This window comes from Nomascus leucogenys, chromosome 18 (assembly GCF_006542625.1).
Source record: "Nomascus leucogenys isolate Asia chromosome 18, Asia_NLE_v1, whole genome shotgun sequence".
Taxonomy (NCBI): domain Eukaryota; kingdom Metazoa; phylum Chordata; class Mammalia; order Primates; family Hylobatidae; genus Nomascus; species Nomascus leucogenys.
The window spans coordinates 66,588,756-66,660,844 of NC_044398.1; the positions used below are offsets into that span (position 1 = coordinate 66,588,756).

General features: G+C 43.3%; 1 long non-coding RNA gene across 2 annotated transcripts; it reads right to left on the reverse strand.

Annotated features, from left to right (window-relative positions):
- Positions 1 to 32,088: 32,088 nt before the first annotated feature.
- On the reverse strand, positions 32,089 to 49,662 carry LOC115831258. 2 transcript variants are annotated; one of them, XR_004026784.1, is made up of 3 exons: positions 49,570 to 49,662; positions 35,720 to 35,820; positions 32,089 to 32,177 (listed from the first exon to the last, which is right to left on the reverse strand). It is a non-coding gene; the product is annotated as an uncharacterized LOC115831258 (long non-coding RNA). The 2 variants fall into 2 exon arrangements; XR_004026783.1 differs by lacking the exon at positions 32,089 to 32,177 and adding an exon at positions 32,897 to 33,081.
- Between the last annotated feature and the right edge of the window lie 22,427 nt (positions 49,663 to 72,089).

Sequence of the window (72,089 nt, forward strand, 5' to 3'; positions counted from 1 at the left end):
TTGTTTATATCAATTAGCCTACAGTAAGACTGGTTTTGTTTTACATCATTTTGCTTAAAGTCAGTTTCCAAGAACATATCAATAATGTCAATGTTAAGTGAGGACTTACTGTTATCTCTATCTGAATAGTGAATTTTCCATCTTTGGCCAGTGAGGAATCTCTGACCTCTTTCATTCATTCGTTTTCTCCTTTAAGCATTTCTTGAGTTCCTACTATGTGCCAGGCAGCAAGATGAATATGGAAGGCACAGTGGTGAGCCCCATAGACACAGTGTCCCCTCTTGAGCCACTTTTATTCCACTGGGGAAACCACCGAAAAAGTGTCCTAAGTGTTATAAATGGAATTCTTGGAATGTATATCAGGGAAACCCCAAGGAATGGGTGATGCACAGTTCTTCTTAAAGAAGCAAGAGGTGACATCATCAGGGGAAGATAGAAAGACACTGGATGAACAAAACAACACCATCCAGCAGCTGTAGTGAGTTGAGACCATAAATGTGGACAGAACTAGGTTAGAGCCTCCAGTGGAGGAGATGACCAATGAAATAACATTTGTGCTGAGGCAGGGCTTGGCTTGGCCACAGGCAAAAGAGGGAGAGGATGAGATGCTCATCTCAGCCTTGAGGGAAGGTTGAGATAGGAACAAGCACAGTAGAGTGAGGGATGAGCAAGAGGCAGCGCAAGAGAGGCCCAGAGCTAATGTTGGGCAGCAGTGGGAACTAACGTGGCATGGAAAAAAGTTTTTTGCTTGCAAAAAAATGTTTCTAATTCAATTATTCATAAGTTATGTGAGTCTCCCCTACTGGCAACTGGTCAGCTTACTTGTGAACCAAAATTTTAAGATTGTTAGGTTTGGGGCATTTTATTTAGATGACCGTCTAATAGCGTTTATCAGTGATTTCATTCACACATACCATTGTACCTCTTCACCAGGCCAATAGATCAATAACCTTAGGCTTTCTCTCTCTCCTCTGTGAGACAGCAGAGGGAGAGAGGGGTGGGGTATTGCAGAAGGAGTAAAGGACTGATCCCTCACCCTGTACAGGGAATTCTGCAGCCGTTCCTACCCAGCCTGGTCTCTGGCTGTAATTAGAGAAGTCCTATCTTTCATAGATCTGCCTTTTAAAGGGACATAAACAACACTGCCCAAGGCCATTAGTGCATTTTTAAAAAGCTAAAAATGCAGAAAATCCTCGAAGTATTTTATAAGTAAGTACTTAGAAAAGCTTGATGAGCACCAGAACTTTCAGCAAGAAACTCTGCTTCACCCCAATGCTAATATGCCTTGCTAAGCGTTCCCAGACTCCAGCCTCCCCAGTGGAAATGTTTGTGAAGTCTGTGCATTTTCCTGTAATACATTTAGAGGTCTACCCTATCTGTAAGTGAGCTAAAGCTAAAGCTTAAATGCCTTAATTATGCTTAGGGGGCACCAGGCAAGAAGAGGAAATGGCTCTTAAAAAAACCAATGCTGCCTCCCTACTCTCCAGCCACAAAAAGTATTTTGCAGTTAAACTGCATTACAGAGATGTAACTTTACCAACCAAGAATGCTGGGTTTTTGGGCGCTTGGTTTTCTTCCCGCCCAGGACTTTTTATGGCCTAGGGATTTTCTAGGTCTCTTGCTATGTGAGGTTTAAAGTCAATGGACCTTCTTAAATAGGTTGGAAGTGGCTTGGGAGGCAGAGATAGTAGCAGTAATAAAGGAACTGAGAGGGAAGATGGGAACTTGCCCTGTCCCTGAAAGACTTCTCCCAGACCCAGGACACTCTCCATCCCTACATTGGTGGTTAGGGAACGTGTATTAGTCTGTTCTCACACTGCTATAAAGAATACCTGAGACTGCGTAATTTATGAAGAAAAAAGGCTTCGTTGGCTCATACTTCCCCAGGCTGTACAGAAAGCATGATGCTGGCATTTACTTGGCCTCTGGGGAGGCCTCATGAAACTTTCAATCACGACAGAAAGTGAAGGGGGAGCAAAGCACTTCACATGGCTGGTGCAGAAAGAAGAGCAAGTGTGGGGAGATGCTACACATTTTTAAACCGCCAGATCTTGTGAAAACTCTATCTGAGAAGGCACTAGGGGCATGGTGCTAAACCATTAGAAACCACCCCCATGATCCAATCACCTCCCTCCAGGCCCCAACACCAGCACTGGGGATTATACTTCAACATGAGATTTAGGTGGGGACACAGATCCAAAGCCCATCAGAACCCAAGACAGTCACTGGGAGTCAAGACAACCAGTTCTGAAGCTTACTCTTCCAGTAACTAGTTTAGCAGCTTCAAGAAAGTCACTTCACTTCTCTGGGCCTTGTTTCCTCATTGGTAAAAGTCTGCTTTAGCCCAAGGGATGCCAAATTCCTTCCAGCTCTACAATGCTCTGATCTGTGGATGTGAGGCCAGTCCAAGCTATTGCTGAGAAGGGGTGGGTTCTAGCCACCATGAGTGTGTCCACAGGTCAGAACATGAGCATTTTAGATGAAGAGGCATTTTCTGGCAGCAGAAGCTGATAAGGCTATGGAGGATTTGTAAAGTATTGACAGTGAATACTGCAGAGGGTATGTTACTTCCCTTGCTTTAGAATGCCCATGAGATGCCCTTTGTGCACTAAGGCCACCTGTGCACGTCCAGTGGCCAAATCAGCCACCCCCCATGAAGCAGTCATCAGAGACACCTAATGAAGAACTACGGCTTCTTCAGTGTAATGAAAGTGTGTGGGTACCTCTGTTCCTATCAGCCCAATGAACTTGATTTGAAGAGTGCTTTATTATTTTTTTTTTTTTCCAAAAGCCTATGAACATCATTCTTTCTCTCCCCAGGCCTGACATTATTATAATGATAAGGTTTCCCTTTCATAATTATATCCCCTTGTTCTCTCTGAAAACCAGGAAAATACTTATAAATCACAGTCTGAAAGGGCAGCTGTCACCCTAAGACCTCATCCCTATTTAATTTAGATTAGAACAGGGCAGTCATTTTCATCAGTCATCAGGCTGAGTGAAAAAGGAGTCCACTCTCCCTGACTCCCCGGATTGCTAAAGAAGCATCGCAGACAGATGAATTAAATCATAAACCCTGAGCAAACTCTCCCGCCTCACTCATTATTTCCTTATTTAATCCTTTTAACTTTCCTATCGATCAAATAAGGCCTCAGGATCAGAACCACGGTGTTTGAGGGTAGATAAGGCAGTTGCCTTTCCCTGGAGCCATGTGTTTCCTGAGTTTGAAACCTGGAAAAGGACCTCCAGCTAGTCACATGGACACAAATATACCTGAATTCAAAGGTATACATGTGCACCCAGTTGACAGTGGTGGAAGAAGCTCTTTTCCTTTGGTAATTTCTTGTTATCACTAGCGCATGTTTTTATTTTCTCTATTCCTTGGCAAGAATGAGGTGACCTCCTATAAGCAGGATTTTTAAGAAGGAAAGGAAGAGAGCAAGGCGCCTCTGAGCCTCCCAGGGAAGAAGGAGGAGAGCACCTGGGAAGAATGTGGTATTGAGTGGGAAGGCTGAAGGTCGGACCACTGAAATGGTTCATACAACTTTATATGGAGATGTCTGATTATCACTAATTACTGTACCTCAGAAAGTAATGGCTTCCGCCTCTGTGCTTCATTAATAATTCACTATTAGATCTGTACTGCGCTTGTGAAAGCAAACAGGAACATAGCGGAGACATCACCCCTGACTGAGCTCTGAGGGTTGCAGAGAGGCTCACGCACAGAGTAGGGGCCAGAAAGCAGACCAAGAAGATAGAAGGCGCTCCCTGTTTCTCAAGGCTCCCAAGGAGGAGCACCACATGTGGCTCCATGGAAACTGATTTAGTGAGACAGACAAATACTTCAGGTACAGAGGCCAATAATCCATAACTCTATCACTGACTGTAAAAGTGGTCATGAATGATGAATGCACAACACAAGTCATGGGAACTTTCAGGTCAGCTTCACCCATTCAGAGAATGCTGCAAAGCCTCAGTCATTCGGACCTTACTATTTGAGAACTGGTAGGCACATAGGTTGGAATTAAATGTACTCAGAGACAAATGTGGTCAACATCCTATTTCATCTTTGGCCTGCCACAGGCACCTGAAGGAACCAAACATCCAGGCTTGCCCAAAACTCACTCAAGACATGAAGTAGACACAGTTCCAAATGTGAGGTAGAGGAATTTGACTTGACAGCTACAACTCTCTCTCTGTCTCACACACACCACACACACACACACACACACACACACACGCGCATGAAAGGTACATTGAATCCAGAAATGATTCAGGCAAATTGTTTAGGTTATCTGAACTCTGCCCTCCTACCCCGCCACATAAACACCAAGAACAAAGTAAATTACAACAAGCATTCTTTTAAAGGCATAGTGCTTTTAAAGCAAAGAGCTTACAAGAAAGAAAGGGAAACCCCTACGTTTCAGATATAGAAGGAAAACTGAAAACCAGGCCAGAGAGTGTGGGAGCTTTTGTGGTTCTTTGGCTATGGGAGAGACTGGTATGAAGGGGTTTGGTTAACAGTAATCTTGGGGCTTGAATGCTAATACCTATGTGGGAACAGCAGTTAAAGTACTTTGTTACGGCGAAGGAAAGTGAACCCGGGACCCCTCATAAGCTCGGCACTCCAAAGGGCTGCATCTCAGTGAAAGAATGAATGGGGAAAAATCTCCAACCCACCCACCAGCACAGGGATGCTGTCTCTTCCAGAGCTTTCTATAGAGACAAAAGTTTTTCTGAGAATTCATATTCACAAGCTTTGTCTTCATGAGTTTCCGGTTAACTATTTTTATATCTATATATTCTTAGAAACTTAGGTTGAAAAATTATATTAAAGATTGGTCTTGGCAATTCTCAAAATACGATATACAAATGGCCAACTAACATATGGAAAAATGCTCAACATCACTGATGATAAGGGGAATGCAGATCAAAACCACAATGCAATACCACCTTACTCCTTCAGGAATGGCCATAAGCAAAAAATAATAGATGTTCTTGTGGATGTGGTGAAAAGGGGACACTTTTACTCTGTTGTTGGGAATGTAAACTAGTACAACGATGGAAAACAGTGTGGGGATTCCTTAAAAGATTAAAAGTGGAACTACCATTTGATCCAGCTATCCCACTACTAGGTATGTACCCAGAGGAAAGGAAGTCATTACATGAAAAAGTTACTTGCACACCTATGTTTATAGCAGCACAATTCATAATTGCAAAAATATGGAGCCAGCCCAAATGTTCATCAATCAATGAGTGGACAAAAAATTGTGGTGTATATATACTGTAGAATACTACTTAGCTATAAAAAGGAATGGAAAATGGCATTTGCAGCAACCCAGATGGAATCGAAGACTTTATTCTAAGTGAAGTAACTCAGGAATGGAAAACCAAACATCATATGTTCTTGCTCGTAAGTGGGAGCTAAACTATGAGGATGCGAAGGCATAAGAATGATACAATGGACTTTGGGGACTTAGGGGAAAAGGTGGGGGGAATAAAATTCTACACATGGGATACAGTGTACACTGCTTGGGTGATGGATGCACCAAAATCTCAGACGTCACCACTAAGGAACTTAGTCATATAACCGAACATTACCTGTTCCCCAAAAACCTATTGAAAAAAAATTAGGCTTGGGTCTATGGTACACCAGGGATACCTGATAGAAATAAAAGGAAGATGTTTCCAGCCAATTCTACACAGACCCACAAATAAAGTCCTGCTAAAGCTGAACTAACGTCTAAAACCACAAGCAATCTTCCAAGAGACTAAAATTAAGCACAACACAAACAGCAGGATTGGAACCAAAGAACTTCAAATAACTTGACAATTTGATTATTAATTTGAGTATCATCAATAATTTGATGATTAAGGACATAAAAGAAAATCCAAACCACAAGGAATAGAAAAGACACTTAAAGAGTAAGCAGAATGTAAAATATAAAATTAGATCTCCACCTTAATCCTTCATGAAATAAACTCCAGATATATTAGTATCTAAATATGAAAAAGCAAACTTTAAAACTTTTAAAGAAAGCATAGAAGAAGATATGACATTGGATGGGGGAATTTTCTTATACAAGACACAAAATCTATAAACCATAGAGGAAAGGACTCATACATTTGAATTTTATTAAGATGAAAAAAATTTGAGAAAAAGAGGGCCCATAAACCAAGAGAGAAGAAAAAAAAAAAACAGTCTGGGGGAAGATACTTGCACCTTATATAAAAATAAATCCCATAAGTTAATAAGAAAAAGACAGTTAATCCAATTGAAAGGGGTATTTACGATTCACAGAAGAGGCAATATAAATGGTTAATAAACACATAAGAAGATGCTCCTGTTCACAAGTAATTAGGGATTGCAAATAACAACAAAAGTCTGCATGATGAAATACCTATGCATTGTGAGTGTGGGGCATGTGTTGGAACCACTCTTGTGAAGAGAAATTTAGCAACATCTAATAAAGCTGAAGTTGTGCCCACTGTCTCTTACCCATCCACAAGGAGACTGGTGCATGGATGTTTATTATTACAGCTCTGTCTGCGACAATCAAAACATGGGAGGATCCTAATGACCACCAGTGAGCAGTGCATACACACAAAACCCCCACATGGGTTGTTTATGGGCATAAGCACATGCTGAGAATGATACGCATTTACTTAAAGGTAGGGATTATCTTGGCAAAGAGAAGAGAGTGTGAATGGGGTTCTGGTGGCCTCTAAATACAGCCATACACCGCTTAACAGTGTGGACATTTTCTTTCTTTCATTTTTTTTTTTTGAGATGGAGTTTCGCTCTGTCGCCCAGGCTGGAGTGCAGTGGCGTGATCTCAGCTCACTGCAACCTCCGCCTCCCAGGTTTAAGCGATTCTCCTGCCTCAGCCTCCTGAGTAGCTGGGATTACAGGGACTTGCCACCATGCCCAGCTAATTTTTGTATTTTAATAGAGACATGGTTTCACCATGTTGGCAGGCTGGTCTTGAACTCCTGACCTCAGGTGATCTGCCCCCCTCGGCCTCCCAAAGTTCTGGGATTACAGGTGTGGGCCACTGCGTACGGCCACAATGGGGACACTTTCTGAGAAGTGCATCATTAGGTGATTTCGTTGTTGGGTGGCCATTGCAGAGTGTACTTCCACAAGCCTAGAAGTATAGCCTATGACACATCAAGGCTATAAGATATCGCCCATTTCTCTTAGGCTACAAACCTGTGCAGCATGATACTGTGCTGAACACTGGGCAATTGTAACAAAATGGTAAGAGTTTGTGTATCTAAACATATTTACCCATAGAAAAGATGCAGTAAAAATATGGTATTATAATCTTATGGGACCAAGGTGATATATGTGGTCTGTTGTTGACCAAAACATTATGTAGTGCATGACTGTAATTGTATTTCTTAAAAGACTATCTGAAACTAATTAGGCAGTATATTGAGGTAGCATTATGTAATCTTGCTGGTGAGTACATAGGTGTCGGTTAACTTATTGTCTGTATGTTTGAAATATTTTATAATTAAAAATAAAATTTAGAAAAAGGTGGCATTCAGGCAGTGATTGCTCTAAATGAAATGTAAAACGATCCACAGAGCTTTAAATGCTATTAGAGGAATAGGTTCATTGATTCAATAAACATTTATTGATTGCCTTCCCTATAGTAAGTGTTGTGCTGGGTGCACATGAAACGTTAATTGAACCTTGCCCTTGGATTCACCTGCAGGCCATATTACAGCTGGCAGTGATTAAGAAGGTCCTTGGAAGTCCAGGTTAGTGTTACTTTATGCTGAATTCTGCTCTATATTAGGCCATCTTGTAGGACCTTTTCAAGTATACTGTATCTTGATATAAGCCTGGAAAAGCACATTATAATAGCTAATAAGACCTAACATAACTTATAGAATTCTAGGCATAGCCCTAAGCCTTTGCATGCATTATGTCTTTTTACCCTCACCACAACCTTATGAGGTAGGTACTATCATTACCCTCATTTTATAGATAAAGAAACTGAGGCACAGGAGGTTAATTAATTTGAGTTACGTCACCTAGCTAACTAGTAGAGCCAAATGTTCACTTTCTCAACTTAACACCAACACACATCACTCTTAAGGTCTCTTTTGGTCTGTCTGTCCTTGTGTAGTTACAGTTGAACTTAAAGTTCTCTGGGCAATGCTTCAGGACACCTGTTTTATGTGTTACGGAAGAGCAGGATGCTGGGTCTGGAAAGGACCCTTAAAGTTCATCTGGTCCAGTGGAATGGTAAGGTGTGAGCTTCATGAGAGCAGGAGGTATCTTCATTCCGTCATTGATGAGTCCCCCTGCCAGTTACATAGTAGTAGCTCAGTAAGTATATATTGAAAAAATGAGCATTGAATAATTTTGTTTTTTAAAGCATTTATTCAAACCTCCAGTATTAAACAGATCATATCAGAGAGATGCTCTGGTTAAAGTTTTTAAGTGGAGGTGGGGCCCAGACTTCCACAATCTACAGCCTGCTGTAGAACTACCCACAGCTTGAAGACTACTTCTGTAATCCAGATCCCTGCAGTACAGATAAAGATGCCTGATGTCCAAGGAGGTTTAGTGTCCTATCAAAGACCACTCTGCTAAGGAGGAACAGAGCTGACTCTTCTGATGCTGAGTCCCAAAGTTCTTTCCCCCATCACAACATAAGGGGGTAGCCTAGCCCCCAGACTGCTTACAACTGAGAATATACTTATAGGAAAACGACAGCTGCTTGGCACATAGATGGTTATGTAATTCAAGTTACTCAAAGACAACCTTAATTTATGTGTGATGGCTAAACAGAGATTTTCTGTCTCATAAATTAAGAATTAGCAATTGCATTGTCTACTACCATATCCCATGAAATACTTCTAAACTCAGAGAACTCTTTTTTGGTTTTAAAAGATACCAAGATCCATTTTATCGCTTGTTTGAAGATTATTCATTTTATGGCTGGAGGGAGATTATGGCACTTTTGCCATCCTCCAGCCTTTCCCCCATCTTCCAAGAACCTTTTGCCCCACCTGCCTTGCCATGATGAAAATGTTACAGGACACACTCAGCAAGGGGTTGCTTGGGAGAAACCTGTGTGAGAATGTGTGCCTTCGTTTGGATATGAGAGGGTATCTACCAGCAGGGATGCCCATCCAATTATCTCTTCCGAAGGTGCACTCCCTATTCTTTTAGGAGCATATTAATCATTTTTACACTATCCTGACTCCTAATCAAAGGCGTTTCCAGTGTTGTCAAAACAGTGCCTGCCTGCATCTGTTTTCTTCAATTGGCCTGGGTTCCAGGGAGTGTTTGTGAGAGGGGAGAGAACAAGAGATTGACAGTCTTGTGTTGACATTTTGTGGCTGTTTGGAAACGAAAACAATCCAGGTCTGATGTTGTAATTCCTCCTTTTATGGGCAAAAAGCAATGTCTCAGCATGAATGAGCATAACCGAACACACTAGGACACACCCCAGACACACTGTGTACTCCCGGGACACTCTCCATGCTTTTAGTTACTGCTGTTGTAGAATGAAAGGCAGAAAAGATCTTTCATTGAGCCAAAGAATCAAGAAATCTTTTGGTTCTCCACATCTAAATCTCCTACTCCAGTGGAATGAATAAAATGTCAAAGAGAAAAAAGAATCCTGATTTTTATTTAATATATATATGTCTTTTTTTCTTCTTTTAAAACTATAAATTAATCACAACTCAATTTTTAGTTACCCAAGTAATAGATTTTCATTGATAAATATGAAAACAATATAGATAAACAAAACTTCTCTTTACCTATTCCCCTAATCTGACACTGTTCTTCATTGTATATCATTATTATCTCTCCACTGCACATACTTCCAGGCATTTTCTAAGCATTTACATTCATATATGTCTATTTGCATATAGGAACGCATATATTTATTTGGTTGGAATTTTTGTTTAATACATAAACTGTTCATATGGTACATATTCTACTATGACTAGCTTTTCTAACTTAAATATGTGTTGCATATATTCTTCATATCAGTATGTATTCATTGATCTTATTTGCTTTAAGAGAAGTATAATCTTTCACAGAATGGATACATGGAAATGTATTTAATTATTTCCCAAATGATGAAAATTTAGGTTATTTTCAATTTTTTTATGATTACAAGCAATACTGTGATGAAATTTGTTGTACTTATCTTTTTAATCACATGTGCTAATGTTTTCTATAGAATAGAACATGAAGAAATGAAATTTATGGGTTAAAGGGTAACACTTGCTTTTTAAAAGCAACAGTAAAAACTATCTATCTCACTGTCTTAGCTTGAGCTGCCATAACAAAGTATCATAGACCAGGTGGCTTAAACAACAGACATTCATTTCTCACAGTTTTGGAGACTGGTAAGTCCAAGATCAAGATGCCTGCAGATTTGGTTCCTGGTGAGGGCCTTCTTCCTTACTTGCAGATGGCCACCTTTTTGCTGTTTCCTCACATGGTGAAGAGAGAGAAGGCTCTGGCCTTATCTTCCTCTTCTTATAAGGACACTAATCTCATCACAGAGGGGGCCCAACTTCATTTAAACCAAATTACTTCCCAAAGACCCCACCTTCAAATACCATCATATTAGGGGTTTGGGTTTCACATAGGTATTTTGAGGGTACACAAACATTCAATCCATTATATATCTATTTATCTGAATTAATAGTAAATTCCTATAGAAAAAATTTCAAAGTCAGGATCAAGTGGAATCATAAATCTAAAAGCAGGCAGACAAAAATGGATTTTAATTTAACTACATTGATAATCACATTAACTCTAAATGTTCTAAACACTTTATTAGAAAACACAGATTGTCAGATAGGATCAAAAGAAAATAGCAAAACTCGACCCTATCCTACCTACAAGAAACCCACTTTATATCTAAAGACACAGATAGGTTAAAAGTAAAAGGAGAGAAACAAACAGTAGTCAAACACTAACAAAAAGAAAGTCAAAGTGCTTAATAACAAACTGGACTTAAGAACAAGAAATTATTACTAGGGATGAATGTGTATTAGATTATAATAAAGAGGTCAATTCATAAAGAAGACATAATAATCCTAAATGTGTACGCATCAAAGTAGCTTCAAAACACATGAAACAAAAATTGACAGAATTGAAAGAGTAAATAGACAAATCCAGTTATAGTTGAACTCTTTAGCACTTCTCTCTCAGTAATCAAATAGAAAAAATGGAGAGGAAATTACTAAGAATGTAGATAACCTAAACAACACTGTCAACCAACTTGACCGAATTGACATTTAGAGAGCGCTTTACTCAGCAACAGTGGTACCTCAAAAATATTAAAAGAATTTAAATCTTCCAAGGTATGCCCTCTGACCATTATAGGGTTAAAGAAGAAATCAATAACAGAAAAAGATTTTAAAAATCCCCTAATATTTGGATATTAAACAACATATTCTAAGGAACCCATGGGTCAAATAAGAATTCACAGGAGAAATTGGAAAACATCTTGAATTGGATAAAAATAAAGATTCAAAAGGTCAAAATTTGTAGTACAGCTAAAGCTGTACTTAGAAGAAAATATGTAGCATTAAATGCTTATGTCAGAAAGGTAATTGGAAAACTCACAAAACTGAAAAGAGCAATGGAGAAACAGAATCACAACAAGCAAGAACAAGGGATGAGGCAGTAGCTGGACACATAGCCACAATCATGCTTCCCAGCAGTTCTGCATCAGTTGCAGGCTACTGGCTGCCACAAGTTGCCTGGAAGCCTCTCTTGGCTCCAGAAATTGGCTCTTAACCACCCCAGCTGTTGCCACCCATAACAAGAATGGTTTCCTTCATTTCTTGACACCAGCTCTCTCTTCATAGTCCAGAGCTTGAGAGTCTGATTGGTTGAGCCCAGGCCATGTTCTTCTATCCTAGCTACAAAAGTTGATAGGAGAGTAAGTGGCTTAAGTGTTCAGTTTCTATGGTGGCAGGCTGTGTCTCCAGTAAAAACTCAGAAAGTGAGGATCTCTCCAAACAAAAGAAACAATTTCAGAAAAGTTATCACTATGCCATCCCACCATCTTTTCCCAGACTCCTGTTTTCCTCCCAACAGCCAATCATTCTCGTTAGTTTCTAGAGTAGCTCCAGAAAAGGATACATATGTGTAAATTTCTGTGTGTCCCTCTCCCTTCTTTATAAGTGAATAGAAATTTATAAGGTTATTGAGTGAGACTTTCCCTGATACTGTGTAGCTGGTTAGAAAGACCCAGACCTGTGATCGAAGGGTACCCTATAGTTTAGAGAGGATTTTAAGACATCTTTCTTGGGACTTTTGAAGAGGCTGAAGCACTGGATCTTTTACTCCATTCATCATCCTAGCTCCATTCTTCCTAGTCCAGAAAAAACAACTGAGGAGCAAAGAGCATGAAAGAAGTCAGAGTTATCAGGAATGCGGCATTCATGTTGGGAGGCTATTTCTGGACCCCACACAACAACTCCTCACCTAATTCAGGCAGGGCTTCCACCAGCCCTTCTCTCCAATTAACAAACGAGGTAGGTGGATGCTTAAGGAATCACTGGTAGCGTTTGGGAATATTGGCAGGAAAGGGAAACTAATGTCTCACTCCCTGACTTGCTGCCTGCCTCACATGGCTGGACAACTGGATATGAGATTTAAATAGGACATGAATGAAAAGTCTAAACTAAACTAGACTGAACATTGTTTAATTACGACAATGAGCCCTGCCCAAGATGTTGTTTGTTACATGATGGCAAAGGAGATTGACAGAGTGTGGTGAAAGTATTTATTCATATTGGTGACAGTACTTAGTTGCAGTCAATAGAATCCACTATAGCTAGCTTTAAAAGAGGAGTTTTATTTAGGGATATAGAAGGCTCATGGAACCACTGATAAGGTTAAAGAATCAGACTCCAGGCTGAACTCCATGGACCTGACCTCAAAAGCGTTTCTGTCTCTGCCACAAAATAAAACGAACAAATAAGTAAACAAACAAACAAATCAGGAAGCCACCACAACTTCTGGCTTCAAGACTCTTTTTGCTGAGAGAGGCCAAATGAATGCTCCATGTCCTACCTTCTTAAAATAAAGTTAGTTTTAAATCAAAGCTTTCTGTAGATATAGTTTATTTTTGCAACCTGAGTTATACGTCCCCATCATTGGGGCATGGGAAATGGCAACATTTGGTTGTTGTTTTTGATTCTACATTGGAAACATTGGATTTAAATTATGGGAAATATTAGAATGTGGAAAAGCATTTAATAGATTTGGGGCAACACAAATGACAGTATTGACTATAGCTATCCTTGGAAAAAATAAATCATTCTATGTTAATTCACACTGAACTGAGACTGTGCAAAAAACTGGTTGAAGAAATATATAGCTATGAACTACAAGTTATTTTTGTCATTTAAAATGTGTCTATATCTGGTCAGGCGCGGTGGCTCATGCCTGTAATCCCAGCACTTTGGGAGGCTGAGGTGGATGGATTGCTTGAGGTCAGGAGTTCAAGACCAACCTGGCCAACATGGTGAAACCTCATCTCTACTAAAAATACAAAAAATTAGCTGGGCGTGGTGGCATGCGCCTGTAATCCCAGCTACTCAGGAGGCTGAGGCAGGAGAATTGCTTGAACCCAGGAGGCAGAGGTAGCAGTGAACCAAGATTATGCCACTGCACTCCAGCCTGGGTGACACAGCAAGACTCTGTCTCAAAAATAAATAAATAAATACAAATTTAAAAATAAAAAATAAAATATATCTACATCAGTTACACATAGATTTGCTTCGGTTTGTTAGTGGCTGTATAATATTTCACTATGAGGATGAACTCTATCATATTAAGCCCTCTAATGATAGAAATTCAAGTTGCTTGCTATCTTTTACTATTTTTTTCAAGAGCAAAAGTTTTTTTTTTTTAAGCTGCAATGCAAATCCTGGCACACAAGTGCAAGCATAACAACATCTTCCATGATTATGTCCCTTCTAAATAACAGGCTAGAATCTCTTTGCTTTTTCCTCCTGAGTTAAATAAAAGGATCCTTTTGTTCCTCTCAAGAATGTACTACATAATTTTAAATCTATTCTTGAATAAAAGTAACAGCAATAGAAACAGACTCATGGCAGATGTAGCTCTCACATCAGCCACCAGCTACGCCTGACCTCAGGCAAGTCACAAATCCCTTTGGACTTCATTTCATTACCTCTAAAATGTAAGGGTTGGACAAGATGATCTCTGAGGCCCAGCTACTAAACTGTGGTCCTTAGTAGTGTCTTTAGGATACATAATATTGCCTGAACCTTTTATGGCATCAATAATTATGCCCTTTAGGTATAGTAACTTCCAGTTTCTTCTCGTGTCTCCATCCCTTCACTTTCCCAACAGCAAAAGCAGCATCTCAAACAGAGTAGATGGTTAGTAAACCAGTTATTGACCAATGGGACAAGCCTATTGATGAGAGACAAAATTTGAATTTATCCATTCATTCATCATCCAAAATAACCAACCCTGTGCTTTGCTTGTATTTCAGTTCTAGAATATTATTTCCTAAGAATTTCTATACTTCCCTATGGCTAATGAATAGAACCATCCCTTACCGATTCCATTCTTTTGCAATTGAATTATTTCGTATTGTAAAGTATGGTTATAAAGTAAATATTGTTTTCCCTTAAATTTATTCTATTAGTAATGTACTCTTTTAGTCCTTTGGAAAATTTGGAACTCTAAATAATCCAAATCCCTTCATGGAAATCAGGCAAAACCTGCTGGAAGAGTTTCTCTTTAATGTCTATGAAAGTATTTTGTAAATGCCCCACCTTAATGCAGCTCTGTGATTGTGGACAAAAAAGTAGAGCCCAGGGTCTTGAATGGACAATGGATTATAATGAGGTAGATAACCTTGGAGCATGGTGAGAACAGCATACACTTCATTGGGCAAATCATCTTTTGCCTCACTAGCTGTGTGGCCTTAGGGTAGTTACCTTACCTCTCTGGGCCTCAAGTTAATAATACTTTCTTGGCAGGGCTATTGTGAAATCTAAACAAGTATATGTAACATGTTGTCATATGTAACCCCCAATCATAGTAGTTGTTAATATGATTACCCATGCAGAGTGATGTTGATAAATACAGAAGGCATTCTAGAATAAATGGTGTTGAAATGGTAGGCTAAATGCAAAGCCACAGTGAAGAAGGCAGGACAGCCTGGACCAAGTGTAAGGAACTACCCTTTAGCTTCCACAAAGCCACCTGAATGGAATCTCCTGCTGTCAGCTCACCAGATGCAATCTCCACAGGTTTATGTAAAAGCTGGTTATGCTCTTAATTTGGTCCACTAAAAAATTGTCCATTGTCCCCTGGAGTGACCTTTATGCCGAAAACATCATCTAGCTATTCATGAAGAGGTGTATGCAGTGTGTCTTGGCTATCTTGGAATGCCTCTTCTATTACCACATTCAGAACATCACTTCCGCATTCCCTTCTCTCCAACCCAACTGCTGCCTTGTCTCAGGCTGTTATCCACCGTTCCCTGACTCTTGCACTAGTCTTGCCTGGAGCCTCACTCCTCTGTGAGCTGTCTTTAATCTGGCTGCCAGAGTTATTGCTCCACTGTCTCTCTGCTGTCTACAGGGGGAAATCATATTCTTCTGTAGCACTTACAAAAGCCTCCATCACCTCTCCTTCTGCCTCTTCAACCTAATCTCCACCATTTCCTGCCATTCTCTCCCCATCAACCCCCGCCCAATCAAACTCCACTCTCCCAGGAATACTGATCTATTTACATGTCCCAGAATGTTCTATGTTTTGTATTGCACATAGAGTTCCTCCTGTCTGGAATGCCCTCCACAAATGTGTTCATTTGAGACGCACCTACCAGCTTTTGTGATGCCTTCCCTGGCTCCTTTTCTCAGCTTAGCTGTGCTCCTCCCCTGCACCCACCCAATCTTCCAGACAAACCTCCCTAATGCAATTGCCTTGCTGCAGTGTAATGCTTTGTCTTTGGCCTCCCACAGTCATATCACAAGGCCCTTGAAAGGCTCTTTGATAATGAGAACTACATGTGTTTTCATCTTTATATCCCTGGGACTTAGAACAACACTTGGCACATAGCAGGTGCATGATAAATGATGGTACCTGCTCTCTGCATCAGTTGGGAATGAGTTTGGCTGCAAGTAACAGAATACCTGGCTAAGAGTATTTCCCACAGAAGTAACACAGGGAATTATTTCCTACAGATAACAAGGTTTCTGGAAGCAAGTAGTTGCTGGTGTTGGCTTAGATATTCACTGATGCCATCAGGGTCCCTGGTTCTATCTTTCCCCTTTCAGTCTATTCTCAACACAGCAGCCAGAGTGATCTTAAAATGTCAATCAAATCATGTCACCCTCTCCTCCAACCCTCCAGTGATTTGCTTAATGATTTGCTTGTTTTGCTCAGGGGAATAGCCACAGTCCTTATATTAACCTCTAATGCCCTGCCCAGGGTGAATACCTACTTTTCTTTTTTCCATAATACTTATCACCATGTGACATATTATAGCCTTTACTTCTCATATGTTATATATTGTCTTTCTCTCCTGTTACCACGAAAAATAAACTCCAAGGAGGCAGGGATTTTGTGTGCTTTTTTCACTGCTCTGTCTCTAGCAACTAGAACAGTGCCTGGCACATAACAGACACTCAATAAATACTAGTTGAATAAATACATGAATGGCTCTTTCTACTTTACCTCCCTTCCAGTCTAAGCTTTGTCTTCATCTTTGTTGCCTCATGGCTACATGATGGCTGCTGCTTTCCAGACATCATGTCCATGTCCAAGGCAAAAAGAATTTGGGGACGAGTAGTGCCAGACACATGGGTCCCTCTTTATCACATAAGCAAAACCTTCTCAGGAGTCCCAAGCTGACTTTAGTTTATATCTATTTGGCTTGGGTTATGGCACAAGCTACCAGCAGCAGTGAGAGAAGCTAGGAAAGCAAGTAGGTAACTGGGCACATTGCTGCCCTGAGCAAGATTGAAAAGAAGAGAAGGGCTGGACACGGTATCACTAACTGGGTCCGCTGTGAAACTGCTAAAGGAAGAACCCAGACTTTGGGAGCAAAATGGGAAATGCACCACCCTCTCCTAGAATCATCTCTGCCTCACATCCCTTCATTTCCCAGATGACCTGCCCTTGGCCAGTGGAGGAACATGAAAGGCACAGGCGGCCTGTGGCCTGAGGCTCAGAGAGTGCAACACAGACCTTAGTGTCTGCTCCCTTGAAGCTCACCGGAAGGCCAGCATATAATAGCGTTCAAATAATTGCATCTCTCAGGCTTGCAAGCACGCTCAGCATTGTTCAGGCAAACTGTGCCTTCCTGTGCCTCTGAACTTGGTCACCGCAGATCAGCCCTGCCCAGTCTTTGGGTGCTCCAGACTGCACACTGATGAAGAAACTTTGGCAACTGTTAAATTGCCTGCAGATGGGTCCAGTCACGCAGAAACATTCAGGCAGTGTCCTCCAGGCCCTTTGTGTGCTTCCCCGGATACAAGAGAGTGGGACCTGGACCCCCCCTCTGCCCAGCAGGCTTATGCTGCCCTACATCCTCTGGGGAAGTGACTGCAGCTCATTTGAACCTAGAAGCAACCATGTGATGCTGTCCCAAGCCGTGGTTCTCCTGACACATGTAGCAGAAGCCATTCCAGGAAGAAAAGGTGCCTGGACCCTGGATATTAGGGCCTGAAGCAAGGCATCACCAGGAAATTCTCTTTAGTTATTTTGGCTCTGACCTCGATTCCATCATGACGCTTGTCACCACGTTCTTCACTAGGTGAGGGGCACCATGAGGATAGTGACTGTGTCTTTCATCTGTTTGTACCTCTAGCACGTAGCACACTGCCTAGTACCATAGCAGGTGCCAAATAAATAGGCACTGAAAGAATGAATGAAAGATTCCCTGAAAATAGAATGTGACAGGCATATGGAAGTGAGAGGCAAGAGGGAGCCTGACGCACCCTGTGAGTGGTACAATACTTCTTCATAGCCTTTGCATTACAGTCTAAAGATTTTACCAACTTCAAATATTAAACACCTAGAGAGATTTTTTTCCCACTTTTGCTGTCTTAAGCTCATTAATTTTCTTCAAGGTTTTGCCTATTGTTGCCACTGGAAAGAAAGAGGGGAAAAAATGTTAGCACGTCCATGGAATTTGCAAAGTTACCAAATAGTTTAATATCCAGGTAAATCAGTGGCAGCTCAAAAATTCCATGATTGTGTAATCCTGCCTCAGCTTTTTAATATGAGAATACTTACCACTGAAGGAGTACCTTGATCCCCTCTGACCAGCTGTGAGCTTATTAGTCTAATTCCCAAGTAACTCTAATCAAACATGATCATTTAAAAAATCTTCAGTAGCTAATCTTCCTCTCATTCAATTAAAAATATCTGTCATCTTCTCGATGTGACATCCAAAGGCTGGGAGTCCCAAACCTTGCTAAAAGAGAAAAGACATTTTCCCTATATCATGTGCTGGGGTATTTCCAGGGCTTAAAATGGTGAGAAAGAAATTCTCTCCTGTGTCCTATGCCAGCCAGTAGCATTCTCTCCAAACTATTCCCACACACTCCCACCCAGATGAATTGTATTTAAAGAGAATAGATCCTTCACCTGAACACTCTATCTGATTTAGAATTCTGCTTTCTCCTGGCCCATGAATGCGGAGAGAAAGCTATAATTCTTTACAATCATGAGCATCTTTAGCCTTGGGAAGTGTGTCAATGTGCTGGAAGAAGGTAGTTGCTTCTCAAAGGCTGCCATGTTAGAAATCCATACGGCCAATGTTTCTGCCATTGTTCCTTTCCTGCTGTGAGGAAAAGTGCCTATGTGGTCTCTGGCTACACGTGATGGTCCTGTGTGATACGATGCCATGATCTGGCCGTCTCTTACAGTACAGCTTTTCATTCCGAGAGAGCCTGTCGTGCTGGCTGTTTTGGATGCAGCTTGGCATGAGCACAGAAAGTCCATACAGCCACCCACAACTTGATCTACTAGTTGTGAACGGAAACTTTTGAACACGTTCCACCAGCTGCACAATGGTACCATTTATTACTTTATTCTCAGGGGAAAACGTTTGCTGTGTGAATAATACCAGGGACTTATGTAAGCTTCTTCACTTTCAGGGAGCTTTATGGGTGTCAGCAAATTCACACAACACCCTGGTAAGGTAGCAAGTCATTGTTATGTCTTCTTTACAGGGAGAGAAACCAGATCACGGCATCGGATTTTCCCAAGGCCAAATGGACAATAAGTGGCATGGACTTATTTCCAGAGAGATCCATACTATTCTGCTGGAAAGCACAAAGAATTTCCCACTCACAGAAAGTCTCAGTGGGATTCAATCCTGGACTTAAAACTTGTGGATTAGTACCCTGACTTTTGATGTATCTCCTAAATGTTGCCTTACTTTGGGTTTTGTTCAGATGGGTAAAAAGAGCAAGATAAGGCAGAGGCACCCATCTAGGAGAGTGATGAAGATTTCAGTATCTCCCTTGCCACTGAGTAATTGTCCAATCTATAATCACAAGATCATGGGGGTTTGGGGCTGTGTGAGGGGATGTAAGTATCTATAAAGCCCCATGAGAAAAAAAAAAAAAAACTTGCCGTATAATATAGAACAGATTTGTTGATTTCAATTGCTGTTTCAGAGATTGAGAAAGTTTCCCCTGTCAGCTCCAGGAACATACTAAATGCCTGCTGTAGTGAACTGAATTGTGGCCTCCAAAAAGATATGTCCAAGCCGTCAACCCCAGTACCTCTGACTGTGACCTTATGTAGCAAATGGGTCGTTGCAGGTGTAATTAAGGAATGATCTTGGGATGAGATCATCTGGATTTAGGATAGGCTTAAGTCCAATGACAGCAGTCCTTAAAAGAGAATGGCAGTGGGAGATCTGAGACACAGACATACAGAGGGGAAGACCCGGTGAAGACACAGGCAGGGACTGGAGTGATTCAGCTGTAAGCCAACGAACGCCAAGGGTTGCCAGCAGCCACCTGAAGCCAGGAGAGCGTGGAATGGGTTCTCCCTCAGAGCCTCCAGAAGGAACTGACTCTGCCAGCACCTTGATTTCAGGCTTCTGGCCTCCAAAACTGTGAGAGAATTAATTTTCATTGTGTTTTAGGTCACCCAGTTTGTGGCTATTTGTTAGACCAGCCCCAATAAACCCTCTTCAGCTCCTTCTTCCAGTCTTTAGAGTCATATGGACTTTAACCAATTTAAAGCTGTATACACACCATGCCAAAGATTTCATTTTAATTGTTTTATTTTTGTAGAAATGGGGTCTTGCTCTGTTGTCCAGACTGGAGTGCAGTGATGTGATCGTAGCTCACTGCAGCCTTGAACTGCTGGTCCAAGTGATCCTCCTGCCTCAGCATCTCCAAATCTTTTAATTTGTGTGTGCGTGTGTGTGTGTGTGTGTGTGTGTGTATGACAGAGAGAGAAAGGGCATTCTAATTCCAAAGTGATTGAAAATTATTCTCCTAGATAACCACCATTAGTGAACGAAGAATTGGATTATCTTGACACATCTCACTGTGAAAGCAGAAGGGGCATCTGGAAGGCAGGAGAAGTCAAGAAGACAGTGGAATGAGTTCAAATTCTGATTGCAAAGCAACAGTTTTCTCACCTTCTCTTCTCTAGGCCACTGCACCAAGGAGCACACACGGAGCACAGAATAGCCTTTGAAAATCATAAGGTAATAATTACACAAATCCATGACACAAAATTCAACTATTATTGAAATTCATAATATAGAAAATGACAGCCTCTAACATACATATGGTACATATTCCTCTGATATTTTTTTCCCTGCTCAACAATATAAATACACACACACACACTCTTTCTCCCCCTAACATTTTAAAAATTGGAATGGAGAGTAGGTCTGCAGGCAGCCTGGTACCTACTAATTTTTTGGAGCTAATTCAGCTTGACAGAAGGAATGTTTGCTGAGTGTGCCTGGGTGTAAGTCCTGTTTCTTGCAAGCCTTGGGTAAGGCACAAAACCTTCACAAAATACATCTGATATGAAATTACTTCTATGGTTAGAGAACAAGTTTGGCAAACCTTTTCTGTCAAAGACTCGGTAGTAAATATTTTAGGCTCGTGGGCCATAAGGTCTCCACTGCAACGACCCAACTCTCTGGTGTAGCGGGAAAGCAGCCACAGATCATGTGCACACGCATGTGCATTTGTGCCGTATTGTCAGTACACTGCTGCAGAACAGATTACCCCACACTCAGTTAATTAAAATAACACCCACTTATTATTTCTAGTTCTGTAGGTCAGAAGTCTGGGTGGACTTAGCTGGGCTCTTCACTTAGGTTTCACCCTGCTGACATGAAAGTATTGGCTGGCTGGGCTCTTATCTGGGGACTTCCAAGCTCATTCAGGTTGTTGGAAGAATCCATCTCCTCGGGGGTGTAGGACTGAAGTCCTGGTTTCCCTGCTGCTTGTCATCAGGGCCACACTCAGGGCTCCTCTGGGCAGTTCATAGTACAGATGTTTGCTCTCTTCCTGGTCAGCTGTAGCATGTTTCTTTAACTTCTCTTCTGCTACCAGCAAGAGAGAACCCTGTTGTAAATGGCTCATATGATTAGATTAGGCATGCCTGGGTAATTTCCCGTTTGAAGAGCCCCAAATCAACTGATTAGTAATCTTAATGACGTCTGCAAGAATCCCCTTTGCAATAAAATGTAACATAAATCACAGGAGTGATACTTCAGTACATTCACAGGTTTCATTCACACTCAAAGGGAGGCGATTATACAAGGATGAGCATCCCTGGGGGACATTTTAGAATTCTGCCCACCACAGCTGGGTTCTAATATAGCTTTATTTATTGACACCGAAATTCAAATTGAATACAATGTTCTTGTGTAACAAAATAGCGTTCTTCTTTTGATTTCCTTCTTAATCATTTAAAAATGTAAAAATTCTTAACTACTGAGGCTGCACAGAAACAGGCAAAGGCCTGGATCTAGCCCATGACCTGTGGTTTCCTGACCCCTGGGCTAGAAGGTAAGTAAACAAGTCTTGAAAAAATACCAAAAGAGAAATTGTCATAGTGCCCCATCCAGTGCCTTGATCACAGTAGGTACTCAACGAACGAATGAACAGATACTGAGTTCCAGGAGAGACAGAAGATACATGCACGCCACATATCCTAGAGCTGTGTCCGCTGCTGTGGGTAAAATACAAACACTCCCGTCTCTCCTTTTGAATGTGAGGCCGGGCATAATCACAGGACATTCAGGTGACCCAGAGCTCAGACTCCAGTGCCTTCCACGTTTCCCTCAGGCTCCAAAGCAAAAGCACGGTATAATTACAAGCGCCATGTTGCAGTTTAGGTCAATCCAGCGCATGTTATCTGATAACTGAATTCCAAAGCCAAGCGAAACTCTCAGCAGTCTTTCCCCAAGATGCTGGGCTCAGCATCAGCGTTCAGTTCTCCTTAATTACAGGTTGGCTTGTTTTGTTGCGCAATAGTGCCCCAGCCCAGATGAATGTCATTTCCTTTCTTGGTAGGTGAAATGGATGAGGTGAGAAAGGCCCGGACCACGCCGAGAATCGAATGCATGGTAAACATAGGGCCATGGGGAAGTCTTAACACCGCTCGGCAAGATCTCTCACCGATGGATCCACCCTCTATGTTTTCTGATTGGAAACATTCCCTGAGATGGGAAGGATCATGCTGTTGGCTGAGCCTGCATCACAGGAGTATTATTTGCTCTGGAAAACCTGGGAGAGGGTGTCCCAGTCTGTGAACTACCCAGACCCCCAGCTTCACAGAATAGGAGGATGAGGAGGATCCCAAGGAACACCTGCATCAACTCTCACGTTCTACAAGGGAAGAAGCCAGCTGTCAGGGACATTAAATCACTTTCCCAAATGTACCAAGCTAGTTAGAGTGAAGAAAGTTCCTGTTTATCCCAATTCCCAGTGAAATGCCATTTCTGCGCCATATCTTCTCTTCTCCATGTGTCCTATGCTCTCGCACTTTTGTGCTGCTTAGCGTTTTGCCCACAAGTGTGCCAGAGATTCTTGCTCATTCTTTCTCCTCCCACGGTCACAACACCTCCCTGGGCTGTTGTCACCTCTTACTTTGCAATTCAAAATGTTGAAGGAGGTGCGACCCGTCTAGATTTTCGTGTAGCCTTCTCTCCTGATTGCTGTTTCAGATAACACATTCAGGGTGTTGGTAAATAGCTGTGAATCAGAGCCTTGGGGACAGCCTGGTTTGGTGTGTGGACAGTCTGGCTAACGTCATAGCAGTCCCTGCCTTAAATATCAATGTCCGAGGAAGGTGGGATGCTGTTTCCAAAAGACTGATTTGCACCTCTGCTAATATATGGCTGAGTGTTCTTTAAAATGGAGTATTCTGCTTGCCCTCTGCCACCTACACAACACCCTAAATCTTTGGAAGAACGTGCTTCTTGTTGGACCTACGAGTGGGGAGCCTCTTTCCTTGTCCAGCCTGTCCCAGTGTCTCAGGAACCCTTGAGGTTTCTGTCCCCGTTCCACATACTTAGCCCCATCTCCAGGCTTCCTGTCCATCAGCTTGAGAGCTCATACTCTAGGAGTCTTAAGTGCTGAGTTCCCTAGTGGGAACTCACTGGACTCAATGCCCCACGTCCCTCCTTCTCTCTCTCAGTGCTTTGGGATGGGCTTTGTGCCAGCTGTGCCCATCCTGCTGTTCTGCAGCTTGGTGCCCCAGTTTGGCTGGCAATTCCTTCCTTACGTGATGGGCACATTCTTTCACCAACCCAGGGTCCTTCCAGCTCCTCCACCAAAATAGTGCCCTGGTTGTCCTCACTTGTCCCATCTTCGGCACGGAGGCACTTGATTCTGTGGCATTTGGCACTGCTCACTGGGCCTTCTTTTCTTTTCACTGTAAGACTCATGCATTAGATCTGTCTTGCTATATTCCTAACAATGTCTCTGTGTCCCCACTCCCATTCAACTCTTGCCATTCTCCAGCCATTGCTCTTGAAGAATGTGGGACTAATACCCCTGGGTAGGGTCACAAGGCCCTGCAGAGGTGATGCCATGAAGTTGCCTACACAGAACTGCCTCCCTGCTAAGAGTTCCAGGATCAAATTCTTCTAGTCGCCTGCTTGGGTGGGTCCTCATCCCCACCCCTGCCCAGGGCACCATCTGTGGGAGATTAGGAAGTAACCACTGTCCACCCCTCAGACACCACGTGCTGCATGACTGTGTCCTGAGGCAGCCACATGGCTGCCAGCTCTGAAGGTCCTGAGATCCCCATTCTGAGGCCCTTCGCTGACTCACTGCCCTCATTCTTCTCTCTCTGTCCACAATCAGGGCAACGACATCCACACGATGAAGGCAGGCCCTGTGCAGTGGATGCCAGGCTGTCTTCACATGCATTTCTCTCTCTCTTAAGCATCCTGGACCATAAAGCCCTAGTGTGCTGCTCCTACCTTGCCAGGAGGACTACTGTCTCAGCTCCGTCTCCTGAAGACTGACCCTACAGGAGAGATACAAGCATCTCCTGTTACCTGTGCCCAGACAGTCCTTAAAAAATCATTTTCCTATTTGATAAACATAAAAATGTTATGTCTGACCAGCCAACAGGCTCTAGACCTGAGCTGTCTAGGAAGATGAGGCCCCACCCCTAACTGGTGCCCTCTTTGCAGATTCACTGATGCAGATTCTTGTCAGCAGAGATAACTTGTCAAATTTTACTTTCATCAAGAGAAATATAATTAGAGCGATATACTTTTGATTTCTAAATTATGAAATTCTATTATAATGTGAAATATGTATTTTCAAAGTATACATACATTTCCTTTTAGAAATGTTGATATACCTCCCTAGGAACTTTCCTTCCTTTTGTTAGAAAACCAATGCTGTAAAATGTTAGGGAACAAAAGAAAGGTATGGAGGAAGATCAACATTGTGGGACCCAGGAAGAAACAGGGAAGAAGAATCCCACTATGAAACTACCTTTCCAGGACAAATAATGTTCTCAGAAATGGGCATGTACTTTGTCTCCAGGCAGATAGCCTGCCCATTACATTTTTGTTTTGTTTTGTTTGAGACAGAGTCTCACTCTGTCACCTAGGCTGGAGTGCAGTGGCACGATGGCACGATCTTGGCTCACTGCAACCTCCACCTCCTGGGTTCAAGCGATTCTCCTGCCTCAACCTCCTGAGTAGCTGGGACTACAGGTGCCTGCCACCATGCCCAGCTAATTTTTGTATTTTTTTTAGTAGAGATGTGGTTTCACCATGTTGGCCAGGCTGGTCTCGAACTCTTGACTTCAAGTGATATGCCTTCCTCGACCTCCCATTACATTTTAAATAGCACAGCTCTCTGTTACTCTGTATATTTCCCAAATAAAAAGTTTTCAGCTCAACCTCTAGAAATGCTCTGCTATATCAACTTTCTGTTTCTAACGCCATGAGTTGACTACGACTCACGCACCAGCCAACCAGTTTTATCACTTGCCATTAGGAGGTCCTTGGGAAGCAATGGGAAAGCTCCCCAGTCCAGAGAAACCAACTGCAGGCGTGTGTCTGAACTCAGGGGCTCCAACCAAGAGCAGGCAAGGGCCTGCGGGAGGTGAGTGCATTTTGGATTTGGGGAGCAAGGCTGGTGGGATTCTGCTAACGAAACTGATCACAGGTGGCAGGGCTCTCCTTTGAACTTGATTATTTTTAAAGTTCACCTCTCCTGATCCATAACGAGGTCTGGTGAGACTTGTCATGGTCCCAGAATCATTTCGATCATTCCAGCTCAGCAGAAACAATGAGAGAACATCAATATGGCAACTCCACAGACGTCTGGGAACAGGGATCATCACCCAGGCCTGGGAGCTCTGCGCAGTTTTGTCTGCCTTTGCTCCACAGTGCTCTTTGCCCTTAACACTGCACCACTGTACAGATTCACACAGCTGGCACTAGCTCCACAGTGGCTAAGGTTGTGTTGCTTAGGACTGACCTGGAGGAGAGTGGAGGAAAAGATGGTATTAATGGCTTCCTTTCATGTCAACAGGTTCACTGAAAAAGGAGCAAAAGGCTTAGTCATGTTTTAATGCTCCCAAAGCTTACTACATATCCAGGATATTTTGGGTTATATTTAGTATTTGATTCACGTTTCAATTATTTTAGCAGTAGACAAAGCAAAAGCTGAGTGAGTCCCATGCAGTAAAATCCTGAAAGCTTTTCCCAACCTAAAGATAGCTAATAACTTTCAGCTTACATTTTACATGAGGAAAAACAAATGTTTCAGTGAAGCGTCCCAAATTCTTAGAAGAATCAGAGATAAGAAGCTCCCGCCAGCAACTTCAGTGTCCCTGGCCCAATTTAGTGGTTTGTGCCTTGGCAGAGCTCCCACTAACAGGACAGAGGACTCTTTGGGAAGACAGAGCCCATTTGAAAGGCGAGTGTTATTTATAAATTATCTCCAGATGGTCCAGTTCCTACAATTCCTACGTTGCTCAGACTCTCAGAGTGGAAATTTTAATCATAGACTGTTTGAGGTTGATTTGGTCTAAGCGAGGGACAATTTTGAGGATTCAAATGACAAAAAGAAGGCAGAAGAGTTATCTCTTCAGACTGCTCTCCGGAGACCTGCCCTTGCTTCTGGAGCCTTACTTAATCATCATTTGTTTTCTGCTTTGCAATTCACAAAGCCCTTTTCTCAGAGTTTCAGACAGGCCTCCTCCCTTTGCACCTGGGAGGAACTACTGAAAACATCCTCCAGGGTAGGAACCACACTGAATATTTAATTTACTTTTTAGAACATCTAATACATATTAGATGTATAGATATTATACAAAAGACACAGGTTAGGTATTAGAACTCCAATTCTACCTGTTTCTATTAAGCACGTCCCCACATCAGGAACTGTTGTCTGGTCTACAGCCTGCCCGCCTGCCCGCCTGCCTGCCTGCCTTCCTTTCCCTCCCTCCCACCTTTCTTCCGTCCCTCCTTCCTTCCTTGCTTCCTTCTTTCCCTCCCTCCCACCTACCTTCCTTCCTTCCTTCCTTCCCTCTTTCTGTACTTCAATCTTTCCACCAGTCAGTCCTTCCATTATTTCTTTCATTTATCCAGCAATTGTTTATGAAGAACTTACTATGTGCCAGGGATGGGGTTAGCTATGGCTCAGAGTTCAGAACACACTTCAGATCTCAGTGGAGAAAGAAGTAGCATGTGAGCCCTCCCCACCACAGACCTCTGCAGAACCTCATGAATTCTAGCCCATGACAGTCCACATATGCAAAGGAAAAAACCCTTGCCATGCTTACGTCTACCATGTTGAATGCCAGCAAGACTCTGGGGAAAGATTATCTGTCCAAGTTTATGAAATTAAATGTGCCCTTGGAGTGGGGGTGGGGGTTCTCTTGGGCCTGCAGACATCATTTAACTGCTTTAATAAACCTGTCCTGGAACTTCCCCATCATGGTACTTCTTCATATCTGAGATAACTTCAAATTTTAGGCTATCTTTTCCTTTACTTTCAGCTAAAAGCAACATACCAGGTGCATGCTTCAGATGGATTATACCATAATTCAGGAGTTGGCAAATTATAGGCCTATGAACAGCTGTCTGTTTCTGTAAGTAAAGTTTTATTGGAACACGACCTCATCCATTCTTTCAAGTACTGTCTTTGGCTGCTATTCCATTACAATAGCAACACTGAGTAGTTGTGATGGAGGCCAAATGGCCCTTAAGCCTAAAATTCCTCTATTTGGCCCTATAAGAAGAAGTTTGCAAACCTTTGCCATTGTTGAACATGATCATTCCTTTTGTTGTTGGATATTGTTTTTCTAAGCTTCTCCAAAAATTATCTTTTTAAGCAAGGTTTTAAACCTGTCACTTGGCCATATTCTTGCATATAAAACCAAATGTTACAAATTGGGAAAGAATCCAATTAGAAAATAAATAATGCAGGCATGGAAGTAATTTACAATCATCTTCTAGATCATCTGGGATCTTATTAGAGTCTGCCAAAGGTTGCGGTCAATGCACGAGATTACATTTTCCACGTATAAATAAGTACAGGTAATTATAATAACAAATTCAAAACTACGGCCTAATCCAGGAGAAGAACAAGAAAAAATGTGGGTTTTTTTTTTCCCCCTCATTTTAGGTTTAAATCAGCCAAACTAAACTTCCTCCTGGGCTGAAAGATGTTGGTGGAACTCACATCACAATGAATATTATTACAGCTGAGGGAGAAAGGGCCCTGAAATGAGTATCCAGGAGGCCCTCCTTAAGCACCCTTGCTTCAGAGTTCTGCAAACCAAGTGTTGGGGAGATAACGACTATTGGTTAAATAAGGCACAATCAAAGTCTGTCATGTAAATACAGCCAAATATATATTTGATATTTTGGCTTGTTGCCATATTCTCTCGCTCTCCTAAAGAAGAAAAAAACCATTCTTTTTAGAAAGTTCCCTGGGATGGCTGAAGTTGCCTTCCTTTAAACTATCCGGGTGGCAGGCAGTTCTGCAGTTAATTAAAATTGCGGCTGCACAGGTTGCAGGAAGGAGCAAATAACTTATTGAACTTTGTGGGAACTTCAAGATACAGCGGCCCCAGCCATACATTTTTCCTTGCTTCTTTAGAAGCTGCTTACAAACCTTCCCCTTGTTGCAGAAAGAACAAGATGTTCACGTCTCCTAAGTTTTTGGGGGGCTTCCAGATTGTCCCCAGGTCAAAACCTGCCAAACAAACTGGTGAGGTGCGTAATGATCTGAACAATCTTTGTGGATGAGCCGAGCCTGGTTCTTTTGTCATGGGGAGTCATCTAGGACGAGCTTGGCATCCTGGACAGAGTCCAGAGTACACAGCCCCTGAAGGCAACGCTCCATAAATGCCCAGGATCTGGCGATGCTCTACACACACACACACACACACACACACACACACACACACACACACACAATACCAAGTGCAGTGAAAACATCACCACTTAACTCTCGGGAAAGCAGCTAGACAACGACTGACTGCAACATATTAGACTCAGAGTATGGACAATTAGAGACAGAAAGTTTCAACTTTATGAATATTCAACAGGAACCAATAAAATTGTTTTTGGAAAGCTCCCATTTACAACTTCCAGCCCATTCCACAGTTATCTTCTTTCCAAAACATCTGATATGGGAGCCTTCCACTTCCTTTCCCAAAGAACGCTGGATGTGTGCTAAGTTTTCCATCTCAACCATGTAAATCAATAACTTTTGCACCCCGTTTCTTAACTGAGAGAGATATTAACATCTGTGACTAAGAAAGTACTCAGTTTATTGAAGGGTTTTAACTCTTATAATAATTAAAGTGATAGGAAAATTTATAAATAACTGAAGTAAGTAAATTTTTCAACTTAGGAAAGAACAGTTAAAAGTTGGGCACCTTTCCTTTTTTTAACTTGAAAGAGGTTTGATACATGTTATTCACTATCTCATTATAATTTTGACATACAGCCTTGTCAATGGGTAGAGAGAAGTACTATTTATTTGAAAGCATGTGAAGCTCAAAGTGATTAAATGATTTAGTAAGGTTGCAATGCCTTCTTGTTAGCCATGTTTATGGTTATTATTCTATGCTACTACATCTTTTCAAAAGACAAAAACTTACAAAAATTTAGAAAATCACTCATTGTTTCACAACTTAAAAAGAAAAACACTCAACCAAAATCACTCATTGTTTTATAACTTATAAAAGAAAAAGACTCAACCAAATAAAGATAAAGACATAATTTGGCTGGAAAGTGTGGGTTTAACTGTCAGAGCTATGTAACTAAAGGGATGCTTCAGGAAACTTACCTGGCCCTCTGAACCTCATTTTCTCATCCATAAAATTGGTATAATAATATCTACCAGGCAAAATTGTTGGGAATTGGGAATAAAATACACAATGTCCCTGGAATACGGTGGACCCACCACAAATGGTAGTTATTCACATTTTGGAGTGAATGGCATTAAGGCATCAGGTGTTTGGATTTTACATGTGATTAAAAATATTTATTATACATTATGTTCTATTATAAACATTTGTCTCTTTGTAGACTTATATTGCCCAATAAAAAGTGCATATACCATTTTCCATGTAAATAATTCATATTATCAGACATATAGGTAGTTTCCTATCTTTACTCTTGCAGATAACATTGTGATGAAAATCTTTATGCATGGTTGGGCGCGGTGGCTCACGCCTGTAATCCCAGCACTTTGGGAGGCTGAGGCAGGTGGATCACCTGAGGTCAGGAGTTCGAGACCATCCTGGACAACATGGTGAAACCCCGTCTCTACTAAAAATACAAAAATTAGTCAGGTGAGGTGGCGCACGCCTATAATCCCAGCTACTCAGGAGGCTGAGGCAGGAGAATCGCTTGAACCTGGGAGGCAGAGGTTGCGGTGAGCCGAGTTGGAGCCATTGTACTCCAGCCTGGGCAATAAGAGCGAAACTGTCTCAAAAAAGAAAAAAAAAGAAAATCTTTATACATAAAGCTTCATCCACATTGAATCCTCAGGATCAGTTTCCTGAAGTAAAATTTCTGGGTCGAAGGGAATGAAGAGTCTAAAGGCTCATGATTTTTGAGGCCAAACTGCTTTATAGAGAGATTCTGCCGGTTCTCGTGAGCATCAGCAGTCGGGGGAGGGTCTTCTCACCTCACTCTCACTAGTCTCTGTTTCTATCATTCCAGAAATCTGTGCAAACGTGATTGCAAAAAGAGCATCTCCTTTGTTCTGATTTACATTTCCTTGGTTGCTAGTGAAGATGACTCCAAATATTTAAGTTGAATTACAAATTAATTATTCTTTTTTCCCCCATTTTTGGGGTCTCGTTTTTTTTTTCTCCATAGATTTGTATGAGTTCATTATTTATATGAACAATGCTAACCTTGCTGAGGGACCCAGCCACCTAAATCAAATGGGCAGGATGGGCCGGGACAAATAAGGCAGAAATGACTGTAGAGGAACCAGTATAGGAGCCACTGGTGACATACTGGGCTCTCAGTAAAACTGAGCCCCATGATTTCCTCAAACTCTCTGAAGGTACAGAGCACTCAGAAAGTGAAAAAAGGGGAAGAGAGTCAAGTCACTAGTATTTGTTGAATATTAAATATGACTATTTAATCTGTTATGTGCCACATATGTATTGGGCAATGATTACCTGTGCCAGTCTTTGCTCTAAATGCTGGGGATACTACAATGAAGATATGGGACGGGGTCTCCACTTTCATGGAGCTTATTTATCAAATGTTTCTTGAATGTCAGGCATGTTTTTAGAGGCCTTCTAATCCACACCTCAAGAACTCTATGTGATATTGTTATTTCCTTTTTTCAGATAAGAAAACTGAGCCTCAGTTGGGGTGGTTTAGAGCAGAGATCAAGCAGTTTAGTACTGGAGTCAGGATCTGAACTCAGGCACTCAGGCTCCAGAGCCCACAGGTTTCACTATCCTAATAAATAAGATAAAAGCTCAAGTACAGACAGTCTTTGCTTTGCACCTTAGTGCAGGATTGTAAGAATGACCTTGCAGGCTGGGTATGATGGCTCACACCTGTAATCCCAGCATTTGGGGAGGCCCAGGAGGGCAACTCATCACTTGAGTCCAGGAGTTCGAGACCAGCCTGAGCAAGATGGTGAAAGCCCGTCTCTACAAAAAATACAAAAATTAATTGGGCATGGTGGCATTCACCTGTAGTCCGAGCTACTCAGGAGGCCGAGGTGGGAGGATTGCTTAAGCCCAACATGTCAAGGCTGCAGTGAGCTGTGATGGCACCACTGCACTCCAGCCTGAGCAACAGAGTGAGACCTTGTCCAAAAACAACAACAACAACAACAAAAAACACCAAAAGACCATGCAGAAACCTCACAAAGAAATAATCACAATGGTCCCATAACCTTTAGAAATATTTGTCAAAACATTAAAAACTCTCTCACTATGGTTATAAATGTATAAGGAAATGAAAAAAATGGTAAAACAAATATTTATTTAGCACACTGTAATTTTGTAGATTAGAAATGTTGAGAACTGTGTGATTTCTTTGTAAAAAACTTACCAAGAGTAGTTTGAGCAGTGCATTCTGTATTCTTTCCTGAAATGCTCAGTCAAGTGCAGCCACAAGAGGAGACAGAGGAGAAGCTCAGGAAAACAATACTCACAGGTCCTAGAGACAGGAGACAAAGCACACCAGGCAGGGCCACGTGGGGTAGCCTCAGGGTGGTCAGGAGGCAGAAAGCAGGGGTACAGGGAAAGCCAAGGCTACAGCCTTTATTGGGGTTTCCCGGCAGGGCAAGGGCACTTTAGGAGTGGCTAGTTCGAGTCATTTCAGCAGGCACTTAACTATAGGGGTGGTCTTTAGTTGCCCGGTTCCTGGCCTTTGGTTGACTAAGGCAGAGGAAGAATGTTGCCTCCTGAGGTGCCGGGGCCACACAGAGCAGAGATGGCTCTGGGTTGGGCAGTTTGCGTATCAAAGGCACACTCCCAGCCGAGCCCTTTGCTGTCTCTAAGGATTGGCCAGCTCTGGGAGGGGCAGTCAGACAGGTTTTTAAGATATTAAAACATCATAACATACAGAAAATAAAAAATATAAATAATACACAGTGTTATCTTTTTGTCATACAACTTACAGTACAGAAAAATATATTTTCTATGCCCTGGTAAACTGTTACTCCCCTTTCTAAATTTGAGTGAGCACCCAACATTTAATCTTTTTCACTTTTAATTCATGAAATAACTCTGAGAGTTCCTTTGATGTGATTTTTTAAATTTAATTTTTTTTTTTTTTGGCTGGCGTCACTTCCTCTGGGACATCTTGCTCCTTGTCCTCACTTTCCTCATTTATGTCAATAAGGTCACCTTCGCCAAGTTCCTCTGGCTGCCTCTGTAGAGTCTAGGATGCCTGAGTGTTGACATCCCAATTTCAGCTATATCTTCTCACCTCCATTTATGTTGGATTTGAATCTCACTCCCTGCGTTCTCATTTTTCATTTCTTTGCTTCACTTTCATTTTTGCTGGCCACTTCCCTCCATTGACTGTCCATTTGTGTAAGATGTCACATGGGTCATCACTGGAAGACAAGGAAGCACAGCAACATGCTTCGCTGTCTGTGTGTGCACCAATAACAGGGTGTGGTGACCATCACTGGCAGACTTTGAAAGAAGTGATGTGATTGGTCACTGACTGATCATAATGCTCATATTTACAAAAGTGATGTGTGTCGTGAAGAGCTAGCAGCGAAGTCTGTGCTTCATGCAGGTACTGACAGTTCATAGACCATGGTGAATGAAATCTGAACCTTGCCCTTGTGGGGACTGCATCTATTTAACTAAACTGACTAAAGGGTCATGATTGAAATTCAAACATATTGGAAGCCCAATATGTTTGCAATATGTTTTCCATGTTGGCAAAGGAAGAACTATCTGCTTCTTGGTACTGAAACTTGCATAGCTATAACAAGGAAATGATAGCACATTTTAAAGACAACAACATGGATTGTATTTTGTCAAGTTGTTTTTTTCCATTGTGTAAAATAGCGGGGTGTGGCCACAGCAAGCACTATTGTTTAATCATTCAGTTGAAAACTCAGCCCACACATCTCTCCTCACCCAGTGGACCTGCTCTTTCAGGATAATTCCATCTAGCTCACAAAGCCGTACTGAAGGTATTTCCTGTCTTCATGCAAAACACTTCCATCCTCTCCCTGCCCAGGGGAGGAAATGGAAAGAGAACGCTTATCCATCACAACAGGATATGGAGCTGTGGACTTGATTCTACCCCACGTCTCTGATTTAATGTGCAGTCCGAACCCAGGCACAAATCTAAGCAATACACCATATGTGCAGGCCCCAGGGGAAATCAGAACAAGCCCGAAGGAAGTTAGGCGAGAGAGCAAGCCCAGAGACAATGTATATTCTTTGCTACACATTCCATTTCCTTTGGGCCTGGATTCTATGGGTTTCTCCATATGTATCAGTGTGCGTGTATGCTTGGAAGATTGGTTATGAAGGGCACAGAAGTCTGCATCTGATTCATCCCGGTGCATATGTGATTGCAAAAGTGAGAAGAGGAATATCAGGAGGAGGAGGTGCATGAAAAGGGGAGAAAGAGGTTCTGGCAGGATCATTCAGAACGCACACTAAGGCCAATATGGTCGGAAAGGAGTGTGTAGTAAGGAGAAGAGTGTCTTTGTTTGGGTTTCCCAGAAGTTGGTCCTGAATACACGGAGTTAATTTGGGGAGTAATCCCAGTAAGGCCAGGAGAGTGCAGAAGTGAACCAAGGACGAAAGGGAAGCAAGACAGGATATGACAGGGGCAGGTTATGAATGCGGACACTTGGGGCTCAGTCACCCTGGAGACCTCTGTGTGGCGATTCGGAACGTGCTGACGAGTTGTCTCACCCAAGGGATGAGAAAGCCGAGGTATTTACACACCAAATCCCATCCTGGTTGAGGGCTGCTTGCTGTCTATTGCCTTTTCAGCCCTTACGGCCAGGCCTGCATGCAGAGCACACTCTCAGGAGGCCAGGGGGAGCCTAGAAACAGACTCACAAATTCTTACAGTACAAGGCCATCTGGAGTGCACAAAATGGGAAGTAGCCACAGGTACTGGTAGGGCACCAACAGGGCCTGCTATTAGGTTCTGAATGTGGTCCGGGCACTGCTGTAAGCACTTTGCATGTGTTAACGCGTGAGATGCTCACAACAAGCCTACAAGATAGGTCTTGTTATCACCATTTTACAGATGTGGCACAGAGAGGTTAAGTCACCTGCCCAGGCTCACAGGCTCTATGGAGCCTTAGCATATGTGTTACAGCACATTGGCAATGCCCTCTGCAACGCACGCTTTTATCTTCTCTCTTTCCTTTGTTTTCCCACAAACTCTCCTAGGTTTTTAAGGCTTATGGTAACTGAAGAGCATTTGTTGGTGCTAGGTACTTTACATGAGCAGGATCCCCAACAACATAGGGTACCAGCCACCCCTGGAGAGTACACCTGAGCTTACATAGAAGGAAGTACAGTTCTCTTATTTAAGTCACTGTGCTTGGGAATCTCGTCATCACCATGAACACACAGGGTAATGTTGGAGTTCTAAGTACGGCTCTGGGACACCAAACACAGAAGGAGGTATGTGGACCCAGCCCTGCTGCAGCAGAGACCTTATACAGGAGGGGCTGAGTCAGCGTCTGAGGACCCGCATCCCACCCCGTCCTGAGTGCTTCTTCTCTTGCTTTGATTAAAGGAGGACTCAGCCTCTTGTAGATTTCCGTTCCTTGTGCAGGGAGCTGATACAAGAGACAACATGATTGAGTCTTCTTTGGCTCCCCCACGAGTCACTGCTTGAGCCTGCCTCACCAAACCAGTCCTGAGGTCTCCGTGCACAGAGCTGTCAGCAAACCTCCCACTCCCTGTTTGTGTTGGCTTTTGTCACTGTGCCATGCTGGAGGTGTTGGCTAAAGCTGTTTACTGGCTTAATTTAAAAACACCTTGAGGTGTTCTTAAAATTCTGCTTTGAGCAGCAATATGGACAGAACGGCAATGAAGCCAGAAAGCAATGAAGATAAATAGAATATAACCAAACAAAATTATCATAAAATCACATGGAGTAGCTTAAGGGAACTTTTGAAAAAGTAGATTATTTAAATATAATATTACACACATATATCTACACATACATAGACACACATATATGTCTATGTATGCTCATACCTGTATAATTTCAGGAGATCTTATTGTCTTCAAGGAGCTCACTTATTCATACCATAGAGGTCAGGCCATGTTCCAGGCTAAGTGCAACTCTGAAGCACGTTCTTCCAGACCAAAAGAACAGAACAAAGCACAGAAGGCTTAAAATATTAGTTTTATATGCATGAAAAATAATGGCATCAAAAATCAGACTACTATGGCAAAAGCCACCAACATGAGCTTTCTTGATTATTTTTATGGGGCCAGGAACCATTTGATAGCGGGATGTGGGTAAAACCAGGCGATATGAAGTGAGGAGCTAAAAATTGGCTTACGTAGCATCGTCAATTGCCTAAATTGAATGTCAAGAGAAAAACCTTAGAAAACTGCTTGTCCAATCTCCAGGAAACAAAGGCTCAAAGAGGAGAAGCTCATGGAGCTATTTGGTGGCAAGGTTACGGCTAAAAGTCAGCTCTCCTGTCTTCAACTCTGCACAACACTTCACGGCTTCCCTCATTCAGTGTTCTTAATTTGTCACAGTGCACTGCAACACGACACTGAGGGGAAACTCCTAAGACTTACAATCCTTCCCTCCTCATCACCCTATTTCCTAGAGTCACGCCACACAGCCACTTTCCCTACCCAACCCTGGCCACAGGTCCTGGCCAGCTGTCTTGGCTCTAATGCAGGTAAGGGTTAGTCAGAAGGGAAAGTGAAGAGGGAAGTCAGGAGAGGAGTGGGGTGAGATTCTCTTTGCAAGCAGAGAGGCTCAATTAACAATGACAGAAGAAGAATTCCAGCACTGTCTCCCTTCCGCAGCCCAAGAATAACATCCAGGAGTCAACATCTCTGCCTCCCACATGCTGACACACAGTCTCTTTGTCTTGTGTTGAACCTTTAAGCACTCCAGAACCCAACTTCTATGTTTTCTCTCTCTCAAGGGTTGAATGGATTTAATATGCATTTCTAAAAGTCACCTGAGAGTAGGCTTGTGAACCAAGGCAGAGGTAAGCTCTCTGGGTTTTGCTCTTTCTTTGAGGTGACTCTATAGAAGAGAAACTCACTGGAACCAAGGTACTAACATTCTTCAGCCTCTAGGTAGGCACAAATTCTCTCATCAGAGGGACCTATAGAAAGTCAATATTGACGGGGCATGAGTTCCTTCTGTCTAGAAAATAGAGACCTTACTCCTGATTGAGTTGGTGGGGAGAGGGCAGGAGTGTACAAAGTCCGAGATACATTATGTTGGTAAAAGCACCCATTCCCAACTCTCACTCCAGCAGCATTACTTAATGTAATATTTGATCATTGCTTAAATTATTATTATAGCTTCAGAAAACACCACAAGTGTATGATCATGATTATTATCTGGTTGTGGTTCTAGCTTACAACTTAAAAAGTAATCACATGGAAGAAGATCCCTCAAAAGACAAGAAATGGAGGAAATGAACATGTTTCACATCAGCATTGGTCTTTGTCTGTTTTTTATTAAGTATGTTCCCAAAGCACTTCATAGGGGAAACCAAAGACACGTGGAATGTTTAAAGAGCATTGCACATCCAAATCATTTGATTCCCAGCTACAAGTCATTAGGCTGATATTACTGACCTCAAGCACACTTGGGAAATGTAGGTAAAGGACCGAGAAATTTGGAAGGTCTAAAGTGGAGATTACATTTGTGCAATTTCAAATTTTAGCTAAATGAGTATTTTAAAAGCAAAGTATATTAGGTGGTTTCTGTGTGCCAGATACTGTTCTGAATGCTTTCTATATATTTTATTTCAGTATCATAAAAATCCCATGGACTAGGTACTATTATGAATCCCACTTTACAGTTGGGGAAATTGGTGTTCAGCATGGTTGCTAACTGGCTCAAGGCTACTGAGCTACTTAGGTGGCAGAGTCAGGAATGTCTAACTCCAAAATGTAGGCTATTAACAAGTATGTTACATTGCCTCTCAAAACCTAGAATACAAGGGTAATTAAAAAAATAAGACACAAGAATTTTTGAGATTATTCGTTCGTTTTGTATATGTTTAGTGATGGTGTGCCTACGCCAGGAACTACACATGAGGAGCTGAAGATACAGTTGAAAACTGACTAGGTTCCTGCCCTCTGGCATTTACATTCTAATCTAGACAGAAAAAAATATATAACCATAGAAAAAAATAAAATTAATGTAAGCTGTAGTAAGTGCTATGAGAAAGACAAAGATTCTGATATATTAAATAAGGGAGGAGGACTCTCTTAGCATAAGTTCTCTGTGGAAAGCTTGGCAAAGAGTTGCATGTAGGTGGTTTCTTTCGGGAAGTGATCACAGGAAACAGAAGTGGGGACTGGGGAAAAAAAAAGAAAGAGGAAAAGCTGAAACTAGGGTGCATTCTCAAGTTGGTCACTGCTGTGGGCCATGGGAACAATTCTGCCGGGACACCAAAGAGTAGAGGAGAATGCACCTCAGAACTGTCCAACCCATAGAAGGAAGAGATAAAAACGGGTCCACCACCTCCCAGTGGTCATGGGTTGTTCATTTCCTCCCATTCCTAGGCTGTGCGTGCAAAGCTCCCACCGCAATACCAGAGAAATCCTGGGCCAGAAACTGAAAGAAGCCAGGTACAGCTGAGGCCAGGAGCTGCCAGGTGCTGTCACCCAGACAAAGTTTGGTGCTACGATGGCTGGCCAAGAGGTGGGCTGAGTGGGCGGTGAAGACGCACAAGGTGACCAATACAGAGACCTGTGTTAGAGGGCTGTGTCAGAGAAAGCTTCCCTGTGGAGATGGCTTTTGTGATGAGATTTCAGGAGGACAAAGAGCTAAGCATGGTGAGAGCTGAGAGAAGAGCATTTCCAAGAATAGGAACCAGCCATTGAAAGGCCCTCAGAAAGAGGCAGCATCTTTCAGAAACTGACACCCAGGGTAGCTGTGATAAGGAAAGGTGAGAAGCAGCCCAGGATGTCATAGAGGGGCAGTGCCAGGTCACACAGAGGCTTGGAGGGCATGATAAGGATTTCGTTTCTAGTGAATACAAACTCATTGAAGGGTCATAAAAATGCAGTCTATTAACCTCCAAACAAAGGATCACAAGAGTTTCAGAGCTGAAAAAGAACCATAGGTATGAAGCTGAGAGGTCATTCTATACAAGAAAGTACAAACTGGTTGATAGTTCCATTGGCCAAAGGTCCATATGGGGGCCAAGAGCAAGGGCTTCCCTCAAAGTCAACAGGGCCAAAAGTTTGTTGTGCACTGCTGAGTTCAGGGAGCCAGTCCGTAGCTCCAGTCTCTTACACAGAAATTGTTGGTAAGAACAACTGAGAACCAAGGCTGGGATGGGATGAGGGTCGGGACTTGATGGATAATATTAGGAGAACTTCTAAGAGTCAGGGTGTCTTACATTTTATTTTATTTTATTTTTGAGATGGAGTCCCCCTCTGTTGCTCAGGTTGGAGTGCAGTGGCATGATCTCAGCTCACTGCAACCTCCACCTCCCAGGTTCAAGCAATTCTTCTGCCTCAGCCTTCTGAGTAGCTGGGACTACAGGCACACACCACCACGCCTGGCTAATTTTTGTATTTTTAGTACAGCCGGGGTTTCACCATATTGGCCAGGCTGGTCTTGAACTCCTGACCTCGTGGTCCGCTCACCTCGGCCTCTCAAAGTGCTGGGATTATAGGCGTGAGCCACCTTACATTTTCTTTGGTGCCAGCATAGATCCTTGCTTTTAAAGAAAGGTCTCAAATCTCTTAAGACTTGGGGTATTAGAACTCTGAAAGTGACCCTTGTACTGGGAGCTCCTGAGTCTCCCCACTTGAGCTTCAGTTTTATCTTCCCCTGAGAAGTCTTTCACTTTGATTTCTCCTGTATCTGCTGTGCTGGGCCCAAAGGAGGCATTAACATTCCGGTCCAAGCCTCAACAAAACCCCTTACCCTTGAGATATTTGTTGAACAGGAATTGCCTGTCTATGTTTATTTAAACATATTTGCCACATGATTAATGAGCAACATAAAACGCTTACACCTGGGAATCATGAAACATGTAATTTCCATGCTCCTTGCCTATCTGACCTTTCCTTAGCTCACAGGTACATCAATACACCTCCTGTCTCTGTAATACCTTGGTGGTTGTGTTAGAGCAGGCTAACTGCTTAACAAGTCCCAAATTCCAGTGACTTAACACAGCAAAGTTTATTTTTCATTCTGGTCACATTCCCATACAGGGCTACTGCAAAGTTCTATTCCATGCAGTCATTTGGGAAGCCAGGCTCATTCCTTCTTGTGGCTCTATCCTCTTCTGAGTTTTTGAAATCTTCTCCATTTGGCCAGTGTAAGAGCAAACAGCACACGTGGAAAAGGCACCACTGCTCTCAGGTGAGGCACATCTACTCTGATGGAAACTAGTCTTACAGCCCACCCAGGTGCACAGGGATTGAGGTGTAATCTATTGGGATCCCAAGAATAGGGGACCTTGGGTGTTGTGAGCACCAGCAGCCCCTACCACAGTGGTGGAGGAAAACAAAGCACTATTAACCTTCCAAGAAAAATATGGAAGCTGCACATATGATTTATCATGTAATACAGGCCAGGGTCAGGGGAGTATGCTTGGCTTCCTAAATTGCATGTAGAAACAATGTAGATTACACGTTGCTATCTCCAGAGCTTAGAAGAAACTCAAAGAGGCTGGGCGCAGTGGCTCATGCCTGTAATCCCAGCACTTTGAGAGGCCGAGGGGGACGGATCATTTGAGGTCAGGAGTTCGAGACCAGCCTGGCCAACGTGGTGAAACCCCATCTCTACTAAAAATACAAAAATTAGGCCAGGTGTGGTGGCTCACATCTGTAATCCCAGCACTTTGGGAGGCCGGGGAGGGCGGATCACGAGGTCAGGAGATCAAGACCATCCTGGCTAACACGGTGAAACCCAGTCTCTACTAAAAATACAAAAACAAAATTAGCCGGGCGTGGTGGTGGGCACCTGTAGTCATAGCTACTAGGGAGGCTGAGGCGCGAGAATGGTGTGAACCTGGGAGGCAGAGCTTGCAGTGAGTCGAGATTGCGCCACTGCATTCCAACCTGGGCGACAGAGCGAGACTCTATCTCAAAAAAAAAAAAAAAAAAAAAAATTAGCTGGGCATTTTGGCGCATTCCTGTAATCCCAGCTACTTGGGAGGCTGAGGCAGGAGAATCGCTTGAACCCAGGAGGGGGAGGTTGCAGTGAGCTTAGATTGCACCATTGCACTCCAGCCTGGGCAACAGAGTGAGACTCTGTCTCAAAAAAAAAAAAAAAGAAAAGAAAAAGAAAAAGAAGAAACTCAAAGAATATGATACGTATTAGGACAGCAATTTTAAAAATATTACTACACTACTTATTCCAAATAATAAATATTGAAGAAATTTTAAGTGAAATATATTTAGGCATCTTTTTCTCTCTCTGACTCTTTAGAAATTGTAAAACTTCTGAGCCTGCAGGTCTTTTTTTTTTTCCTTTTAATTGTGGTAAAATACACATAAAATTTCCCATCTTCATCAGGTATAAGTGTGCAATTCGGTAGTATAGAGTACATGGCATGGTTGTGCAACCAATCTCCAGGACTCTTTCCGTAAACTCAGAATAATTAGTTAACAGTCAAGAACAGGAATAAAATCTAGATTTACACTTCCCACATAAAGATCATAAATATTTCTTTGGAGTGAAAATAATGTTATTTTGCCTTAAGCTTGATTTTCAGTACATTGGTCATTATCGAGCAATGTTATTTCTTATTTTGTTTTTTAATTGTGGTAAAACTTACATAATATAATTTGCCATCTTAACCATTTTTAAGTGTATAGTTCAGTAGTGTTATGTGTAGTCACATTTCTGAGCAACAATCTCTAAGACTTTTTCATCTAGAAAAACTGAAACTCTTTATCCATTAAACAATTCTTTCTTCCCCCAGCACCTGGAAACCACAATTCTACTTTCTGTCTCTAAGAATTTGACTACTCTAGGTACCTTGTGTAAGCAAGATTGTATGGTAGCTGTCTTTTTATAATTGGCTTATTACTTACCACAATGTCCTCGAGGTCCATCCATGCCGTACGATGTGTCAGAATTTCCTTCCTTTTTAAGGCTGAGTAATATTCTATCGTATGTATATACCACATTTTGTTTATTCATCTACCCAGTGATAGACACTTCGGTTGCTTCTACCTTTTGGCTATTATGAGTAATGCAAGGGCAGCCGTTATTAAGGTAAGTTTTGAAGACGGAGAATCACAATGAACAACACACTCACTGGTGTGTGTGTGCGTGTGCACGTGCGTGTTCATGCTCTTGTCACCTTCCTCCTACTCATAGACTCAGAGTGTGGTAGAAAACTAATAATTGAACCTAGGACACTTGATTGTACCATTTTCTTTACTCCCATAGGACAGGTTCTTATGTAATGAAAGTATCTCTTAAATTTCATCTACTAAAATGATAATTTTCTGAATGAATATAGGACATTGTCCAAGTAAAGGGGTTTTAAGTTGTACTAGTTAATTACTCTCAGAGTTTATCCCTCAATAAGTTACTTATAAGTACCTATTTTGTATTCTATTCAGCAGAGGTTCTGGTACATAAAAACAGTACACTCTCCTTTCCCTGGTCATAGTTTAGGTATAACGTAAAATACTAGGCTAACACTTTCAAATGGTGTCTACTGAACATCAGTGGTCAGTGTGATGTTAGTAGATGCTTCATAATAATAGCGTTCCATGGTCAAATATGCTTGACCATGGAACACTGTGATACAATTTTTAAATTTTTATACAAACACAACTTAATTGAGGCCTAAGCACAGGGGTCATGGGGTGGGAGGGGAGTATGTCTGTGTTGAGTTCAGTTAAGGGAGCGATTCAGCATCTAGTCAAGGCAGAGAAGTCAATCATTCAGCAATCACTGGTAAACAAAATGACAACTCATCTAGATATCACACATTATAATTTTCTCAAATTAGAATTTTTCTATTGGCAACTTTCAAGACTCTCGTACATCACTGGGCTCATTAGGTAAACTGTGTAATGTCCGGGTGTCTCATGGTGGTAGATTTCTAGCCCATAATGGTGCCAAAAGTTGCCCACCCATCAAACACACATCTTTCACCACTCTCAACTTCAAGCCCACGGAGTTGTAGATGTATCTCCCATGGGCTCACTCTTCTAGAAAAGGTGGGCTTTTCTGGACATAGTCCCCCAAACAATGCTGAGGCCCATGCCATGAGGGCCATCACCCAGGGGATAACAGCGAGGTGAGGGCCTTCCCAGGCTGTGACCCTAGTGATCCAGGGGCAGCTCTCTTGCAGCTCTCACTGAGTCAGTCTCCCATGACCTAAGCAGAAATGCAGAGGAATCCCATCCACACTCCTGGAAGCTGGAGAGCCCTCTCTCCATAGGATGCATCCCTAACCCTTGGGGAGAGCCTTGAGAACAGCCGCCATGGAGGTGAGGCAAAGCTTTACCTCCACCCACTTAGGGTCCAAGCTAGGCCTGTTAATTAAATTGACAGCAGACAGATGAACAGGACAAAAGCATGCAAATTTACCCTCAGTTTTGCATGATACAAGAGCCCTCATAAGAAAATAAAGACCCAGCTTCATCCATGTCCCTACAAAGGACATGAACTCATCATTTTTATGGCTGCATAGTATTCCATGGTGTGCATGTGCCACATTTTCTTAATCCAGTCTATCATTGTTGGACATTTGGGTTGGTTCCAAGTCTTTGAAGCTGGAAACCATCATTCTCAGCAAACTATCGCAAGGACAAAAAACCAAACACCGCATGTTCTCACTCATAGGTGGGAATTGAACAATGAGAACACATGGACACAGGAAGGGGAACATCGCACACGGGGGACTGTTGTGGGGTGGGGGAGCGGGGAGGGATAGCATTTGGAAATATACCTAATGCTAAATGACGAGTTACTGGGTGCAGCACACCAACATGGCACATGGATACATATGTAACAAACCTGCACATTGTGCACATGTACCCTAAAACTTCAAGTATAATAAAAAAAAAGAAAAAGAAAATAAAGACCCAAAGAAATAGCAAAACCTACATGTATTAGGTCAAACAAAGGGAGGCAATCATGGAAAAGTAACTTAATTATGTGTAGAAGCTAAAGGAAGATATGAATGATCTTAACAAGGTTTGTTTGTACAAAATTCTCTTGGCTATGACTCCCCATAAAAGAATGTTTCTTTTCTCCTGGCACAGGGAGGGAATCTTTTTCATGGGAGTTTTTATCTCCTGTTTTCAGGAAGAAAAGGGGAAGGTTAGAATGCTCATCTTGCCTCTGCTCTTTTGCAAGTGCCTTTCATTGGATGTAATCCCTATGGCAAAGTGGCATATTTTGGGGTGGCATATTCTGCCAGCCTGCACCAGTTTGACCTCTTTGTCCGTCCCTCACCCTGAGCTCCATCAGAGTGCTAAGCCCAAACCTCCCCTTCACTAGCTCTTTTCCCCCAAAGCAAAGCAACCCAGGCAGACAGCTGCCTATGGTCCCAGCCCGATCGGTCCCTCATACCGCCCCGCCATGTCTGAGTCTCAAGTTCATGTACTTTTTCCTTTTGATCTTCCTTCAATATCATAAGCTCCCCGAGGACAGATGAGCTTGTATCTTATTTGTCCGCAGCACAGAGTAAGTACCACAGTTTTTCACTGACTGACAATGAATGAATAAAGGAGCAAAGACATCCATCTAAACAGTTTCCTTGGTGACCCAGTGATTCCAGGCCAGATAGCAGAAAGCTGCCACATTGTTTCCAAAAAGTTATACAAGTAGAGGTTTTATTTACATGTTACCTTGTTTCTGAGCTCTCTAAATCTGTCATCTTTTATCTACAACTAGGGTTAATATTCACTAGCCATATAGTATGAAAACCCTTATCAGATTCCAGTGGTATGACTGTTTGTGTTTTCTACTCAAATAATAATAAGATGATTTTTTAGAGGGCCAGCTTAGGTCTCTCTTCCGTGTGCTAGAGCCCAAGCAGCAATAGAAAGCCTGGTAATCAGACACCTTTTGCCCCACAATGTCACCCTGAATGAGTCTTTTCTTTCTGTTCTCTCTTTGCTTGGTCTTTTCCAGACTAGCTTTCCATTTCACAGCTTTGCTAAATATTCAGGACAAGGTCAGAGCAAAGGGGCTATCTCAAGGTGAAAGGAACTGAATTTAGCCACATAGGGCCTCTCCCTAATGAAAGCATTTAGCACCCAGCCAAGGAATCTATCTGTCTTTAGATTCCAAAACAGAAAAAAAGGGAAAAAAAAATCTCCCTTAAGAAAAATGCCAGTTTTGCTTTGCTTCTGCTCTAAGCCAACCCTGTTTCAGGTTCCAGGGAGGTTGCTCCTTGCAGAAGGGAACGTGCTACAGAACACATGAGAAGACCTGAATTCTATTTCTGGCACTCACTCTGATATTCTGTGGCCTTATCCCCGGCTACTTGAAGAGCTTTGTTCTGCCCCCCTACCCGCCCTCTGCCATCCTCTTCTTATTGCAACTTTGTGTGTAAGTGTGTTAAGACTCAGGAAAATTCTCCAAAAGCTCAAACTCAAGTGATCTTTATTACCTGGGGCCACAAGTGCCAACCAGCCTAGAGCGGTTCCTTGGAATAGGCGGGTGGATCACGAGGTCAGGAGATAGAGACCATCCTGGCTAACATGGTGAAACCCCAGCTCTACTAAAAATACAAAAAAATTAGACAGGAGTGGTTGCACGTGCCTGTAGTCCCAGCTACTCGGGAGGCTGAGGCAGGAGAATCGTTTGAACCCAGGAGGCGGAGGTTGCAGTGAGCAGAGATTGTGCCACTGCACTCCAGCCTGGGCAACAGAGCAAGACTCCATCTCAAAAAAAAAAAAAATGCTGGCTTCCTGCCTTGTGATGTGGCAGGACTTAGTAGGCAGACTAAATCTGCCTACTAAGAAGTAGACATGTTGATACAGAATCTTCCACACAGAATAGAATTTACCAGTTACCTGGAAGCATTGGCATGCCCATAAAAATCTCCTCCTTTGAGAAGCCACGGAACACTGTTCTGCCATCTACCCCACATTCTAGAAATTTACTTGCATCCTCTGAGTACCATCTGTGGTACTGGTATCTGCAACCTGTTGATGCAAAAACATGAAGCTTCTAGTGAGGAGGGAACAAACCTCTCTCTTTTGGAGGTATCAGTCTTAGTGTACTTTGTGAAAAGGGAAATGATCATGTGAAATAGTAGATGGCATTTTTCTGATGCTTTGCACAAACCTTGATTTCACATGGTGCTGCAGCTGTGTTGCTGGAAACAGCATAGCATGGAGAGGGCAAACTTTGGAAGAGACCAGCTGGATAAAATCCTGACTCCACACTAGGTACTGTGTGGCCTTGAGCAATTTATTTAATGTCCCAGTTTCAGTTTCTTGTATACAATAGGGTTTCTAAGTGGACCTAATTATCATGAGTATAAACTGAGAAAATGCCTGTACACTGCTTAGCACAGTGTCGGAACATGTCAATTGCTGTATGAATGCTATCTATTAGCAATAATATATGCTATTAATAGATATGAATAAATAGCATTTTAGTTCATATTAAAATTAAATATTTTAATTAATAATTATTAAAATTAATGAATATTATTAATATTAATACTATATTATTATATTATCTGTTAAGTAATAGATAACATTATAAATGATATTAATAATAGTCCAGCCAGGCATAGTGGCTCATGCGTGTAATCCCAGCACTTTAGGAGGCCGAGGCGGGTAGATGACTTGAGGCTAGGAGTTTGAGACCAGCCTGGCCAACATGACAAAACCCCATCTTTACTAAAAATACACAAACTAGCTGGGCATGGTGGTGCACACCTGTAGTCCCGCCTACTTGAGAGGCTGAGCACGAGAATCGCTGGAACCTAGAAGGCGGAGGACACAGTGACCCGAGATCATACCACTGCATTCCAGCTCCACAGAGTGAAACTCTGTCTCAAAAAAACCTTAATAATAATAATAAGGCTCATAAAAAATAACCTAGGGAATTCATTAATGATGAGCAAATGGAAGTGATTCAAATAATCCTTTTGTGGCCCTAAAATATCCTGACAGGTATCTATTTTAGCACGTGTAACATTCCGTTGTATTCTTTATTTCTTTATATCTCCACTATTCCAAAGCCTCTCCAGGGCAGGGAATTCTCTCTTTTATTGTAATGTCACAAAGTCTCCTCTATTACCCGTCCTATATAAATGTTGTTGAATAAATGAAAAGTGAAGCCATAAATTAATGAGTGAACAAGTAAGCAAGTAAACAAATACTCATTTGAAGGGAATATTTTTTGCATTAAACCGAAACAATTGTATCTTATACAAACTATTTCTAAAAAGATAGCATTTTCCTTATTTAGTATGAACTATTGCCAACTTCCCTTCCCCTATCTCTGAGAAATGCAAAGTCCCTGATTTAGAGTAATTTCTCAAGGGTTGTTTAGGGGTTGTCTTAGTCAGCTCAGGCTGCTATAACAGATTATCGTAGCCTGGATGGCTTCAACAACAGACATTTATTTCTCACAGTTCTGCAGGCTGGGACGTCCAGGAGCAAGGTGCCAGCAGATTCCGTTCCTGATGAGGGCCTTCATCCTGGCTTGCAGATAGCTACCTTCTTGCTGGGTCCTCATACAGGTGAAGGGAGAAAAGGCTCTAGTTTCGCTTTGTCTTTTTATAGAGACTCATCCCATCACGGAGCCCCACTTTCATGCCATCATCTAAACCTAATTACTCCCCAAAGACCCCCCTCTAAATTCCATCACATTGAAGGTTAGATTTTCAATATCTGAATCTTGGGAGGACGCAAACATTCAGTCCCTGGCAGGTGCTGGAAGTATTAACACAGTGCCCAAAAACGGTAGAATATTTTTGGTAGGATGAATCCACTTTCAACCCTGGAAGCCAGGCATTTCAGAGTGGAAAAGAAAAGAGAAGCAACAACTGCACAAATAAGTATCTTATTAAGGAAATCACTAGGTCTTTGAGGGGTGCACATTCTATGCTTTCTAAAGGATGAAGTCTGAGCAGGCGGAACGAAGCTAATCTTGCCTGGCTGTGCACTCTTCTGTTCTGGCAGGGGGCTGGTGCCGCTCCCTGCAGATGCCCACGATGCCAAGCAGCCTGGTCTAGTTTGTGGAACGTGCTCTAATCCGTCAGCACAGCCACAGTAGATATTCTGAAAACTAAGAGAATCACCTTCAGCAGCTTATCAACTAACCACAGGCCCTTATCTCAAATGGGAACTTATTCAAACCGTTATTCAAGCTGATTCAAATGAATTTGAGGGCCTACTAACAGCCCTGGCTACATAATTTGCCGGGCGCAGTTCAAACTCAAAATGCAGAGTCCTTTTCAAAAATTATTAAGCATGTCAACATGGTGTCAGTAGAGCATCCAACTAAGCACACGTCGGCTTCTGAGCACAGGTCACAGGCCCATAAACCCAGCCATGCCAAGCAATGACTATCCAACAAGTCAAACACCAGGAAACCCCAACCCCTCCACAGCCCTGCGGCTGCTGCAGCAGAAAAACAAAAACAAAACAGACACTCAACACCATCAGCATCAGCTCTTCCCAAACCACCAGTCTTCCTCAGAACCTCCCTCGTTTGACCTGTTTTAACTCGTGTTCCCTCGACCTTCAAATTTTCAGTGTCCATAAAGCAGATCAAGGCTATCACAAAACAAAACAAACACCAAAAAGCTAAACCACTGGATCTAGAGACCTACGGACTTGCCCTCCTGATACTTGTAGCTGGTGTTTAAGGACGTGCCTGTCTTGGGCGATGGGCGGGTAGAAACCTCACACACCAAAGCCCACGGAGCTAAATTCAAGGTTGCGAACCCCAACCCCGGTGGGAATACGGTCTGCAAACACGCCCCCTTAAGTCCCTGTCGCACACAATAAATTGCTTTCTGAATATTCCCTTTACAACGGCAAAAAATAGAAATGGCTGTAACTGTGCAGAGAAAGAAAACAGAAGCTGGGATGAGCTCCATCAGGGGCCGAATCTGCTTCTCGCTGGTGGATACTGTGATAAGAAACCTGGATCTCAGCGGCCTCACAATGGCCTATTTATCCGGCTCTCACGCACTGCCGGCAGCCCCGGCTGGGAATCACGGGGGTGGCAGCCGTCCCCGGAAAACGGCGGCGCTCCGACACAGGAAAGCCCGCGGATCAACTGATCTGCAGACAACGCTTCTTCCTTCCTGGGAAGCGGCCACAAAGGCGGCCAGCTGACCCCGGCCCAGCGCGGCTGCCGGCCGAGGAGGACAGGGGCGGGGTGTGTGTAGGGGGGAATCGTCGCCCGCCCCGCCCCCACCCCCCAAGTTTCCCTTGGCAAAAGCATCCCAGGCGTGGTTCAGGCAGAGTCCACGCCAGCGAGGCTGGGGCCGAAACTCTCCACGCCAGGAAGGCGGGGTAGGCGGACCCGCCGCCCCCAGCCCCGCGCGCCCGCTGCGCCCCCCACGGCCCCCACCAGCGGTCCCTTCCGGCCGGGGCGGCCTTGGCCTGGGGCTGGAGTTGATTTTGGTCGGGGGACAGGAACCACTGGCACAGCGCCCCCGACTGTCCCCTGAGGAGGCCCCTCCCTACGACTTTTGGTCAAAAGCAAAAAGAAACACAGACACTGTGCGTCACCCCGGGAAGCGCGCGGGGGTTTCGCTCGCGTTTCAGGAGCCGACTCCGCATCCTCCCTCGGTAGGGGGGTCGGGGGTTCCTAAAATTTACCCCCCAGCTTCACTTCTCTGGCGACAGAGCACCTTAACAGTTCATGTCCCTCTCGCTCTCAAGTGAAAACATATCATTTTTGTGTTAAAATGTATAGACACCATGAGAATTGGCAGGAGGTCAAACCGTAGATTCTGAGATGCTCCGGTGGCTCCCCAGGAAGCGCTGTTTTCGGAAGTGTTGACCCAGCAGCTGGGCCCTGCTGCTCTAATGACACGATGTGTGTGCTTTCACTTTTTCACTCCCCAAACAACGTGGTTTGGAGTCTTGAGAGCCCTGGAAATCGCTGCCCGTGGAGGGAAAGGTCTGGAGAGGCCAGGCCAGGAGAGCAGACACGCTGCGAGAAGCGGAGGCAGCCCTGTGAACTCGCCCGGCTCCGCAGGGAGGGGCGAGGGGGTCCAGGTCGCAGGTGGAGCTGGCCAGCTGCGAGCCAGGATGTCCTTGCTCTTTCCAAATTATACAGTTCCCACAAGGAAAAAAGAGAGGGGTAGGGGGGTCCAGGCAGATCTTCAGCTGTTTGTATACTCTGCACCAGGAGGCGCTATCATCAGGCCGGACCCCTACTCCACAGGCCTGAGGAGACCACAATTCTTCCCTCCAGGCAGAGTCGTGGACCCAATTTTCCCATCTCCCCGACTTCTCTTAACTCAGTATACCGCCATTAACAGCACGGTCAGCCTTCTGGACTTGAACTCCAGAAGGAACTTTGTCTCATTTAGTGCCTGCAGGGGAGCAGGATGAGATAGTACCTCTTGTACCAGCACGAGGTCTCTGAGTTGACTCTTAAATAAACATTGCTCTGTTTCTAGGGACAGAATCATTTCTTGACCTAGAGAAACAAAGATATTGTGGGAAGGACCCCTGATGCTCAGTGGCGGTTTGGAGACCTGGCGTTAGCCTTACTCAGTAAGGCTTCCTGATCTACCAGGACTGATCCAGTCGGCTTTGATGATCCCCTAGCCTGGTCCTGGGATTCTTCCAAACACCCATGAGATCACCCACATCTCACAGGGGCTGGTAGTGTTCCCAGCAGAGAAAGGTGAGGGCAGCAAGCAGTAGTCACTTTGGGCCTGAAATGAACATCTTGGGGTTTTTATATCTACCCATCCACCATGGGACATTATTGTCCCTTCCTCTTTGCTACAGTGTTTCCAGAAAATGAGAGGTAACATCTTCTTAGAAATAGATTGGGTACCCTGTCTTAGACCCAGTTCCTTTTTTTTTTTTTTTTTTTTTTTTAGACGCTGTCTCACTCTGTCTCCCAGGCTGGAGTACAGTGGCGCGATCTGGGCTCACTGCAACCTCCGCCTTGGGGGTTCAAGTAATTCTCCTGCCTCAGCCTCCTGAGTAGCTGGGAATCCAGGTGTGTGCCACCACACTCAGCTAATTTTTGTATTTTTAATAGAGACAGGATTTCACCATATTGGCCAGGCTACCCTTGAACTCCTGACCTCAAGTGATTCACCTGCCTCAGCCTCCCAAAGTGCTGGGCAGTTACTTTTATTATAGTTCTAGATAATATAGAAAAGAACATGGAAAACAGCTATGCAAGCAAAACACAAACAGCCCTGTTAAAAAGTGGGCAAAAGACATGAACAGACACTTCTCAAAAGAAGACATGCAAGCAGCCAACAAATGTGAAAAGATGCTCAGCATTGCTAATTATCAGAGAAATGCAAATCAAAACCACGACGAGATCTCACACCACTCAGAATGACTATTATAAAAAAAGTCAAAAAAACAACAGATACTGGCAAGGCTGTGGAGGAAAGGGAACACATACACATTGTTGGCATTGCTGGTGGGAATGTAAATTAATTCAGCCACTGTGGAAAGTAGTTTGGAGATTTCTCAAATAAAACAAAACTACCATTCGACCCAGCAGCAATCCCATTACTGGTACATATCCAAATGAAAAGAAATCATTCTACCAAAAAGACACATTTTTATGTGCTTCACAGCATTATTCACAATAGCAAAGACATTGAATCAGCCTAGGTGTCCGTCAATGGAAGACTGGTACATATACGCCATGGAATACTATGCAGCAATAAAAAAGAAGGAAATCATGTCCTTTGCAGCAACATGGATGCAGCTGGAAGCCATTATTCTAAGCAAATTAATGCAGGAGCAGAAAACCAAATAGTGCATGTTCTCACTTATAAGCGGGAGCTACATATTAGGTACACATAGACATAAAGATGGCAACAATAGACACTGGGGGATACTAGAGGGAAGCAAGGGTTGAAAAATAACTATTGGCTGGGTAACAGGATCATTTTACCCCAGACCTCAGCATCACATGTATATCACACAATATACCCATGTAACAAATCTGCACATGTACCCCTGAATCTAAAATAAAAGTTGAAATTATATATTTAAAAAAAAAACAGGACAGAACATGAACTGTGGTGACTATTTCAAAGGAGGGAGACTTCGCATTTGCCAGGGTTCAGGTTTTATAATATATTCTTGATATCAATATATTTTAAAAGATATCTGGGTGAAGTTTAAAAATCTCCTGAACACACATTTAATAAGCTATCTCAGAAACCTATTGAGAAAGGCTGTTCTTTGCCTGCCCAGACTCTGCCTCTTCCACCCTGAGTGTCCTCACAGCCAATGGGACAACCCGTAAGAATAATGAGCTCTGGCCACCCAGCCCCATCCATGGTCAATGCCTCTTGGGGAACCCATTGTCTTTGCCTTATAGGATTGCAGACCTGGCCTCCGACTCCTAATGGCTTGCTCTATCTCCTGCTTGCACTCTGCATCTCCCCAGCTAATGGCAGAGCCTCCCTGGCTCCAACCCCCTGTGCTTTCCCTCAATGTCCTGCTCTTCCAGACACTCCAGTAACTTCCTTGCCCAACCTGTTGGCTTCTATGGCAAGTGCTCCTGGAAAACCTGATCAGCCCCTGCTCCTCTAAGGGGGTTCTGACACACGCTCCCCTTCAAGTTGCTATAGGACATCAGACACCAAGATTGTGGGCAACTACTACCATAAATAAGTGCACAAGAATACCACGGTTCTGTTTGAAGAAAGTGATTAGGATTCAAAACCGTCTACACATAACGGTCTATATAATGGCTTCTTGTTTAGACTTGGTCACGTTCAGAGTCTTCCGTCCACCTCTCTCCCATCCCCCTCCTGCTTCCCCACTAGTTTAGTAAAATGTGCTTTGCAAAGAGCCCAGTTAGTGCCTTTCTACAACTAAGGATTAATGAGGCCGCAGAGAGGTCCAGGCCCCCACTTATTGTCCCTCCCATCCACTAGGCAGTTCCTCCACTCCACTGAGTCAGGAAGGAGAAAATTCTAACCACCAGGAGTATTTTTTTTAACATCAAAGTCCTGCTGGATGTAAAATGGTCCCGTTACTATGGAAACCAGCTCGGTGGTTCCTCAAAATGCTGAACACTGAATTACCATATGACCCTGAAATTCCACTCCTAGATATATGCCCAAAAGAATTGAAAACATATTTAAACAAAAACCTGTACATCAATATTCATAACAGCACTGTTCACAGTAGCCAAAAAGTGGAAACCGCTCAATTGTCCATCAATGAGTGAATGGATTAATAAAATGTAGTATATACATGCAATGGAATAGCATTCAGCCATGAAGAGGAATGAAGTATTGATACAAACTATACTCCCACACGTATTATATATAAAATACAACATAAATGAACCTACAAAACATTAAGGTAAGTGAAAGAGCCTAACTAGTTGATCATAATAATGATGATGATAATGAGAATGACAACTTATGATGGTGAAGATGACTATGATGATGGAAGAAAGAGGCTTAAAGGGGGTCCCACAAGTCTAGACAATACAGCATCCCTAGATTCCCTGGAGCAGGACCATATTTCTGAGCAATCTTAAGTCTTGAGCCACTTTGACCCCACTGTTGATGCAGCCTTGTCCAGATCAGGGTTGGTAAGTAACAGAATCCAAGTTTGTCCAGTATCAGAGCCAACAATAATTCAACTGCACCTCAGTCTCCCTAAAATGGCAGTAAAGGTTTACAATTATAGCTCTGGGATCACAGAACTTCATATATATACATATATATATATATCCACATATATATATATAAAAAAAAAAAAAAAAAAAAAAAAAAAAAAAAAAAAAAAAAAAAAAAAAAAAAAAAAAAAAAAAAATATATATATATAGAGAGAGAGAGAGAGAACATTCACTAACAGTGAGTGCTTAGTATATACCTGGCACTGTTCTATGTGATTTATATATATTAAGTTGTTAATTCCCACTGAAGTCTTGGGAACAAGGCATTGTTATTAGCCTCATTTCATAGATGAAGAAACTGAGGAACAGAGAGATTACAGTCGTGTCCAAGATCTTATAGCTGTCAGGCAGCAGCGTCTGGATTGACACCCAGAGAGAAGGCTGCCACCAGACCTCTGCAAGAGCTTACTGGGCGGGCACCTGCGTGATTACTTCTGGCTCTTCTCCTCCCTTGTAGAATCCCAACATGCTTCTCTTTTGTTCTTTCAGGGAGACCATGGCCTCCAACATCTGGCCCGGCTGCCTTTGGCACCAAAACTCTATACACACCCTAGAGCAGAGACTTACTGAGTTTCCTTCACGGTATTTTCATGCTGTTTCCTACATCACGATATAAATACAACAAAACAATAGCTTGTCTTTTCATTTGCCTTTGCTATTGTTTGTGCGATGAGCTCTGGGTGAAAGGACACTGGGACAGTATACAAATAGCTTTGGTCTGAAGGTAAAGGCTTTTCTTTGCCACTGCAGGAAGTTCAAAAGAGATTTGCTCTTTTTTGGGGAAGTGGGTGAGACAGACTGGTTCATTATTTTATTTTATTAGCAAATTCACAGAGGCCTGGGATATTCATCTTGCAATGCTGTTTTGCGTTTCTCTTTCTCCTTCATTCTTCAGAAAACCCAGTAACACTAGGCTATAAAGCCACGAAGCTTCCCAGTCGGTGAATTCGGGGTGCTGGGGACCTAGATAGGGAAGAAGTTACTAGTCTGAAGAGGGCCTAGATGTGGCTTCAGTGATACCTACTGTAATACTTTCCCCTCCCCATTTTACAGATGAGGGAATTCAGTCTCAAATGGCAAAGAGATGGTTACCTTCCTAGGTCGGTAGTAGATGCAGAACTTAAGCCCTGGCCAGTCTCCTAGTTCTATATTCAAAGTTTTTCCCTGCCATGGAACCTTCCTCTCCACTGCCCCTGAAAGAAGTAGAGCACTGTTAGAAGAGTCAATGGATGCCAGGCCTGGCAGAGGTCAGGCTGACAGCAGGTGTCAGAAGTGGCAGAAGCCAGAATGGCCAGGGACAAAGTTTAAGGCTGTGGTCATAGAGCAGAATGTCTAGTCTCTGCACTGATGGGTCCCAATTTCAGAGACAGGTGGAGTGGTTCAAAAATCTCAATTGCTTCTTAAGAGAATAATTGCCCTGGAAGTCATCATGCAAGGTGGCTGAAATGGGGGAGTGTATTAATCCATTCTCACACTGCTAATAAAGACTTACCCAAGACTGGGTAATTTATAAATGAAAGAGATTTAATTGACTCACAGTTCAGCATGGTTGGGGAAGCCTAAGGAAACTTACAATCATGGCGGGAGGGGAAACAAACATGTTCTTCTTCACATGGTGGCAGCAAGGAGAAGAGCTGAGCACAAAGGGGGAAAGCTGCTTATAAAACCATCAGATCTCAAGAGACACTCATTCAGTATCACAAGAACAGCATGAGGGTAACCACCCCCATGATCCTACCATATCCCTCCCATGACACGTGGGTATTATGATTAAGGGAACTACAACTCAAGATGAGATTTGGGTGGGGACAAAGCCAAACTATATTAGAGAGTATGATGCTCCTTCACTGAGAACCAATGGTATTTCTGGTACTGTGCAGGGAATTTCACTGTATTATCTCATTTACTTCCCAGAACAACTCCATAATGTAAGTTTTATTAAACTCTTTTCACAGCTGAGGAGACTAAGGCTGAGAGAGGTCTCATGGCCAAAAAATATCAGGACGAACATATGATTATGAGTTCATTTGACTTTAAAGTTAGGAGGCTCTCCATTAAGCCACATGGCCCAAAATAAGACTGGGGTCTCTTATCTCAGAATTCTGGACTTCTGCCAGGGACTTTTCCTTCCAAAAGAAATTTTTAAACTGCTATTGATATATTATCCATTTTTCTTAGATTTAGTCCCAATACGACTCGTGGGAAGTTGGAAAATTCCTATGGAAGGGTGTGGCTCTTCCTCTGACCTTGCTTAAGACATGCTAGTGAGAGGTGACAATGTGCTAGCAGCCCTTGCTCGCTCTCAGCACCTCCTCGGCCTCGGCGTCCGCTCTGGCCACTCTTGAGGAGCCCTTCAGCCTGCTGCTACACTGTGGGAGCCCCTCTCTGGGCTGGCCGAGGCCAGAGCTGGCTCTCTCTGCTTGTGGGGAGGTGTGGAGGGAGAGACGCTGGTGGGAACCGGGGCTACGCGCCTCCAGGTGGGCGAGGGCTCAGCAGGCCCCACATTCAGAGCAGCCAGCCGGTGCCACTGGCTCGGGCAGTGAGGGGCTTAGCACCCGGGCCAGCAGCTGCGGAGGGGGTGTTGGGTCCCCTAGCACTGCTGGCCTGCCCGCACCATGCTCAAATTCTCGCCAGGCCTCAGCCGCCTCCCCAAGGGGCAGGGCTCAGGACCGGCAGCCTGCCATGCCCGAGCCCCGCCGCAGTGGGCTCCAGCTCGCCCTGAGCCTCCCCAATGGGCGCCACCCCTGCTCTGTGGTGCCTGGTCCCATCAACCGCCCTAGGGCTGAGGAGTACAGGCGAGCAGCGCGGGACTGGCGGGCAGCTCCACTTGGGCCCTGGTGCGGGATCCACTAGGCGAAGCCAGCTGGACTCCTGAGTCCGGTGGAGACTTGGAGAACTTTTATATCTAGTCGGAGGATTGTATATGCACCAATCAGCACTCTGTGTCTAGCTCAGGGTTCATGGATGCACAATCAGCACTCTGTATCTAGCTTATCTGGTGGGGACTTGGAGAAGTTTTATGTCTAGCTAAAGGATTGTAAATACACCAATCAGCACTCTGTATCTAGCTCAGGGATTGTAAACGCACCAGTCAGCACCCTGTCAAAACGGACTATTCAGCTCTCTGTAAAATGGACCAATCAGCTCTCTGTAAAATGGACCAATCAACTCTCTGTAAAATGGGCCAATCAGCAGAATGTGGGAGGGGTCAGATAAGGGAATAAAAGCAGGGTGCCTGAATCAGCAGTCGCAACCCACTGGGGTCCTCTTCTGCACTGTGGAAGTTTTGTTCTTTTGCTCTTTGCAATAAGTCCTGCTGCTGGTTGCTCTTTGGGGCCGCACTGCTTTAATGAGCTGTAACACTCATGGGGAAGGTCTGAGCTTCACTCCTGGGGCTGGTGAGACCACAAACCCACCGGGAAGAATGAACAACTCTGGACAGGAGGAATGAACAACTCCAGACATGCCACCGTAAGAGCCGTAACACTCACTGTGACGGTCTACAGCTTCACTCCTGAAGCCAGCAAGACCACGAACCCACCAGAAGGAATAAACTCCGAACACGTCTGAACATCAGAAGGAACAAACTCCGGACACACCATCTTTAAAAACGGTAACACTACGAGGGTCTGTGGCTTCATTCTTGTAGGCAGTGAGACCAAGAACCCACCAATTATGCGCACACGAGGGGAATGTCTCTGCCTCTAGGCCACTCAACAGATCACGGGGAGGGGAAGATGCAGGTTTGTCCTCTACCCTATCACTGTCTGGGTCACCGAAGAGAGGTAGCCTTGAGGAGTGGCCAAGAGCAGAAACTTTGGCCTGAGATGATCCCTGCTATTATTTACCAGTTTTGGGGCCTTGGATAAGGCACGTGGACTTTCTGTGCCTTATTTCCTTCATCTGTAAAATGGCGTAATAATATTATCTGCCTCATAGGATTGTTGAGGGAATTAAACCAGTTAATATATGTAAAGGGTGTAGAGGATTGCCCAGCTCACCATAAGTGGATTGAGCATCGTTATTAATATGCTTCCAGGAGCCATTTTCCCTAAGTCTTGGATTTAATAACAACCAGGGACTGAATAACCACCAGAATCCTGGAACCAGCTACCACTTTTATTGAGCACCTAATCTCTTTTACTAGGAATGCTTTATATGTACCATGTCTAACTCTTACGGATGTTAGATAAGCATTATCATCTCCATTCTACAAATAAGGAAATGGAGGCATCGAAAAGTCAAGTGACTTGCACCAGCTTACATGACCAGAAGGGGCCAAGCTGGTGTCTGAATCTACATCAGTCAGGCTACACAGTCTCTCCACTGGCTGAGCTAATTCACCAACGCTGGGTTGGTGGTTTCCAGCAAAAGCCATCTTTAAACATAATGTCTTTTATTATTTTTCATTGTATTTTTTTATTTTTTGGTAGAAATGGATGGGACTGGTAGTAAACAGTGAGACTGTAATCAGATGTTCTCTAATTTGCCCCTTTGAAAACAAAACTAAGGTGGAGGAGCATTGTCATTTAGTAGGAGCTGCTGAGGCCAGACAGTGTCCACTGTGGGCTGTGCATCCCCTTCCTGGGAATCTATCCTGGACTGACTTAACCTCAGCTCACATGTACAGTAACCAAGCAAATTGAGGTCGATGACCAGGTTAAATACATTTTCATGGATTCAGGACCCTTGCTTTCAGACAAGAGGTTTAAAATGATCTTGATCCAAACCTCTTTGTTGTACAATGTTCTGATACAGGAAACTGGTGATGATGATAGCGATGGCAATAATAAAAATGACAGATGGCTCTCTTATAAGAGCTTATGGAGGGCCAGGCACTGTGCTGCATGCTTTACACATATCCCATTTAATCCTCACAACTGTCTTTTAGAGCCCCCTTTTATGGATGATGAAATTAAGACTTAGAGAAGGACAGTCCCTCATTCAGGTCACATAGTGACATGTGGAGTCAGGATTCACATTCCTGCTGAACTCCTAAACTCCTAAGGTTACATGGCCTCTGCACTCTTTGAAAAGGGTCTTTCTTGACCTGAGTCAAAAAGAAACACGCAAACTCTAGTTGTCCCAAAAAGATATGGAGTCATCTATTCCCTCAACTCCAAAAGTCACTTGAATTCTGCCTTGAATTCTTGAACTTTGGGAGAGATGGCAGGTTCTACCTGAATCTCCTAAACACTTTTAAAAGTGGAAGAATTACAGCAAAACCTCAATTATTGACAAATGTTCTAATTCTCCTTGAATGCTCGTCAATCAACAAAGTCCCACTTAAATAGGTTCTCTCCTTCCTAATAGATCCTGGGGTAAGAGTTAAGCATTCTAATTTGCTCTTTTGTTCTGAGTTAGCTGGAAGTTTTGCCACCAGCATTAAAACAAGAAGAATAAATTTATATGTGGAAACACTTTTACTTCCCAATACTCTAAAGTACTGTTACAATGAGACAGCAAAGTTATCCATTTATTCATCTGATCATTTAATTAACATTTATGGAGTGCCTAGTATTTTCTCAATACTGCGCTAGAGGTGCTGGGAAGAGAGAGATAAAAATAAATGATACTCTTTTGTTCTCAAGTTGCTTGCAAATTTGCATGCATTGGTCCTAGTTTGGATTTTGCCAAATCCAAGGGAAAGGATCTTCAGCTGGTCCCCTCAAAGCAAGCTCCAGAGAAACTCAACAGCAGAGTTCCATTACTTGTATAGCTTTCTGGGTATGAAAAACAGGAAGAGGAACCATCACAACTCTAGGGTTTTTTAAGGCATGAATCATAAACCAGATCAACAGGTATGGTGACGGGCTTGCCAGTTTAGCGAACTGTCTCTATAAAAGGAGAGAACTACTTGATCAGAAGGAAATGCCCATGCTCCCCCCGCCACCCCACAGCCCTCCCACGTGAAGCTCAGCCTCTCAGAGTGTTGTTGAGACGCTGTCTGTTTTGTTTTGATTCCAGCTCCCTCTCTACCCAGCTGAGCCACATAGAGAGAATGAAGCCTGCCATTTTGCACACAGTTTTGCCTTTTCGGCTGTTTATTTTGCTAAGACTCTTAAACCTGTCAGCGAAGCGGTTTCCAGCCCAGTCTCTGTGGTAATAATCTCCCTTTCTAAGAGATAAGCACGCCGAGTGAGATAGATTGGAAGACAAACTAACAGCAAAGTTGCTGAGTACACACGACTCTTTAAAGATGGTCTCATTCACTACTCAGGCCTTATTAACTTCGAAAAAGAAAAAGAACAACAACAAAAAAGTCCAGCTTGGAGGTTTCAGAAACTCACTAAGAAGTTACTAGAAGCTCCTCAGTGGAAAATGCCAATGCATGCACACGTGTCTGACCCAGACCCACATTTCTCGCAGCGCAAGGGGGCTGATGGAGAAACATGAGCAGGGCAGGCCTGTTGGGGAGCTGGAGGGACAGGACCTCTTGATAAGCCTAGAGTTTACTCAGACGTCCCAAGTTCTGAGATATAAACGAAATTTTATCCCCGGAAAACCAAACCAAACAAAATACTCAGATGAAAAATGCCACTTCTCAATTTTCTAAAATCAAATCAAATCTTAACTTTGCATCCCCTTTTCTCCAGGGCAGGAAATTTATTCTTGGTCATCAGGAAGGAACTCCTTACCAAAGATAATGCTACATCCTTTTGGCAGGGTTCTTGTCCATCTTCCATGGCCTGTTTAGAAGTCATTGAACTTTTCTGTTTTGCTGTTCAAATCTTGATTTTACTCAACTGTGGGACAGCGACATACTCAGGGAAGGTGGAACCGTCCCCAGGCTCAGGCAAATGGAACGTGGTTAGTTTAAGCTGAAACTGTGCAGCAAACCTACCCTTCCTTCCACCTGTAGTGTGGGATGGGCATGTGACTGTGGATTTCTGGGATCTTCCATAGGGTGGGAGTGACGCAGGACAAGTGAGCCCCCAAGTGGAGCTTAGCCTATGAGAGTTTTTGGCTTTGCCCAGGAAATAATTCAAGGGTGAGCCGGTGGTAGGGTAGAAGAAAACAGCTTTGTTGAAGCGGCAGTGTCACAGCTCTGTGACTGCTCCTGCAGAGCAGCGTTATCCTATAGGCAGTGTGTCCACAGTAGCAGCTCAGTGCAGTCTTGCAGTCATATTTATACCTGCTTTTAATTACATGTAGACTAAGGGGTGGTTTATGCAGAAATTTCCAGGGAAGGGGTGCTAACTTTTGGACCATCAGGCCATTGGCATGGAAAGAGGTGGTAATTCCCTGTTGTTGCCATGGCGATGGTAAACGTACATGGTATGCTGGTGGGCTATCTCATGGAAAGCTGCTTCTGCCTTGTCCCTGTTTTAGCTAGTCCTCAATTTGGTCCAGTGTCCAAGCCCCACGTCCTACCTCAGGAGGCGAGTTGGAGAGGGGCATTTCCTATTTAATTAAAACAAAGGCATGTGAGGCAAAACTCCATTCTTTCCTGCCTTTTGAGCACATCCATGTGAGGCACGATGCTTGGACCTGCAGCAGCAGCCATCTTGTTGTTATGAGGGGAAAAGAGAGCATCACCAAGAAGCCGCAGCCTCCTGACAGTGTTATGTTGCTGAGGTTACCTCTCTGGAACCTCTTGATGTGTACCATGAAGAACCCTTGATGTTCAGGGCTGTTCTAATTGGGTATTCTATTACTCACTAACTAAAAGCAGCTTCCATTATACAATCTTTGAAGTCCTGAACACTGAGGACAGTGTGGTCTTCCTGTGGTCCACCCTGTGGTCTTCCATCCATGCTGGTCACCACTGATAGTGGCTGAGCCCTCATCGTCCCCTGTGCAAACGTGCTTCACTGTTTTTGTGCCAAAAGTGAAAAGGTGGGGGACCTCCGCTGACGATTGCCCCCCCAAAGCCTAGTGTTCAGTGTCCCTGGGGCACCACACAGCCACTGCTCAGTCACCATCCTGGGCTGCATTCAGGAGCCCACAGGAAAGCTTCTGCGCGGCAGTAATGCTGCGGTGACCTTGCCTCCAAGATCAGCTTGGGTGAAGAGGTTTTGATGCTCTCAGGCCTTCCTAAGGCTTTTGGTAATAGGCAGTTGTCACTCGTAACAGATTCTCTGTCCTCAATTCATTCACTCAAAGCTAAGAAACTGGGTCCTGAGGCAACAGTCCGACCAGGCTTTAAAATGACGTCTGGAAATTTGAAGTAATGGTTTGGTTGAATAACTGCCTAGAAAAACACTGGGTTCTCTCCCTCCACTTATCCCACCCACCCTACTCCATTCAGGATCTGCACAGCCACAAATCTGTTATGCGGATGCATTTTCAGTGCTCCCCTCCCTCTTTCACAAGATATCTGCCCTTCAAGGACTCTCCTAGTGGCCAAGGACTTAAAAGCAAAAACAAACTGAGTAAAGTTTCCATTTATCTGGAAAAACTAGCCATCGAGTGGATTAAAGGGAGATCGAAAGACCTAGAAAGGCAAATCAAAGGTGAAGGATTCTTTTCTCTCCACACTGGAACTTTTTCATGTTATAGTTGATGGTCCATGGCTCAATAAGCTATGAGCCACTTCTGGTTCATCAGAACGGTGCTTTTAGAAGCAGAGTTGTTACATGTCAATAAGCATAACATTCACCCGAAGAGCTTTTTTGGTTTAAAAGCATGTTTCTGGAGCCTAACTTCTTGCGATTTGAATTCCTCAGGTCTGGGTTGGGGCCTGGAGAACTTGTTTTATGTTCAGCCAGCCCGGGCCATACTGGCTGAGTAGTTCCCGAGTCCCCTGTGAGATACGCTGTCCTGCCCTTGGAGCCAGGCATTTCATTTGGTCAAAGGCAGCCTCCACCTTCTTCTCATTATAAGTAGCCACTTAAGAAAAGAAAAGAAAAAAAAAAACACAAAAACAGCGTTAAAATAGTTCAGCCTGAGGTTTTGCCAAAGCACTCAGCAAAAATGTTTGTTGATTCCAGAATCTAAAAGGCTAAATGAGGGTCAAAAATGAACCTCAAATTACATTTGAGAGGAGACTTCCTACAGTTACTCCATCTTTCGTAGGAACTAATCGGAGCTGGTGTTCTCTAGCACGCCCTTTTTGGCAGCTTCATAAACTGTGTTTGAGGTTTCCCTAATTCTCCTGGCCTCCCAAAGAATGGCCTAAGGAGCCCTTCCATGCAAATAAAGAGTTTGCTTTATCTGGTCCTCAGAAGTTCCCCTTTCTGATGAAAACCACTCTGAAACTGGTTACAGAGCAGGGGCTGGATGAGAGGTCCCAGCCAGCCAGCCAGCACCTCTAAATAAACAGGGGTCACATGATTTATTGGGTGATGAGTGTTTGCTGGAAAGCATGTGGCGTGGGGTGACTATCCAGTCGGAGGGAGTGGGGGAAAAAAGGCACAAACATGCAGCAGAAAACTCCTACTTGCTTTTGTTTCGAAGGGAAACTCCCCTCCTGGGAGGACAGTCCCCAGGAGGCCCTTTCTGAACCAGGCAGGAGGAACACTGTGATTTTATGTGGGGGGCTGAGCTGGATGGGACAGCCTGGGAAGACGCCAGTGATCTGGGAGCAGGCAAGTGTCTCCTAGAAGAGTCTCTTTTCCAAATATTTCCCCAGCGTCTTCTCAGATACTCCTGTTTAATGGGGTCTTTCCTTTGATCTGGTCGGGTTTTCTATTGGCAACCTGAAAAATATTTGCTTGATACTTGAACAATCACTCACTTGACAGAACCACCTACTTACCCAAGGCTTTTGGGGTGGGAGGTGACAGAGGGAAGGGCTAGGGATGGAGGTGGAGAGGGTCAAGCTTGCAGGTTAAAAGAGAGAGTGGCAATGGCTACATAGGCTCTGGCCAACTGCAAGGCAAGACTATCCGGGCTGATTATAGCGATCGTTGAGCTGCTTTACCCAGTACTGACTAAAATTCCAAATGCTTAATATCCATTCTCAGGGGTCAACCACGGTGGATAAATTTCAGCATAATGCTCATATCTTTCCTGCTGAGGACTGAAATGACCTTATCTCTAAAATAACCTCTACAAATTAAGGAGAAAAATCAAAGAATGCCCAAGAGATAGGAACATACAATTCGTAGAAAAGAAAATATAAACGGCTGTTAAAAACAAGAAAAGATGTTTGACTTCTGTGAAATCAATTTACAATTATTTCAAAATAGATGATTTTTAAAAGGTGGTAACTTTCACTCATAATGAGAGAAAAGCAAAAACTACATGAACTGGAAAGAAGTATAAAAGGGAGGTTACTGGGCGCTCAGTCCTGTCCTGTTTCTTGACCTGGGTGCTGATCACATTGTGTGTTTAATTTGTGAAGACACTGAGCTACACACTTAGGATCAATATATCTTTATAAGTACATTTCAATTGAAAAAGTACATTGGAATTCCATTTTTTTACCTGAGTGTCAAAGATAAACATGATAACACATGATACTGAAATGGATGTAGAAAAATAGATACTGTCATAGATAACAATTATAACACAATATTGAAAAGGATGTGAAGAAATACACTCTCTCATACATTGTTAACAGGAATATAAATGGTACAGTTTCTATGGAGGGCATATAGACAATATCTATCAAATATACCAATGCACATACCTTTTGACACAGCAATTCCGCTTCTAAAATTTCTCCTACTCACACATGTACAAAACGATAGGGATACAATGTCATTCTCTAACATAGTGTTAGTAATAGCAAAAGATCAGAAACAAACTAGATGTACATTTTAAGGAGGCAGGTTAAATAAATCATTGTAGTTCTATAAAATGGAACACTACACAACTGTAAAAGAGGAATTGGAAACTCTTGATGTTCTGCAGAATAATCTCCAAGATATATTTCTGCATTGAAAGAAAAGCAAGGTATAGAAAGAAAAGCATATGTAGTATTCTATCATTTGAATAGGTAAGGGGAGAATTATACATATCCTCACTGACACATAAATAAACCATCTCTGGAAGAATATACAAGAAACTGGTAACATAGCTTTCAGGTGGGAGAACTGAACATTTGGGGAACAAGATTTGGAGGGAGACTTTTGCCATATGTCTTTTGAAACTTGAATTTTGAATTACATGAAGGTATAATCCAGTCCAAAAATAAATGACATTTAAAATCTTAAGCCTGGATTTTCTGTGCTATGTAATATCTTGACTTTTTAATTATTATTTGGACTCCACTTTCATATTTCTTTCTCTCTCATACCCTTTGTCATAAACCATCCCATTGTCAATTACATCTGTGAAGAGCAGGGAAAATTCTACCTTATAAGATCTACACATCAATTATGATAAGACCCGACTTCAGAAATGTTTAACTGGGAAAATCACATGCCATCTAGAATGGAGAGAATCCGTTAATCTGCTTTGCTGACTTATCAAGCCCCAGACCGTGAACTACCATCACATGGCAATCAGCGACATTTTTCCCTCCTGTTCAGTATCATTTACTAAGTAGCAGTACAGTCCATTAGCCTTTGGTCTGCCATGACTACTGTATCATTTTCTGCTATTCCCACTTGCTTCCTGAAGAGTCTCGTTTCCTCCTTTCTGGGTAGTCTGTTTATTCTCCCTCCCTTGTGCTATCTCCTGCATCTCACTAATGAGCTTCATCCTGTTTTTGACAGACCATTCTCTGTTTTGACAAGGTAAAATTGACCAGTGAATTAAACACATGTGAAACATCTCCAAATACAAACCCACTACAGGGAAAGATTTAAATGCTGTCCGTTTCCTTGCCGATAATAACTTGGAAGGCAATTTTAATAGCCAGACGGATTCTGAATGGAGAGCACTGTTTAAACGGTCTTCCATAAATAGAAACAAAGTGCAGACATCCTGCCTCTTAGCTTGACTTCTTTTGTCATCTAAAGCTTTGAGAAGTATGCTTTTGTTTTCTTGATTTATCTCTTTCCTTCTACTGCAAATGAGACTACAGCCAAGGAGCACCCACAGCTGGACTAGAGCTGAAAGGATTCCCCCTCAATTATCTGTCACTGGGAGACCCCCTATGAGACCTTGGGCCACCCCTTAATATCTCACTGCCTTGTGAAGATGAGCTAGGTGAGTCTTTCATTTGAATTGCGAATTTGATTGCTTGACTCTAAAATGAGACATTCCATTCAACCAAATAGACATTCCTTATAAGCCAGGCAGAGTGGGAATTCAGGTAATTCAAAAACCTGAAATTGCATTTTTAAGTTTTGTCTCTGACTCAAAAACTTTCAGAAATAAAAAGATGTTAGAAATGCTTTAGACCCGGCCAGGTGCAGTGGCTCATGCCTGTAATCCCAGCACCTTGGGAGGAGGCCGAGGTGGGCGGATCACAAGGTCAGGACGTCAAGATCAGCCTGACCAACATAATGAAACCCCATCTCTACTAAAAATACAAAAATTAGCCGGGCCTGGTGACGTGCGCCTGTAATCCCAGCTACTCAGGAGGCTGAGGCAGGAGAATCACTTGAACCAGGGAGGCGGAGGTTGCAGTGAGCTGAGATCGCGCTACTGCGCTCCAGCCTGGATGACAGTGAGACTGAGTCAAAAAAAAAAAAGAAAAAAGAAAAAAAGAAAGAAATGATTCAGACTTTTAGACACAGAATTGATAACCTGAGGCTCCTAGAAAGCTCCAGAGTGCACAAATGGACTCAAGGATTCTCTCACTCCTGGTGGGCTATGCTATGCTGTGCTGTCCTAATGTGTCTCAAACTGGTGTGTTCCTGGTCTCACTGACTTCATGAATGAGGCTGCGGACCCTCGCGGTGAGTGTTACGGTTCTTAAAGGTGACATATCCAGAGTTAGCGTCTTCTGATGTTCAGACATGTTCCCCGTTTCTTCCTTCTGGTGGGTTCGTAGTCTTGCTGGTTTCAGGAGTGAAGCTACAGACCTTCACTGAGTGCTACAGCTCATAAAGGCAGCGCAGACCAAAACAGTGAGCAGCAGCAAAACTTATTGCAAACAGCAAAAGAACAAATCTTCCGGGGTATGGAAAGTGACCAGAGCCTGTTCCTACTGTTGGTGCCTCGCAGCCTGCTTTTATTCTCTTATCTGGCCCCACCCACATCCTGCTGATTGGTCCATTTTACAGAGAGCTGATTGGTCTGTTTTACAGAGAGCTGATTGGTCCATTTTAACAGGGTGCTGATTGGTGCATTTACAATCCCTGAGCTAGACACAAAAGTTCTCCAAGTCCCCACTAGATTAGCTAGACACAGAGCACTGATTGGTGCATTCACAAACCCTGAGCTAGACACAGGGTGCTGATTGGTGCATTTACAAACCTTGAGCTAGACACAGAGTGCTGATTGGTGCATTCACAATCCCTTAGCTAGACATAAAGGTTCTCCAAGTCCCCACTAGACTCAGGAGCCCTGCTGGCTTCACCCAGTGGATCCCCTACTGGGCCGCAGGTGGAGCTGCCTGCCAGTCCCACCCTCTGTGCCTGCACTCCTCAGCCCTTGTGTGGTTCATGGGACTGGGCGCCATGGAGCAGGGGGCGGCACTCATTGAGGAGTTTTGGGCCATGCAGGAGCCCACGGGTGGTTGTGGGGGCAGCGGGGAGGCTCAGGCATGGCAGGCTGCGGGTCCCATGCCCTGCCCCGTGGGGAGGCAGCTGAGGCCTGGGGAGGATTTGAGGGCAGTGCCGGTGGGCCGGGGCTGCTGGGGGACCCAGGGCACTCTCTGCAGCTGCTGGCCCAGGTGCTAAGCCCCTCACTGCCCCGGGCCAGCGCTCTGAGTGCAGGGACTGCCGAGCCCAGGCCCACCCAGAACTCGTGCTGGCCGTGAGTGCCGCGGGCAGCCCCAGTTCCCGCCCGCGCCTCTCCCTCCACACCTCCCCGCAAGCAGAAGGAGCTGGCTCTGGCCTCAGCTAGCCCAGAGAGGGGCGCCCACAGTGCAGCAGTGGGCCAAAGGGCTCCTCAAGCGTGGCCAGAGTGGGCGCAGAGGCCAGGGAGGCACCGAGAGCGAGCAAGGGCTGGGAGGGCTGCCAGCAGGCTGTCACCTCTCAGTAACAAATACTTCGAGAATCTCAGTGGCTTCAAAGCAACAAAGGCTCATTTTGTACTCATACCACATGATAATACAGGGTTGGCTGGGATGTTGCTCCTGCATCATCAACATACTCACTCCTGGACATGATAGAAATGCAGTATCAGGAATATTGCTGGCCTCAATGCAGAAGGAAAAGAGAGCTAAGCTCTTAATTCTTCAACCCAGAAGGGGGACCCTTTGCATCCCATTGGCCAATGCCTGAGTTCAGTTGCAGTAAAGAAGTATAGCCCTTCTGCCAGGAGGATAACTACTGGGAGAACTGTTTACTGTAAGTTCCACAAACCCTTAAAACTGTATGCAGAATTATATGTGAGCAGACATATGTGCATGCTTCTGGGGAGTAGTTCTGCGGCTTTCAGCCTCTTCCAAAAAAAAAAGTCGTTAACCATTCCTTCCCCACCCCTCACAAAGTTGAGAACCAATGATTTTAGTCCAAATTCCCTATTTTACAGATGGAAGAACTTGAAAGCCAGATCTTTAAACGACTTGCCAAAAATCAAAACGATGTCCCCAAACTTGCCAAAACAACAGTTAATTGGGAGCAGAAGCAGCCCCTAAGACTGTATCAGGGAAAGGCCACCCTTTCAGGCACAGCAGAAGGCTCCAGCCTCCGCTTAACCAGCTCTCTGCATCCAAATTTAATTTAGAGAGGAAGAAAAGAGGTCATGGGAAGGGTCTTTGTTTCCTGTAGGTTTCAAATCCCAAATGGAGGTTGGAAACTGGTAGAGGATCCTCCTTGGAAACTTTTGAAAAATAACTTGTTTGAAAATATTTCAATGCCAAGAAAAACGTGACCCCTGGTCCCTGTCCCCTACTGTTCGCCTTTCCCTTCGGCCCTCTTGCCTTGTGTCAGGTAACCTGGGCTTCCATCGTATTCTTCCAGCTTCCTCATGTCTCAACTGAGCTTCCCGTTGGGGACCAACAAAAGACATTATCCTGGAAGAACTGTTTTTTCCATCTCTTTTCATAACTCCATTTCCTTTCCGGAAGACCATGTGTTTTCCTTAATTCATTTCAGCTCCCCATCCTGCCTCCTCCCTTTTTCCCCCCACCTCCATCTCAGGCTGGAATATCACTCAGCTTCTCAACCAGCGTGGCAATGTTTCATTTCGGCCTTCCAAACAAACAGAAGTTGATGAGTCTCCTCCTCTGATTCTCCAGGCATGAAGACCCTCTCCTTTGACCACCGCCACCAATACCAGGATGTATGAGAAAACTTGGCAATTTATCTACGTTCTCGATTCTCTTTTCTCTTCCTCTTCACTCGATTAACTGTCTTCTCAGCATCCCCCTCATTTGCTGTCCCTTTTCTATGATAGACTTTTGTCAGGCCATGGTGGGGGACCAGGAAAACCAAACATTATTTGTATAACAGGTAGAAGTTATTATATATCAGCATAGAAGGCAAAGATGAGATGAGACCAATAATTATGTGATGGCAGGAAGCCTAGAATTCAGGGACATCTGCCTTCAGGTTTTGTGGAGCCTGAAGTATTTGGGGACCTCCATAAGAAAAATAATTTAAAAATGCGAGAAGGTAGTCAGGCATCAAAGTAAATATTTGTTTAGACATTAATTTAATTACAAGTGAATATGTGTTTATAATTCCTCATCCTCCCCTCCACATCAACCCCTTACAGGACATCAATTATAAGGGAGGGGACCCTGGAGTGGAAACAGACAGTAGTCTTAGCCAATTAAAGTAAAAATATACTGTATTTGCAAATTTGACAAAAATGCACAATCCCATGAACACCTTACTAGGGCTTCTCCCAAGGTCTTGGGAAGGTGCCCCTGTAAGTGAGTGGCCCTAAAGTATCAGATTCATTAAATTTGAGATTCAGACTGTGTTGGAGATAGATGTAGCCAAAATATCTGGAAGGTGAATCAGGTCAAGAAGCCAGCAATCACTACCTAAAGTCTTAGGCAAGATTCAAGATTTATAATTTTTTTTTAAGTCAGCACTAGTTTTTTTCCACTCCCCCTTCCCTCTAATTTTTTTTTTTTTTTTTTTTACTGCTAATGGCTTAATGCCCCAGGCCTCTAAGGACTTATATTTTGACAAAAGGTAAGCCAATTAAGGAACTCTTCCCAAAGAAGTGATTTTCAGTGTCACCAATATTGAGAGGAATGAAGATTTTTGGAGTCCAGGACATTGTGTCTTCTCCAGATTCCCTCCAATCACACCAGGGACTCCTGGAAGCAGAATGGAGGGATAATGAGGTTTTCCATATGGAGTCCTGGACAGCCTTTAAGTGAATTAAGAGCATAGAGTATAAGAAAGGAAGGACAAATTGCATTCTTTGCATGTTCACTGAAGGCTGACCCTGAAAACACCTTGTGATGCTTTCTCCCCACCACATATTCAGATTTATTCTACTCTGAATTATTACATGGATTTTCCCATTCATAAGGTAAAAAGATAAAGAGATACCCTCTCCCTTCCACTCAAGAATGGTTGAGAATGGGAATAATTTTCTTAGAGAAAAATTCCAACTGTTCCAATTCCAATTGTTGGAAGAATTTTGTTCAGTGAAAATGGTATAAAGGAAGAAAAAAAATTAATTCCTCAAAGCCAGTAAGGGAAAATACGAAAATGATATGTTTGGGTCAGATATCTGTTACAACCCATGACTCTGTCTAATTCATGGGGTTTTTCCCTAAGTCCAATATCAGACTTTGGTTCTTATCTAGGGGAGACATCCTTTGGTACTTGTTCTTTAGAACTGTGCTTATCAGCACTCTTCTTGAGTAGCATGGACCTGTGTTCTTATTTAGGGCACAAATGGGATGCTTGTTCCTACATACGGTCCTGCACCCAATCTCCTGCCCTTGCCCTAAGGCCTGGCCCAATGCATATGGAGACTAAGTGGTCGTACACCTATGATCTGACTATCAAGGTCTTAGTCACTCCACCAGATAGCAACTTCCTCGCTTCATAAGCTTTAGCATGTCTTCCTTCATAGAAACAAGACATCATTTACAGGGGAATTCCAAATGTAGGTGATCCATTAACTCACTTAAAAACAGTCTCTTATTTCCAGGGCAATGGAAAGAGATTATTTTCTTCCAGTCTAAATATAGGCACAAATGAGAACTGAAACCACAGGGCTGATAACAATACCGTGGTTGATTCTTTTAAAGTCACTATCAGCAGGAAGAGCCAATGGGAGTGTTCAGTGAGGGAGTGGGGGTGGGAGAGGGTCAGAGAGACAAGGAAGCAGCCGGGTGCCAAAGTCAAAAGCATCATTTGACTTTAATCCTGTTCTAGAAACTCTGATTGGCGTCTAAGTAAAGTCTGTTTTTATTTTGGAAGAAAATCACTCTTGTTTATTTGGGAAAATATTTTTATAAATAGTTAAGTCAAACAATCTCCGAGTAATTCTAAAATTTGAGGTACTTGAGTGGCTTATGAGAATACACAAGTGAAGAGTGTATTAAAATAGATATCTAAATACTAGACGTAGGAGCAACCAAGTCCTATTAATTGAAAAGACTACTAGATTGGGGTGGGGTGGGGAGGGGCTTTCTAGTATCCTGAAACTGGGAACAAAATCAGGGAAAAGAAGATAAAAATATCTTCTGTATCAAAAACAGCCCAAGGCTATGAACTAGACCCACTCTTCACCATTTGTCCTGGTGAGACAGTCAAATTGGGGTGGCTCTGAGCAAGGTGGCTGGTCCGTGCTGCCTAAATAATGGCTACAAAGGCATGACCTGAAACACCAGATGGGAATGTGCAGATGCGACCCAGGGATGATGACAGGCTGGATGATCTTACAGACTGGAGGGTCCCACGGAGCCCTAGAGTGGGGACGAGATGGGAATCTGAACACAAACTCTGTCACTCACTAGCAGTGACACCTAAGACAATCATTGCATTGTTCTAGACTTCATTTTCTTTTCTTTCAAAGTAGGACTGAAAGCATATGATTTGGGAGGGTCCTGAGGTTCTGACTATAGTCAGACAGGTCCACATATGGAAGGACATTTAATGCTTGGGTATTTATGTTTGCACTATTAGTCTGCTGGGTTTAGATGTTGTAGAAAACATCAGATTGCTAGTTGGGAGCTATTGTTACTGTGATTCCAGTTACCCTAAATCCTTCTTGACTCCCCAGTGGGTATAAATACATAAAAATTATGACTATTACCCATAAGGCCTCAGTCAACTTTAGGGGTGTTAAATTGGCTGAGTTGTTGGACCAGAACACCTCTGAGGCTCTTTTTAACCAAGGATTTCTCATGATCCCAAGATTCTTTTTGGACAAACTTTAAACAAGTTAAGATCAGGGTCTTTAGGAAAAAGGTATCTGTCTTTGCTTCTCTTTCATATCCTTCTCTCCTTGTTTTAGAAAATTAGATTCTTTTGGGGATTGGTATGGGGCAAGAGGAAAAATGAGGAGTCTGGGCAGAGTTTTTGTGATGAAGTCAAGATCTCCTAATTCCATGGAAGAAAGTGAGATGGCTTGTTTAATGTGGAAAGGACTGAAGTTGTGGATTCAAGGGTCAAGGATATATTTTTCCCCTGGACTGTTTCTAGGCTGGAGGAGCTGCACAGG